This window comes from Pavona decussata, unplaced genomic scaffold (assembly GCF_977016875.1).
Source record: "Pavona decussata unplaced genomic scaffold, jaPavDecu1.1 SCAFFOLD_84, whole genome shotgun sequence".
NCBI lineage: Eukaryota > Metazoa > Cnidaria > Anthozoa > Scleractinia > Agariciidae > Pavona > Pavona decussata.
The window spans coordinates 546600-618688 of record NW_028145502.1 but is presented as its reverse complement, the minus strand read 5'-3'; the positions used below and the strand labels follow the sequence as shown (position 1 = coordinate 618688).

Here is a 72089-nt window from a genome sequence, read left to right as displayed (position 1 = left end):
AGCCCCAATATTGTCATGTATATTCTCCTTACTGACCTACATATAACAATTACGGTATTAGTTAGGAGAATTTACTTGCACATCAAGGGTGAATGTTTAAGACTTTAAAGGGGCAGTATCACGAAAACTTGCTGTCATTTCAAAACCCAAAATGTTTGACTGTCAGCAGAAACAACAAAATAATTGTCAAGTTTGTTAAAAATTATCACCCCAGTGCAATAAAACTGTCGATTAGTGCTTCTGGCCAGAGACAGAGCAGGCTGGTTTGGATTGAAACTTGAAAAATATTAGGCTATGTTTTTCAAGTTCTCGCATTTTTGTTTCCAAAATGCGCTAGAACAGATCACAAGTTGTTTCTTTTAAGAATTGAGTTGATTTCGTTCCTCTCGTCATTCTAGAATTATTTGGCAAGGTGATTGAAGGTCTTATTTCATCATTTTCAATAAAAGATATCAAAACCCCATGACACTTCCCCTTTAACTATAAAGCAATTGCCGGGTTGAAATAATTTCTTGTACTTTGGCACTCTAATGAAACTTGTAAATCTTGAATTATCGTACACTAACCTTGCCATCACACTGACGAGGGCTGCTCTCGCAGACCTTATGGATGAGTGTTCCGAGAGTCAACATGGCTGTTCTTCCTGGGTTCTCCTCGCAGAGCTCTAACACATGCGCAATCGTCTCCTTTGATGGATTTGCCGCCAAGGCCAGGCCGGCTAAGAACATGTTACCGCGTTCATGGCTGACCAATTTGTTCTTAATAGCATGACTCATCACTTTAGCGCATCCACCAGTGCCGCAGTGAGGCAGGGCATCGTAAAAGTACTCACTAAAAAAAGAAATTGTGAACAAGATAAGCAAACTACGTTGAGCACCTCCTATCATAGCGACACCTAATGGAGAAAATTAAGCAAATTACCTAAAATCCCGGGGTTTGTTGTTGTTGTTGTTGTTGTTATTTCCCAAATTGTTTTAAGGTCTTTGCAAGGTCTACAACGCAGTTTGATCTGTTCGGAATTTTTAACAGAAAATTTTAGATAACCGAATTTTATCTTCCGAATTTCCAAGCTATTATACTTTTTGCGAAAAAAAAAATATCGGCTCCATTTCACTGTAAATACCATTTCTGTCCATCCAAAAACAAAAGGAATTATAAGTTCTAGTGTTACGAAACTATGAGATAAGTTCACTAAGAGAAAACAGAAAGAATCCGTAGACTTGCTACAAGTCGACCTCGCGAGTTTGGCGAGCAGAGCGAGCTTTTTATGAGCTTTTTTAGACCGCATCGCGAGAGGTTTAAAAGTCTATTGAATCCGTTAATCTTCTTAAACCTTGCAGTCGCTTTTGTTTGTTATTCTTCGGCGTTTTTCTGATCCAGATATCAAGCAGTGATTCGTAGTTTCTTCTTTTTACAGAGACCGTTCATTATCTCGGACTTTCCACTTCATATTTATGTCTTGTATTTCCTTCAGAAAATTCGCAACGCAAGAAGCGAGCCCGCTGTAGCTCAACAGCAGCGTTTTATGAGAATCAATCAGATCATGCGATTTCTCATATTTTGTAGTATACTTACTGCATCTTTTCATCCTCCTCTTGGTGTACTTTCTGCCAAAGGGTCTCCATAGCTGGGGTGTTTAACCTACGGATGCTGAACACGAGATCAGAGAAGTGCTGAGCTGAGTCTGGCTTGGTGCTTTTACGCGAGTCTTGGCTCAGCCGGAGGACGAGGTAGAACGCGTCCCTGATACCTTCCTGGTTTGACTGTGGCACAGCATGAGCGTACTTCAATGAAACAGAACGAAATCCCCCTGAAAAACAAACGCAAATGTTTATTACGAGAGCGTTTTTGTAACATTCGAACGAAAGTTGAAGCAATATCTTAAAAGCGTCAACCTCGAAAAAGCACCGAGTCCCTCGACCACAACAACAACAGACTTTAAAGAGCGATAAGTCGACGAAAACGTCACTTGAAAATATAAGTTTGATTATCCTGATTCTTTCAACTTTTACAATATGGCCGAACTATCCAGTAACAGAACTCGTTCAAGTGAAGACAAAGTGAAAAATTTACCGTTATGTTCCCACGTTCTTCACAAAATCTTGAAGTTGTCGGTTGTTTGCCGAAGACGGCGAAGAAATTTGCTAAAATTTATAACGTACGTGTAGGCCCTTTGTTTTTTGTCATTACATCCTATTGTTTTGTGCCGTTCTCGCTATTGAAACTCCCTAGTTTTCTTAGGAGGTGAATTAAGCTACATACCAACAGCTACTCGTTCAGGTTGAACATGCTTGATAGACTGCAAATCCAGCACCTGCCTAAAATTAATAATTGAACACGAATGAATGCTTGGAAAAATAGACTTATTACACATATGCTATAGCTAAGTTTTTAATAAATGGAACTCCCGTTTCGAAGTTGACAGCTACTTTGCTGGTATTCTTTCCAAGCACAAAAGATCGTTTTTACGAGGTCGGTAAGTACCTTGATAACTTTTTGTGTGCACGTCCAGCAGCTATCAATCCAGTGAATGGCGCGAAAATTTTGCGATTAACTTTTAACGTGTAGATCTAACGTTCGAGTCTATGAATGAAATGCGGAAGTGCGACACTTTTCTGTTGCTGTGTTATGTTTTATTCTCTGGTGGTTTTGCCATATGGGTCTGCGAATGAAATCCCACATTAAACCACTGAATCAGCTCTTTCCTGTGGTGCCGTTTATTACGCTGGATAAGTGGTTCTAACTTTTGAGTCTGTGGAAGAAATCGTCAAGAATGACCATTCGAATATAGCTGATGAGCATTTCTTTTCCTGTGGTACTGTTATTACTATATTGAAGAAGGTGATTTTATGTGTAGATGAAATCCTAAAGTATGACCATTCAAATGAGCAGTATTTCCCTGTGGTACTATTAATTATGTTGCACAAGGTGGATCTAACTTTTGAATCTGTGAAAGAAATATTGAAGCATGACCATTCAAATGAAAGCTACTGAGCAGTACTTTTCTGTGGTGCTGTTTATTATGCTGTACAAGGTGATTGTAACATTTGAGTCTGTGGGTGGAATCCTAAAGTGTGACCATTCAAATGAAAGCTACTGAGCAGTACTTTCATACTATGTATTCTGCTGTACAAGGTGCTTCCAACTTTTGCCGCTGTACATAAAACGCTAAACTGTGAACACGCTTAAATGATCGACATTGAGCTATGCGCTCTGGTGGTACTGTTCCTTTTTGCCAAGCAAAAAGCTTTGAGGACTGTCCCGGTCTAAACGCATACCTTGTAGTGGTGATGGCTCCAGATGCGTTCTTATATCCCGCTGAGAAAGGTCTGAAGAGATGCTGTTCCTCGCACACTACCTTCTGTGTGCGCGTCTTTGCAGTCAGGTACACTTTGCAAGAACTGTGGGAATTCAGCAGGCTTAGTGGCTGGGAAGAAAAAAGTGAATGATCTGAATGTTAATTCTCCTGACCGACTGCCATACATTTCTTTTTAAAGTTAGTTCACAGAGTTTGATGTTCGGATCAAGCACTAACCAACAAATTTTAATAGAAAGCTTTTGGAATTAACGAAGAATTCCGAATTCCATGCCCAATCTATGTTCATCGTCGAAGTTCTACGAAAGTTACAGAAGATTCCCAAAAATGTTCAGTTAGAATTCTGAATTTTGAAGAATAATGTTCACATTGAAACGAAGGCTATTCGGATGACCCAGGAATTTCCGAAGATTCTCCGAAGACTTCAGAATATTTTCCGCCTTTGTTTTGCTATCATACCTTCTCTTCGTAGGAATGCACGTGGATTCCGATGTCAGTCTGTGCTCGGTCGGTACATTCCGTCAAGTTTCGTGTCTTGTAGATAACTTTGGGGCGACCGCTGAGGTGGCGAGATTTGATCTCATAATGGGCCTTGCATTTGCCAACAACATCATCCTATTAATCAAGAACAGGGAACTAAGTTAAGATATGATTTCTACGTAGACAAGACAAAAAGCTATAGTTTAATTGAGCACAACTTTCCTACGATCCTTTTCAATAGAACCTCCTCCAGTTATTTTGGTTTGAACTCTTCATTCACGTGACCTGTTAAATATGGTTGTGACTGCTAAAATCTTTAAAATTTTGGGACCGCTTGTCTGCGGAAGTGAGAGTTTCCAAGTTATGATGTTTAGAAACCCTCCACAGCAACAATATTGTAGTTAAGATAAATCTTCTCCAAATTTTGAGTCTGTGGATGAAATCCAAAAGTGTGAGCCGTTCAAATGAACGTTACGAAGAACTATTTTTCTGTGGGTATGTGTAATAATGTCGCATAAGATTGTCTCAACTACTGAATTAAATCATTCAGATGAAAGCTATCGAGCAGTACTTTTCTCTAGATCTGTTTATATGTTGTGCAATGTGCTTCTATCTTTTGGATCCGCAGAGTGAACATTAAATTACAAAGGCAGTTCTAACTTGTTAGAATCCCTAAGTGTGCTGTTATCAAGTCAAATCTCTCACCTCCTCCAAGATGGCACGCTTATCAACAAACTGCACTTGCAGCGCACTTAGGATACCCCTCTTGATGTTCAAGACATGAGAAGGCTCCTCTGGATGTGCGAGGATCTCGGTGATGCGACCTCGGTCAGTTCTAAATACAAGATCTTGAGCTTCAAGCTCTTCAGCAAAAGCTGGTGATCCCTGAGATATAGCATATCTCAAGGGACCTGGGTTCTTGCTCTGGGCTTCCCAGAGCTCAACTGTGTCGAGCTGTAAAGAACAAACAAAGCAGATAGAGAATTAACCCTTTAACCCCTGATATCATAGAACAAATTCTCCTATCTTGTCCCTACACTATTCTTATAAAAGTACCGGCGAAAAGTCATTACAATATCAAAATAGTTCACTTTGGGTGATTATATCCTTAATTCTCTTGACCTCAGGGATTGAATAAACATTGATACACAAGGAGAAATTTCATGCTGATCACTGTTATGGCTTAAAGGGTTCATGAAAGAGTTTCTAACAGGATAACTGGACACAAAGAGTAAAATTTGTTTGTCAAGGCGTGAACACTGTTTAGAGATCAATGAACTCACATCAGTATCGTGACGTTGAGAACACTAACATAGGTTGGCGGGATCCGGGATCGAAGCGGGACACGGGATTGTATGAAATACCAACTATGGCGGGAAGAATTCTCTCTTTTCTTGACAAGATGTGGAAATTGCTAGATTCCAAGTTGAAAAGAAAAGGATCAAACAGCAATTTGTGCCCACCCAAAATGAGATGGGAATCGTGTTACATTAACATGGAGGAGAGAAGAGGGTGGAAGGAGGGGTGTAGGTTGGAAGTACTAGCATAATCTGAATTTCCTTTTAGCTAGAAAACACGCAAAGGACTTCAGGTACGCAATTTTTAACCACGAATCGTTCGAAGTTTTTGCCTTCAAACAGGAAACCATTTTCTCGATATATATCCTTGTAATTTCGATATTACGTAATGGTTGTCCTAATGCTCATATTACGAGACATTAATAGCGTATGTAATTAGGAAAAAGGTAACATAAACAGTCGTCGAGCTTGAGATACTAAACGCTTTGGTCCTAAGCAAAAAATAAAAACATGTTTTTCTCTAAAAAGTTGAACTTCCCAAGTTACATGACACGTAGAGCAAGAGAGGCTACGATTTTCTGTGCGTCATGGGATATCCGCTAACTGCAACATCTTTCAGCACCATCAATTAACCACTGGAAACCGCTTGACCCAGTGGGTAACAAGCATGCACGTAGATATCCAGACGGGTCATGCAAAATTATTTTCGAAAGATCTTTTCCACGTCCTAAGCGTTCAAGGTTACAGCTCCCCAATTCGAGTTGTAAATTGACTTAAAATGTGCATGGAAAGATATTTTTCTTTCTTTTCCATTGATACCAATGATTAATTTCATAGGATGTTAGCGTTCCGGGCCTCCGTGTTAGAAATAAGAGACGTATCCCATACTGACTGCTATTTTGGGCAGGTATGAATGAAAAGAGAATATTTAGGTGTAGTGTTCCTGGAATCCGTCTGCCTCCAGGGTAATTGTAAAAGGTTCTAATTTTACAGAAAATGAAAGCAAAGGGACCGATATTCATTAAATTATATTTTAGCGCGACACGGTCAAATAACTCGTTGAACACTTAACCCTCTAGCTTCTAAAAAGTGCCGCAACATTGTAACAGTTATGAATAGCATTATTTTTACTATTTTGTTGCGAAACGAAATGTTTCTAAGAACCAAGCAACGTTTCTGATTTTGTTAAAAGTTTCGCTTCCCCAGCTAGACATCTGCACACAAAATGCTCAAACGTTTTGGACATTATTTCTCCGCAACAATGTTCCCCTGTTCACTGAGGTTTTCAAAAACTGGAAAGCGCAACACAACAGCTGATGAACACCGATTAATACTTTTTTCCCCTTTATGTAATTTAACCCGAATTTACGCACAAAAAAGAATAAATAAAAAATTGCTCTTTGAGGTGGTCTACTATACTAGATCAATACGTATAAAAAAAACGTTAACAAGGACATTGTCAGGTTAAATAAACAAAATCATGCCTTTTTTTTTTTGTTTGAATATGCAGGAAGATGCGTACTTCCTGGCTTCGCTCTAATGCATGTTTTGCGTCTGTAAATAAAATCCTAAACTCGCGTGGCCGTTACACGAAGGCTGCTAAGAAGCAATTTTCTTGTGTTCTTATGCAATATGAAAAAGACGAAATTTGTAATTAGCTTCTACGAAACTGATAATACGTGGTGAAAACGCAAAAAAAATTTTCCCTTCTTTGCAAAACTTCATATTTTTTGCGTTGGCCCGTGAGGTTCGTACGCGAAAATCCACGCTTTGCTTTCGGTTTCTTTAAGTCTTCAAGAAAAACAAACTTCTTTTCCTTTGCTTTTGCAGTCTTTTATTTTCGTTTTGATGATGAATACGTACGTATACGGCTCCAGAAAGACAGCTGTTTTGGAAATTCAAATGCGCCATTTTGGAGGATAAAACCACGCAATCCTTACCACCCTTGACCCAGAAATTGGAGATAAACACAACAGGCTTTTCACAGCTAATGCTTTCTTAGCCGACACCGGAAGTGAGGGAAAGTTATCCTGCTGCGGAAGTCCGCTGAAATGCTTGCTGTTTTCGCAGGAAAAATCTCGAAAGGGGAATCTTCAAAGAAACTCAGTTCACGGGTTGTATTAAAGTCGCAGTTCACTTTTGAATCAAAACGTAGGGCGGCATTTGAGTCTCAATGGCTATTATCTTGCTAAAGGCTAAGCCCGTAATGTGTTTACTTCCACCCTTCATAGCATAGGACTTTGGACTAGCGCTTTGTTTCGTGACCTCATCCAGAAGTTTCCCTTCACCAGTGACTGAGTGAGCTTATAACTGTAAACCGAAGATTCAATTTCACGCTCTAATATTCAATTTTAGACTTGAAATTGAGTTAAATATTCGTGCGAAAAAAGCAGCTTTTGAGAATGAACTTCCTGAGCGCTGATTATTACATGCAATACGAAACCATATTCGTAAACAGATTTTTTTTTTATCTAGAGAACAATGGTTCAATAATAAACTTATCAAAAGCCCATAGGATTTTCTTTTCAAGGAGAAAACCATATTGACTTACGTAATGCAGTTTTAATTTTCGGCGGTGTCTATGGATTAAATCTTTTACTGCAGTCGTTCAGATACTTCAAGAGATACATTACTGTGGTGCTGTGCAGTACGAAATTGGCCGAAATTTCCCGAAGTCATCACATATGAACTTTGGAACTTTTTAGAATGAAAGTAAATTGATTTTTATTTACTTGTATACCGAAAGTATCCTGTGACATTCCATAACAGATTACAAAACAAGAATGGGACAAGCTGTAGAAAGCCTTCCGGGGACTTTGTACTTTTAGCTCCCAAGTTAGAAACCTTACGTTTAGGTGGGCTGGCAAAGGCGAAGGTAAAGGTTATTGAGGAACATGAACGCAAATATTTTGTGGTCATTGAGAAACCTTTCCCGTGAACCAATTCAATTCAGTCACGTACAGTAAAAAAAACTGAACTAAAGCCACTTGACAAAGGTAGATAAATTGTTTTGCTAACACATCACATAAATGGAATGACTTTCCAAGAGAGTTAAGGTCTGTGTGTGGGTTAAGCTCTGTCTCCCTTGATGTTAGTTGAGGGAACAACATGGGAGATGGGAAGGTGTGGACTGGCATGGCGCATGCCTGGGCAGGACATGGGATGAACAGGGGAGGAACATGGGAGGCAGATGGGCGGGAACTACTGGGTAGAACTAAAAATACAATACAATACAACATACAACCCTTATACAGCGCAATTTCCATTTAAATGTTCGATATATATCGATTGTGCTTTACAAAACGTCTAAAAATAGAACACAGGCTTTTGGCGTTTATAATCCAACAAAAGGCCTGGCATCCTTCAAAAAGCTATAAAACATGATCTGAAAACAAGTCGAGACAGTTTCAAAACTGAGTGAAGCAAGCTTTAACTAATCGGGATTAAACAGGTTTTGGGAAACTAATACTTGTTTGTCTTTCTCAAACTGTTGCCCGGAAACAGTCTCAATGATTTCCTTAGCTTCAACAGAGTGGTTCCACCTGATTTCAAGACCGTTTTGGTTTTTGTTGTGGTGTTTCAATAAACCTTTACCAAAATACGAGCGTCAACCAAACAGAATGCTAGTTATATCAGCAAAGCTAATAGAAATGCCCTGAATATGAACGTGAAAAACTTGTTTTATGTAAACTCGAAAGTTAAGGGAGCGAAAAACAAAATTGCGCAAGATGACAAATTGTGTTCTTTTGTTTATAACTGGACCACCCGGCAAATAGAATATTTTCAGTCATGCCAGAAAAAAAATCAAAAGCAATCGAGTTGGGTGGTCTTGTTATGAGGTTTTGGTGATTTTGGTTTCGACTACAGAAAAAAACAACAACTTGAAATGAAATAAAAACACGTCATTTGTTTGTTTAATACCTTCAAGACATGTTCACATGGTGCAACAGCCTTGATGACACATCTCGCGCGGATTTTCAGCCCGGATCGAGCTGAAGAAGCTCCGGCTAAACTACTGACTGTCTCTCCTTCATAGTTGTACGGAAACTCTTTTAAATGGTGAAATCTGTTTGTCTCTAGGAGGACAAAAACAGAAAACAAAAGTGAGATCGAAAATAAAGGAAATGCACACGCAAGTCACACTAGCCACGTGTCCCGTGACGTGCTTTATTATTGTCGCACGCGTGGGCCCCGCGTGCTTTTAACCAATCACCGCACTACATTTTGAAGTGTGCATGCAGGGCTAGACGTTGTCAACAAGTCCCCGGGAAATTTGAGGTAGGAAGTTTCCGGAATTTGTTCCAGCAGGGGGATATCGCGAAGTGATTTTCAAACTCGTGACATGCACTTGTGTAACAAAAACGCAAAGCTGACAAAATTTATCCGAGACCCATTTTCAATACCAGAGCGAATTTCATATGTAAATAAATCAAGGGACGAGCAAGATTATTTCTCCCTGGGAAAAAAAAGCGATAATTTATCATATGGAAACTCGCCAATAAAATTATGTTTTTCTAAGGGAGTTCAAATTTCCGGTAAAAATTTCCTCACAGCCGAAGATTTTGTCACTATCCGAATTATAGCAGAATTGTTAAAATACAAGAGAACTGGGTCTCAAGGAATGGATAATATATGTTGTAGTTCAAGAGAACAAATCTTAGGCGAAGATACCGAAAATCCCCCCATACCCCAATAAAAAGAACATCAAAATAAATATTACATCATGACGGCACAATCGAGAAATAACCTCAGAAACGAGCACAGTACATACTTGTATCACATCGCGGCGTTCTCTCTCTTTCCAGGGACAACGGCGCTGGGAGGAAAATAAGTAAAATGTACGATTAGTAACATGGCAATGGTCTATGACATAATAAAGAACAATGAACAATGAAACACTACAAGCTGCAAACAAGATCAAACCCGAGATAACACCGTATTGCATGGACGATCGCGCAAAAGATTCTCATTGAATCGACTGCAGCTATTTTGTTAACCGTGATAACTGCACACAAACGGCGAACATTGCTCGGTGTAGGAGTCGTTTCGGAGACTGTATAATCCAAGCCTCGGGCACTAGCACACTCAGAAACGACTTCTACAGCTGTCAGGCGAACAGGGTCTTCCAAACAACGATAACACTCTCAGAGGAAGGTCCCTAATTTTCCATCTGTCCAGCGCCTGTCCATTGAGAAGTAGAAAGGCTAAAGTGAACTTATGAATCGTAATTTTTCGGTTTGGATTCCACGGCCAGCCAGCGAACTCTGTTCGTGTAAATCAACGAAGTCCAGTTGAACAAGTCTTTGTATATTCTAGATGTTGGCACTTTGTTAACAAATTGAAGAGGCGCTCTTTTCAAATCAAGATCGAGGTTAACTCGCAAAGAGACAACAGCAACAGAACTAGCAGTGGCACAAGCGGAAAATTTGCAGCAATTCGATCACAGGCGGTAAGAATTTTTTGGCAAGCTAATCACAATTGAGTCAGCCGTACTTCGTTCATTGTGTGAAAATACTGATTTTGTTTCAAAAACCAGCTTTTAAAAACCGACTTTAGGGATACATACCCGCAATGACTCCAGTGGCCAACAACACGAAAATTAAGGATCTCATTTCGCGTTGAAGATCCAAGGGGCGACTAGAATGCAAATGACAGAATAGATCTTTTTCTACAGATTGGGGCAGCCACTCCTGGCCCCCTGAGAGAACAAAGGGTCAAGATAAACCGGCTGAAATGACAGACGACCGAATGAGAGAAACAAGAGAATTGGCCAATCGGACATAAGATTAGAATAAATAAACAATTGCTGACCAATCATAGACGGCGATATACGACTTATATCTAAGTGTACTTCGACAAGAACCAATTAGAAAAGCGTTATTATTTTTTTCCGATAACGTTGTAAAAAGACTAATTGACTGACATATGTCATTAACAAGAGTCCAAAAGGACAACTTTGCATTGAGGATCTACGCGCGGAACACGGTATCAGTCAATCAGAAGCCGTGACCACAAAAAGGTATGTCCTAGCAAGGCCATCACAGAAGGAATCTTATGTCTCTACAAACCATTAGTAAAATGTACAATTTGTACAGAATTTTAGTTTCGTTTTGTAAAGAGACACTTTGCAGCTTGTTCAAGTAAGTCGGAGACGTTTTTTTTCTTCATACTGGTACAAAGATCACCGATTCCTGAAAGTTTATAGGGTTATCACGCAGCGAAATAAATTGGATAAAATGCACCGAGGTCAGCTGTTTGTGACTTTTGTGGTTATTTTCTTGTCTTGACGTAATACTTGGCGTAATATGAGCTTCACCGCGAGAAAAAAAAATATGGAACTGCACATGAATGATCTTATCTCAGCATAATTCAGTAAAGCTAATAAACTAACAAACTTTTAATCTATATGCGCCCCGCTTGTCTGAAAAGTTGTTTTCAACGTTGTTGAAAAAAGCTTGTTGGTGCTTATGGTATAATCGTACAATAAAGAGAAATGCTTGCGCAACGCTAATAAAAGCTCGCATGAGACGGCAAAATTAAACACTGCGTTCTGTTAGCTTTTTGTCAAGAAAAACAATGCACTACCCGGGATGTTTCCCAGCGTGGCTTTGAGATACTAAAGCAAGGGGGGTACTTCAATCGGTCTAAGCTTTCCCGTGTTCGAAAGTGAGGAGAAAGAACGCAATTCCCCATCCTGTTTCAATAGTAAACTTGGTAGTTGAAAAGTTAGAAGTTACTTTAGAGATAAATGGTGTTATGTCCTAGAAATGTATGATTGGATCAAGAGAGAAAAGCTGTTTTCAGCCAGGGAAAAATTGAGAGTTAAACGAAATACACACCGTGCTAACCTCCTCCTCCCCCCCCCCCCCCGGAAACTATCCCATCCCGTTGACTGACTTAACACTTTTCCTTTCAAACTTTCGCAGATGATGATAGCAGGCGATAAACTCCAGAAGTTTTTGTTTTATTGCGTGCCAGTTGCCCAAAAACAAACGGAAAATATTGCGCACGCTCACGAGAGTAGGCAGGAAATTCGTTTGCTAAAAAATTGTACAGGAACAACTATTACGCCGTGGTGGTCTAACACGGCACATCGTGCTCTACGTCATCATGACCCACCCCTAATTTATAAGTAAAGTCCCAACTTTCACTTCCAGAAGCAAATACCACTCAATGGTTTTGACAGTTTACGCTCTAGCGTTTCATTAAATCAACTGTTTTTCCCAATAGTTCTGCCCGCTAAAAACACAGAGTCACGAGCAGAGAATTAACCTCGAAAGGTGAAGGGGTCCATCAGCCCGGAAATGCTTGTGATTATGAGCTTACTGTCTGCTGATTTCCTCTTGTTATGACTAAAAACTTTCGAAATGTTTTTATTCGCCTTTAAGCCAGTGATAACTTACATAAAACTCCTCCATCCCTCCTGGATGGGGAAATTGATTATTACGTCTTAGTCCGGCAGTGGATCACTCAAATGAAAGCAACAGAGGAGGACTTTCTTGTAATACTGTTCATTATGCTGTGCAAGGTAGTTCTACATTTTGAGTCTGTGGGTGAAATCCTTAAGCGTGATCACTCCATACTCTATTTTGCTCTACAATTCAAGGTGGTGCTAATTTTAGAGTGTCTGGATGAAATCCTAAGGTGTGACCATCCACGTGAAAGCTACTGAGCCAGAACTTTCATGTACCGACTGAAATCCATCGTGACCATTCAATCAAAGCTAATGAGCAGTACTTTCCTGTGGTACTGGTTATTTTACTGCACGAGGTGGTTCTAACTTTTGATTTTAGGGATGAAATCCTAGAGCGTGGTCATTAAAAATGAAAGCTACTGAGAAGTAGCTTTCTGTGCATGGTTCTACTTGTGTTCCCCAGGTACTGTTCATTTAATATGCAGGTGATAATATTAGTCTTTGGCAATTGTACAAAGTGGTTAAAGATGAGTACTTTGAGCAGTATTTAGTTGCGTCACCGGTCTTTCTCTCTCTTTCCTTATTATCTTATGTTACTAGCACAGTTACTGAAAATCTAACAAATTTCCAATTCAACGCAGTTTCATACTGAGTGGATCATTTTGGGATCAATAAAAAAAGATAAGCGTCCGATGTGTGTTTCATTTTAATGGCTTTCAGCAGCTCATTTAACCCTTTTACTGTCTAAGCAGTTCGTTTTAAGTTTGCGGTTGTATTAATGACTGTATTGACCACAAGGAATTTTTTTTTTCACAATCCGTTTTTGAAAACTTGCTTGACGATGTTGTTTCCGGTGAGACAGACATAATACCAGTTTTTACTGAATATGATATTCCATTTTGTACCATTTATTTTCATGATACCCAAGAAAAGTCTCGAATAAAATTTAAAAATCGAATCTGTTCACTGAAATAAGACGGGTACGAGTTTGATTTTGCTTTTAGGCATCAAATGGGTACAGGGAAACGTAAAGCGGTCGAGAGCGAAGAAGAGGCATTTGTAATTGCGGCTTATTTGAGTCTTACCAATCTTTTTTGGGAAGTTTATTGAGTTCCGAGCGGAGGGATTACTCCCAGATGCAGCCCCAAATGGGTGGAGTAGTGCGCTGCGGTTTTGGACTAAAACATGATTTTGTTTGTCACTGGACTGAAAAATGGGTATGTTTCGCTTACTGGTCTGAAAAGGGAAATATGTTTTTTCCTTTTACACGATAAATGAAAGAAAACTTTCAGGATTGGTCCACAGAAGCATGGTCTGAAATAACGCTCAAAATTCTTAACTTTTCGTCTGAAAAATAGGGGTGTGTCTGTGTTATCGGCGGTGCACCTTTGTTCCGTGGGGTCAGTCTTCCCCCAGGGGTAAATGTGTCAGATGTAATATCGTTCCTTGAAGTGTTGGACGGCGAGACAAATCCTTTCTAGATTTGATATACCGTACAAAACACCTTAAAAAATGCTGACATCTGCTTTTTTAGTACAAAAATTAACTAAAAAAGAAGTGATATTGAAGGCATGTTCACTGCCACACCAGAACATTTTTTTTTTTCAGAACATGATCACAACAAATAATATCAATTCTCCTATGACCTATGAACTTCTCTGAAAAAGCAACGAAATACTCATGCATATTTTGTTGATTAAAACAAGAATATGCCTGGATGGTTATTTTTAGGGTTTTTCTTCAGTGCTCTCAAATATAAAGCTTGTTTTTTCCACATATTAAAGAGTTCAGAATAACACACACAGCGATAATCCTGATCTATTAGAGGGATTAAAACTGTGAACAGACTGGCAGAATTGACCACTCAGCCTGTTAATTTGAACAGTAAGATTTCTATCTCAGCAAAAAAAGGCTTATTTTAGGAGACAGATCGAAAAATTTTGTAATTTCAAAAGATCACGAGCTGGCTCCGTGATTGCCACCATCATTGCTGAATAGTTTCGGAAGTACTCATGCGAAGGTCATGGTCACTGGCTCCTGATGAGCGTCAAAAGTGTTCCATTTCTATTCTCCATTACCTAGCGCAGATCGTGTAATCGGTTAAATGATTTTTTCACATCCGGAGGGACGGCTGGCGGCCTCCCTTTTTCAGATTTCTATATTTAACAGTTGTTCATAGGACGAAAGAAAACGCGCGCGAAATCTGGAAAAATGCCGTGAGGTGAACAACAAATGCTATACCGGAGGGCGGGGAAGGTTAGTATATATTTGTGTGGTACATGTTAATTTCTTTTAGTTCGTGTGTACACGATGATTAATGCAATTTTCGTAGGATTTTCATGGGAAAGAGGAGAGTGGAATGCACCAGCGCGGATTAATATAGCCAAGACTGCCCAAGCTACTAGGGGGAAGTCGGCGACCTGCACCATTTCCAATGTCCTACGTACATGGTTGGTCGAGAGAACAATTTAAGAACGAACAACAGAACAATGCTCCAAACCCTACAAAAAAAACAATGCAGCTGCAAGTTATCAGGGTCCAGTGAAAGCTTCTGAAAGGTGCACGTCTACTGGGAAGTCCCAAACCGTGAACAACTTATTATATAATCTTCACTTTCAAAACTAAGTTGATTCATTTTGCGGCAAATGACGGCTCAAATCTGTGTACAATCTGTTGAAAATAAATAGGCAAGCACGGAGAGAATCTACATCTTATTTGTGACACAAACAGTTCATAAAGCATACCCCTGGGGTTTTCGTATACACCAAACCAGTCGATCTTGATTTTCGCGCTCTAATTTGTTACTCAAGGCCACGGATTGGCATACGCGCTAGGGTTTATCACCAATTTCTTAGAATGGAGACTGGCTATCATTCAGTTGCGTTATACACTCGATTGAAAAAACTTTCTTGAGCAAAGTGTGAATCACAAACGTTGGACCTAAAGGAATCATGGAGTGATCTAATTAGCTTACCCCTATTTTTTTTTCTTTGTCAGCGAATAACCGTGATGTAAATTTTAAGCCCTAAAAACCGCATGTGCTGTTAGCCTTCCTAAAATGTGACCATTTGGAATGTGGAGCAGGACTTTCCTGACCTATTATACTGAACACGGTAATTCTTAATGGAAAATGACCCATCCACAGAGTGGCTATTCGTCCACCGTTTCCAAGTCTTACTGTTAGTTGTTGTGGGGAGACGGAAAACCGGAGTACTCGGAGAAAAACCCTTGGAGCAGGGACGAGAACCAACAAACTCAACGTGCAAAAGGAAGCCTAACCGTTTGAGTCTGTCACCGCTCGGCTGTGTATGCTGAACCCCAAATGTGATTGTTCCAAGCCTCTGCAAGCTACCCAGTTTATTTTGCATTACAAGGTGGCACTTCAATTGCTTTTCGGTATGACAAACTTACAAGTATTACCAAAATGATTGTTAGTCCGAAAGAAGCCGTATTTTTAATTGTTTTCTTTTGTAAAGGAAACCCAGTAATAAAATAAGTCAATAAAATAAGTCAAGAAATGTAGCCATCTCTTGTCTAGTTTTTAACTTGTTTCTTCATAACCAACGTTTTCTCTGAATAGTAGAAGACTAAATAAAGTGGAGCACTTTGTTGTAATACCACCCAGGTTGGGATTTTGTTTGTTCTCTTTTCTGAGAAGCTTTGGCCTTTAAACAAGACTTGTTTTCTGAGTCTGAGTAGTTTAAATCCTTAAGTGACCTTTGCGTACATTTTCAGCACAACGTAATGGTTGGTAGTCGCAAAATTACAGGCGCAAATAAATGCGAAAAACTAAAAGGTGCCTCTCAGAAAATCCGGCGGACACTAGGCTCTAGGAGATAACCGGGCGGTTAAGCATGCGCATCACATAGCTGAGGAAGAAGGTTAACAATTCGTGCGAGGCAAGTAAGTACCTTACTGTCATGGAAAAGGTCCGCCACGCTTCTTTCAACCTATTTGTGCGGTGCGTATTTGAATGAGGCGCATAACTCATTTACCTTAATTTTCAATCCTTTTTGCTCGTACACGACCTCACAAGCTATTAGCTTTGAAATTTCATTGTGCATAAATAAAGATTGTATGTATGTACTTAATAAAGCATGTCTACTCCTCTTTTGTCTAAACAAAAACCCAACAACAGCAGACTCAGTTTTCCAATAACACCGTCTCCGATACAGTTGGTTGAAAATCCAACCGCGTATCGTTGTACATTGCTACCTTTAGCATCTTCTAATACATTCTGTTTTTTTTTTATAAGAACCTTTTTTATAAGAACGTCGAGGCTGAGATTAACCAAAATTTTAAGAACGTATTAAAAACTTTCCTCAGGCTGAGAGTCGATAAAGAACTTTTTTATTTTGCCAATCTGTATAGAAAATCAAGGTAACAAATGTAAATTAACCAAAATCTTAAGGGCATGTTTTGTATAACATTAACAATGGTGACCGATCTCGGTTTGTCATAATCAGCAGTTCTTGATACCATATCTCAGCAGGCGATGCACTTTGATAAGTTTCCTGGCCGCATCGATTTACTTAAATACATGAAGTGTATACCATGTAATTTAAGAACATCTAAAGAACATTTTCAGCCTCAAATCGCAAAAAAATATAAGAACGTTCAGCCTTAGCTCCAAAATTAGACGTTCTTATAAAAAAAAAAACTGAGTGTAAGCGCGCGCTACTCTGAGGTCAAGTGCCTCAAATAAGCGTCCCTGGCCCTGGTGTTGCTGAGAGGTGTGGCGCTTTTGGAGATCAGCGCTCATTTGTATTTCTGATCTTACATGCGGGGATTATTCAAGAGCCGCGCGAAATTTCCGAATTTACACGGTAATCATAATAAAATGCAGCAGCGGCATCCCTGATTAAATTTGTTCCACTGTCAATTACGTAACCTCTGAAGACATGCATGATCTGTTGTACTTCTGTTTACCTTCACGTCAAGACTTGAAGATTCATAATGTGCGTACTAAATTATCTTAGCTACAGCTCTTAGAATCAATTCTTACAAACATCCGATATGAAACTTGAGAACCCGGGCTTGAGAGATGAAAATTGAGGTTTGGCCGGCTAGCCATGAACCTTTCGCCTTACGTATCAGGGATATCTGACCACACAGGCCACCAAATAAGGACAACTCCATTAAAAATCAACGACGGTTACATAGTGTCCTTTGGATAGGGATCTGGATTTGGGAGCAGGCTTGCTGTCGCTGCAGGTTACATGTGTTCATGATATGGGTGGTAATAGTGCTCAGGGAACCGGAAGTGTCATAAGTTTTCCAACTTCAAAGATTGCGTGCGTGCGTGCATATCCGTTTGTACACCATATACTCGTGTTATTTTTGTCTAATTCCACTTCAACAAATGACGATGCACTTTTAAAAAACAACATATTTTAACTTTGCTATCCCTTCTGTAAATACAATCTCGGTAAAAGATCTCAAATTAAGTTTCATGCTGTAACCAGTGATGAAAAATTAAAAACAAAGAGGAAAAACGCTGACTCTCTAGCTTTTTTACTTGCATGGTCACTTACCTACTTGTAAATTAGAAACCGCCTCAAACGTTATATCATATACGAATAGGAAGGAAATGGAAACCCAAGGAAGTATCAGTGTTCTATGACTATATCATTTCGGTTGAATGGGGCTCTAAAATCTCACGAAAAGACTCGTCCATAACAAAAAGAAGGTACCGCTCCGATATTTTTCATATATTTTTGTATTACCACAAATTGAATAGCTAGGACGCAGCTGATAACAACAACAAACAACAACAACAACAACAACAACAACAATTTATTTGAAAAATAACAGAGTGAATGGCTTGCCCCACAAATGGATGATCGTGTATAATATGGTGATGAATGCTGGACGTTTTCTCAGTGTACGATGTTTAATGGTGCATTATTGTTTTTAATATCATGCACTAAATTTGATACAGACTCGTAATAAAGAAAAGTTATTGGTAAACCGTTAGCATCAATAAAGAAGGGAAAAGTATGATCGCATCTGTAAGCAAAATATATCATACGAAGCGCTCCTTTTGTGGAGAATTACAATTTTGTTTAGGTAATTCTTGCATGCCTCGCCCCAGCAGCCAGACCATAAATAAGGATCGATCAGTGATTGATAAATATTCAAGAGTATTTGTCAAGGTACAAACTGTCGCAGCTTCGCAATTAGCCCGACATTTTTGCTAATTTTAGTGGCAATAGCATCGATATGGTACTTCCAAGACAGATTTTTATCAACTAGCACACCGAGGTATTTAATATAAACTTTAGACTCAAGACTAATATTTCTATTTTGCTCATTGCCAAATATACAAATTTTTGGCTGGTACGCTGATAGACCTTCGGGAGGGCTGATTCTAGAGGTAACCAAGTTAAGGGATACATAGGATACTGAAAATGAGATAGATTGCTATGTACGTGAATGTATTTCAAGGTTTCCGAACTTTTAATTAGTTCATCTCCCTAAGGCTTAAATACTTCCGGTTGTAAGTGGCTGGAAGTTACGTTCTGCGCACGCACGAAATGGATTGATACGCGCGCCAATTCCATCACGTTTCTTAGCACCTGTTAATGACAACAGATACGAATACTACACACGTGCAGCTTAGCAAACATGAAGCGCGCGATTAAGGGCGCTACATGTATTGCACCCTTCACTATTCAGGCGTCAACAGCAGCGGCCAAACTTCCACATACGGTTTCCACCGCCTTATAAATCGTATGGATTACGAGCGTTAAGTTCTTATCAAAACAACGCAAAAAGCACCGCCACAAATCCAATTTCACGCTGTCTTCACTACCGGTGGTGGCAAACTTTTCCTTCTGATTTCCGTTTTGATTAGACAGGCCTAGGCTATGCGCAGCGTTGGCCCGATCATGTCCAAAAGGAAGTTGGTCACATTTTCTTGGCGAGGGGAATTAAAGGTCATTTGAAAATTTTTTGAAATGCTCAGGACTGTCATTAAGTGATGATTTAAGGGGACACTTACCATTACAAGTTCCCATAAAATACTGGCTCCATTAAGCACCTCTTTAATAATTTCCCCGCTGTTCTGTGGTCAGATTTTCTAGGCCCAAGTACCGACCGGCCCCCCACCCCCCCCCCCCCCCTATTTCGCATGTTAGAAATCGCAAAAGAGAAATATTTTAAAACTCAGGCGTACCAGTTGGTTAAAATATCAGTTAGCTTATAAAAGAAAACTTGGCAATTTATGTATTTTTGATATCTATAAATATGCACATTGTGATTGTAATTTTTATAGTGTATTTTTTTTAAGTCGAGCATTTTTATCACGAGTCCCTGGCTCAGGAGATTGGGCGACCACTCCCTATGCCCCCGACTTTAAATAAATATTGTATTGTAAATAAATAAATAAATAAATAAATAAATAAATAAATAAATATTGTATTGTATTGCATTGTCTATACTACTATGCAGAGGTACTATGGTAATAGTCGTTTTTAGTGTCTTATATGGCATCAGGGGAGGGGACAGAAGGGGGCTACATGAAAATGTTCAATGTTCAATAGCTTTGAGATACTGCCAGTTTTGGACTTCATACGACAGGCTAAACTAGAATGACGCAAATCCTGGCTCTGGAACGGGAAAGGAAGAAAAGAAACTGGAAACATTCGAGTGTTGGGGTGAATAATCTTGAAACTTCCCAAGGGGAGGAGGACAACAATCGTTGGAGATACAAAGTCCAGTTTGAATTTTGATTGAAAACAACCCGCCGGAGGGTACAGATTCCTTTGTCTTTTCTGTTGTAATTTTGTTACTAGGGAGCCTTAGAAGGTTGCTACTAAAGTGTTTTTCTGGCAAACAAGTGGCGAGAGATATAAAACTCTATAAAACTTAGATCAATAATGAAAAGCTATTATTTAAAGCAAATTACACTTTAACCTAGGAAACGGTTTCAGTGCTATTTTCACGTGGTGCCAAATTTTCTAAGCCTGCGTAGGAGGCTTAATCGGGGAGGGGAGAAGAGAACAAGAAAACGTGACAGGAAAAATGGGGGACTTGCTCACTTTTTCAGCCTCTCTCTTCCTTCCCCTCTCCGATTACGCCTCCTACGCAGGAGTAAGTGGAAGGAGTAGGTGGAAGGTGGAAGGGAGATAACGCCTAATATGAGATGTAAGTGAAAATGACGTAAAATTCCGAAAGCCCCGGGGCTTATATTTTTCAAAGGACTTTTTTGAGGGGCTTATTTTTGGAAGGGGCTTATATTAGGAGGGACTTACTATAGGAGGGAGATTTGCGTTTCAAAATTGGCTGGGCTTATAATCGGAGGGAAATTTGTGTCAAAATTTCTGAATGTGCAACTGGCTAGAAATTCGTAACAAATTAATCGCACTGAAAATGCCAAGTTCAAACACAACGGCAATAAACCTTATTAGAACAGAAATACAGTAAAAACGGTAACGTAGTTCAGGCTCAAAGTTCATAATAACTATGAAAGCTCATATCGTTTTTCATCAGTTTCCCCTGTGTCAGTGGCTTCAAAATCTCCCTCATCTGAGTCAAATAATAATACCCGAGGATAATGTCCAAATACAAGCCCCCGGGGGCTTATATTCGGAGGGGCTTATTATAGGAGGTATTTTTGCGTTTCAGATTTGGGGGGCTTCTATACCGAGGGGCTTATACACCTACAGGCTTATTTTCGGAATTTTACGGTAGACTGTTCCGAAAGGCAATGGCTTTTTACACGCTTTAATTTGAAATAGAGAAATTATACTTCTAGAAGACCGGAAGGCAAGTCAAAGTCAAAGACTAATTAACTGTAAAAGATGTCTTTCTAATTCTAATGCTACTGATCAAATACTAATAGAGTCACAATAGAGTGATAAGACGGCCTCATTCCCCCTCCCAAAACAATTCTGACTTCCATCTCAGAAAAAAAAAGCCCTTAAACTTTGCGTTGATGCAAAAGGTCGACCAGTCCTGGCCATTGTTAGCCAATGAACCGCTAATGGTAAGGTACAAAGTTTACTGATGTATCGAGTCCAGAAGAACCATGTAGTGAAAGACGGTGTCCAGTCATTGTTCTAGGCCTTATCCTATGATACATCAAAGAAAATTACCTGGAATTTATGATACAGAGATTTCTTAATTATGGTCCTAGACATATCTTATATGTTGTAAAGGAGTCTGAAATGAAGCAACAACATGGTCACGTATGTAATCGTCAGGTACGTGCAATGCCAGGCTAATGAACGGAAGAGGCTACGACCACGCAAAGTTGTTTACATGTACTAGCAATTTTAATTTTAAGAAGAACATGAACTGGCACATAACCAATGTGTCAATAATAATAATAATAATAATAATAATAATAATAATAATAATAATAATAATAATAATAATAATAAAATATAATATAATATAATATAATATAATATAATATAATTATACTCTTATCTTGTAAATAAGCAATTTTCTTGAAATATGTAAATAAAGAGATTCTCCCATTTAAAAAAAAAAATAAATAATAATAATAATAATAATAATAATAATAAGTCGTAGGCTACGTGAACGCGCCCTACTAATTTTTTCTTTTTTTTTTTTAAGAAATAACATACAGATGTACAATACTAAAACCTGATGATAGCGGTCGGATGGCATTGACTAAAGATGCCAAAAAATATGCGCCTGGATCTACAATTAATCTTCCCACACCCAGCAGGCAGAACAGAAGATAGCAGAGAGAGTGGATGGGCCAACGATTGGGCGATATGCCAATTTAGCACAGAAGAATAAGCGACTGGAGGAAATAATGGGTGGCAAGGAAAGCGCTTGTGGTAATGAGATGGAATGAGGACAACTTAGGGAGTGACTGCTTTGCGTGGCCAGGAAACTTAATAATAATAATAATAATAATAATAATAATAATAATAATAATAATAATAAAGACTTTATTAACAGCATTTCCACAGAGTGGCTCTTCATCCGTTAATATTTAACTAAAATTAATTATAACTAAGACAAACTTAAGAAAAACAGTGTTAAAATGAATAACAAAATATGTGTTCCAAACGCTAAATGAAAATCAATCACACTCTGGACCTGGCTTTATCTTGTAGCAATTTCTTCGTCTCCTTAAAAAATTAAATTGGATCCATGCAGTTTCTTAAAGAAAGGGGAAGCTTGAGATCAGCGCTGTCTAGTACCATCAAGAGATCACAGTAACTTTACCAAAAACTCATTCCAACAAAAGTGTATCATCAGAAAAGACGGGATTAAACTTAACTTCCGATATCACATGCAGAATGTGCGTTAAAGGTTAAGGAAGCATGTCACACGTACTTGCAGGCTGCACAGCTCTGGCTCAGACAAAATTTCTTGCACACTGACACACTGCGGCACTGAAGGTCTTTTTTTGAGCTGCTTAAAGGTCTGGACCTGATAGACGCAACCCCGCGATGTTCCAGTTTATGCAGAAAACGCTGAGGTCAGAGCAAACAGGATAGATGCCACAATAGTTAACAAGGAAGACGAAAACATTTTATTACTGGAGTCCGTGGATGGAAAATAGAGACTGACAAAGGAAACGGAGAAGACCATGAAGTATGCGCCACTTCGCTTTGACCTCAAGAGGCAGTTTTCAGGGTACGGCGAAATCCAACACAACATCATCATCATCATCAAAATCAATTATTACCTCCAATGTTTCTGAATTTGTTTTTAACAAGTAGCCAAGTGCATAATTATGGTACCAGAACAGCCAACCGCTATTGATCGCATTCTTGTCGAACAAATCTTAAGCAATTTATAGTCCTTTACCAAGGTCCCAAAATCTGGAACTCTCTCCCAATATCAATTACTTCTTCATCTAGTTTATTCACCTTTAAGAAAAAATGTTGCAGTTTTTATCTATAAAACAATGAATTGACGAAGCCGCACTTACGCGGCACCATATTTTCTATTTATTAATGACAGCCGAAGTGGCCTCTCTCATAAGCCTGGTGGTTTCTTGAGGTCTCCTAGCCATTATTGTAAACTCTATCATTTCTCCTTTTTTTTTTGGTAAGGCAAATAAATAAATGATGATGATGATAATGATGATGATGATGATCATTGTTGATGTACTGGGAGGTGTTTCCATGGATACGGCCAAGAGCAAAAAGACACTGCTCGGAGAAAGACAGGGAAAGTCAGTACTGAGTAGAATGGAGAAAGGTGTGCTATCACTTACTCTCAACATTGCAAGATCTTTTAAAGTTCTTATGTAACCTGAACCAGCCATTTGATCTATTTTTATAATCCATTTATAAAGGGACTTGCTACTCAGAATTTTCGCATGTTGAGCAAAATTGCAAGGGACTTGAACCTTTTGTTTATATTTTAGTCAATTCTTAACATAATATAGCTTAGATTTTATCATTATATATTTTGTCCAGTATTTTAGGCAAGTGGAAAACGCACCTTTTTTTCCAGATTTTAGATATAGCCCGAAGGCCGTGCTATTCCCAAATGATCTTTGCTGGATTCTTCGCTAAGCACCTTGTGTGGCTATTAATGCACCATAGGACCCAATCACGTCAGACTCAGTTGACTACTTTATAGTGAAACCATGTGAGACGAGAGCGGTTCTCTATTGAGTGTCCAAGGCAATTGCGTTTTTGCTCTGGTTTTGAATTACTACGCTATGTGATTGATTGATAAAACTCGCGCCACTTTCTCAACCAATAAGATGCAAAACCAAAACCAATCGTGCCTCGCTCGCACGCGTTTTCCCGCGCTTGGCGCCCGTTAAGGCTGGTTCACACGAGCAACGCAAACGCAAATGCAAGCGCTAGCGCAAGCAAACATACGTGTGAACTACCACAACGCAAACGCAAGCGCCAACGCAAGAAATGGGACATTTTTCATTTCCTTGCGCTTGCATTTGCGCTTGCGTTTGCATTTCACATGTGTGAACCGGGGCAACGCAAACGCAAACGCAAGATCAACAACACTCGTTCCATGCCTCTGCGGTTTAAGTTCAAACCAAGATGGCGTCCTCATGCGAAAAAAAAACTAGCAGAGAGTGTCAGAAAATATCCTGCGCTTTAAGAAAAAAGTTGCAGCGGATTCAAAGAAAAAAACAAGAAGAAACTTGCATGGAGTGATGTAGCAAGCGAAGTGGGGCTAGAAAACGGTATGCCTTTGCACTTGGCGCCTTCGCCTTAACAGACGATGGCCGAGAACGAGAAAGAAAAACAATCCTAAAACATCGCCTTCGTCCGCCATCTTTTATCTCGTTCCCAGAGTCCTCGCTTCCCGACTGCTGTTCATGGGTAACGCGGACTCTGGGAACAAGATTGCCGCCATCTTAAGGTACTGAAATGCGCGTGCGTATCTCATTCTGCTTGCGTTTGCGTTCGACGTGTGAACGTCTCTTGCGCTTGCGTTTGCGTTGCTCGTGTGAACCAGCCTTAACATGCACTTGCTTTGAATTCTTATTGGTTCATTGGACTGTTTGCACACGGTTGTGATTGGCCAGAGTAATCACTTTGGTTTTGGTTTTACGACACTCGATTGGAAACCGCTATATAAGACAAACCTTAAAGATTATAACTCGCGAAATTTGTCATTTTTCTGCCAATCATGTTTATAGTATTGGTTGCCATAAAATTAATGACAACTTGTCAGGCCGCAAAACATAAAAGTAATCAAACGTATCTTAAATATGACTGCATTTTTGTCACGTGATGTTGATTTATTTCCTGGCACCAAATAAGGCTAAAACAAAGAAAGTAGCCTTGAAGGGGCATTGTCACAGAGATTTTGCTGTAGTTGGGTCAAAACTGCACAAACATGTGACAAAAAACCTTTTTGTCAACATGAAATTGCTGTTAGAACACCGGTAAGAATACTGATTTGAAGGGATTTCTCCAAGGAAGAACTTAGTATAATCAGTTTTAAGCGATTTCTGTAAAACATTGGCCATTTTTTTCAAGATGCAATCCATTTCCATCCTAGCTATCCACATCCTCGTTCCCAGAGCCTACGATATTTTGGTCAGCCGTTGGATCGTAGGCCCTGGTAACAGCCGTGACCGGATGTCGTGAATTTCACGACATCCGGTAGCGCACGCTCAGTGTGATAAATTACAATTGCGCTTGCTCAGTATTATTATTGCTCAGTACTCCTCAGTATTAGGAAGTAAAGACAAATGCGCAGAAGCGTAGCATTTTTGACCTTATAGCGCATCAGGTTTTCGACAGCCAATGAAAAAAAAGATATTTTTTGATGGACCCAGAGCCACTCGTTCATTAATTGAAAAAAAAAAACGTTGGGGTTCTGGGGACGAGAATGAGCTATCCACAGCCAAACATAATTAATAGTAGTATCTGCGCACTAGTAGGGTTATTGTTAACAAAACTGAAACTTTATTTTGACGATTGCACCGATTCAAATACGTTATTTGGCCACTCAAAGTGACACTAAAATAGATGACATTGCCCATTTAATCATATTCTCCCGCACTTAAGCTTTTCATTTTCAGGTCATGCTAGTGTTGCGGCAACGGGAAGGTGAATTAAAATACTTTGAACTGGAGAACACATGCCTGCTTAATCGTAAAACATCGTAACTAGGACTGTCAAGACAGAGTGCGTCAGTTTTAAATCTTCCTTCCTTATCGTTCCTGGATCTTTATTTTCTCATATTTGGCGTGCTTTCTTTCCTCCGTTTTCAAGAGAGGCTATTGGAAGTTGACATGTCTGGTAACAGAAGGAAATGGGACGCTTTTCGGGAGGTTAGGAGGTGAGGACGAGTTTCTCCCGCAGACGGCTCCCAGAGAACCGACGAGAACTAGAGAACAATAACTCTACTTTCTACTTGAAAAAACATAGATGCGTTTGGCTTTGTAATCTAATTGTATAGTGTATCTGTAAATTTTGAATTTTTTTTTATCTATTTGCAATGATTTTAGTGTTGGGGACTACAAATTTATTACTGTCAGGGACTATTGTGTATTACCATCGCTAAAAATAGACTTAAAAGTACCAGGCCTTCCTGGATGTTGGACGGAAAATAGACAAAAAGCCTGATACTAGCTCCGGTTTATTAGACTGCAAACAAACATATTCAGGAATGTGCCCATCCTAAGTTTACCCTAGCCTGCAGAGCTGGCGTTTTTGGGTGCATTCCAACGCGCGTTAGAAGGCCGCCATTTTGGATGCGTAGAGAATTGGGACTAGTGGAGGAGGGGCGGGTGTAACCCGTCGTCCTCTCCCTCGAAATCCTTTTTGGCCTCGCCCCAACCCTCTTTCAGCTTCATCATCCAAGATGGCGGCATAGAGTATTCGTATCCTTTATCGTATCCCCAAATACGCCTGCTCTGCAGGCTAAGTTTACCCAGGAAGGTCAACCCTGTCAACTGATTGGAGATAAGATAAGATTCTTGCAAATCGTGGTTGGCAAACAGATCACACATTTTGGCGCATGCGTTAAAGCACAATTTTTGGAGAGGTTTATCTTTAAAATATGAAACTCCATGTTGGTTGTTTTACCAGGTATTCAGTAGAGTCATTTGCTTAGGTCAGTCGCGCATGCGTGGTATGTCAAAGACGCCAATGCATAAGCCAAGGCATGACTACCACAATAGTTGCATCGGCTTGACTAAGGGTAAAAAATATGTTATGCTAACTACATGCTTAGGGACTAGTCACATAAAGATGGCATTACTTTTTTTTGGTGCCTTTCGTTACGTTACTTGACGTCATACCGGAAGTTGTCTAGAATGATGTTTTGACCGAGTGGAACCAGGAGGTCTGGGACCGACACGAAAGAGAAAAGAAAAAAAAGGAAAATTAAGGGTATTACTAGAGGTGGCGCGTCACATACGTGACGGGAACAACTGTCCATGACTGCTACTCCTCCGGTACTACGACTGTACGTATGTGTATGGTACTAACCATAGTTCGGAGTTGGTGTAAAGATCAAGTATAGTTTGCTCTTTGCTGTTGTATTTTTTTTCTTAAGAACCCTAAGTAACAACTAAAAGTAAACGAACAAGATAAGACATCCCAAAAGAAACCCGGAAAAGGGTGAACGTGACGGAAGTCAAAGTATTATTGTCCTACCTTTTTATACGTACTGCTTAAAAATATTGGTATTCAAATCAAAAATGGCAATTGGAACCTTTTACAATATCGTCCTTGTCACAAAGATTTGGAATCTCAGAGGGTTAAATAGGCTATAGAGGTAGGATTCTTAGCTGTTTAATTAGGTACTCACAATAGCCTTGCTTGTCAGCGTGGTCCCCAGGCTTCCTTGTTGCGCGGTCAAATGTGACGTCAGGAGCTGCCCATAGCCCACTTTGAAAAAGAGTGATAGCCTGGGCCGAGAGTAGCTTCCCAAGCGATTGTGGGAAGGTTTGGGGGGATGTTGGCTATTATCATCGCATTCAGTGTCCCACCAAACAATTCTACAATCGCTTGGGCAGTTACCCTCGACCCAGGCCATCACTCATTTTCAAAGTGGGCTATAGACAAACTCTGTTCACGGCTTCGATAAATTCGTTGAGGCCTGGGGCCCGTTTCTTGAAAGTCCCGGTAACTTACCGGGCCCAATAAGTGTCTTTCGTGATAAATGTTTCTTAACAGAAGTCAATTTTTGTTAGCGTTGAATACTAAATTTTAAAATCTTATAATTCTATGAAAGCATTGGCCAAGTACCATGCCTGTAATCACTGTGTAATCGGCGAAAAAATATTTAAAAATATACTTATCGGGCCCGGTAAGTTACAGGGACTTTCGAAAAATTTTATGGCAAAACAATACACTGAAACTAAACTAAACTGAAACTGAGAAATGGGCCCCGGGGTACGAGGCTGTAACCTTATTACATTTATATGGGTGTCCACCATGACGATATTTCTAATAAGGTGCGTTGAGCCAAAATCACCGTCCGTCATTAAACATCTCGGGAATCTCTAATTCTCCTTTCCAAACCTACCTGTCCTACCCTATTTTAATATATTTTAATATAATTTGTCTGAGGAAACTTTTTTTTTTAGTTATTAAAAACACGTTCGATAAACATTCACAAAACGTAATGTATACTGTGAAAAAAAAAAAAAAAAAAAAAACGAAAATAAACCAGACAGAGGACGAATCAATTAACTATAAAGGATCGTTATAATTTGCCAGCAATTTTGATGGAAAATTGATTATTTTCCGAATCTCTAATAAACAGCTGCTTTATCCGGACGGTCCCTACCCGCTAAATGTGTGGCCGTCTTCAAGGCAATCAGTGGACTACTCCAGTGAGAGAAGGCAGTGATGAAATTATGAAACGATGTTTTATAACATCATTTTGTCACCTAAAGGCGTTAAAACCCGTTATGGTAGAGTCTTGGCATTCTAGACATCCAAACCTGGTTCGGCCGGTAACCGGAAACGGTATCCGCCTAATGTAATTATTATTCTTTTTTCCGCTAAATGTAATTGTCTTTTTTTCTAGCACGCGAACATTTCTCCCAAAGCAACACCCTTTTGTACCATTACTTTCCACGTTTAACCTGTTACTTCCATGTCAAAGCATGTTGGGAAATCAGACATTCTTCATTCCCTGATTCACTAAACTATCATCACAAAAACACCAAATTATACTCGCGGCTGGATTTTACATGTACGAGTTTGCAAGTGATTGTCGTGATTGCTGGCTGTGTTTTGACAAGGTATGTTCTCATTCTGTCATTAATGGACGCTAATCAATATCCAATAAAATACAACACAACTTTATGTAACGTGGTCAGTATCCTTAGCTAAAATACAGCTGAGATAATTGTAAGCTAGTTTACAGGTGCGCCACGATAAACAAAACACAATTATATGATAAACATAAAATCGTCGACAGATCAGAATAAAACATTATCGAATAATAGTCCCATAAGATTTAATGTTTTAAAATTATTTTAAATGTTGCATACTGAGTAGCAATTTTCCTTGACGTCTCGGGTATTGAGTTTCACAATCCGTGACTATGATATTCTAAAATCATTAAAATTTTATTAAATATGAAAGGTGGGATTCTTACGTGCGCTTATTTGTTAGCTGGAGTAATCTATTCATGGTTATAAGACCTTATAATGGAGTATCCAATCAGTAATCTATTCATGCTTGCAATGGAGTATCCACTCAGTCAACGATCGGAAACGCAATCGATCAATCGAGACCAATCGTTACCAATTACTCCACTGCTATCAATTGGTTTGAGCCAATCAATACCCAATCGATAAGTCATACACTGGGCTGGTTATCGATTGCCAAAACGTGCCATGCTTGGAGCCTCCTGTTAGCCTTTACAGGTGCTCTCGTGCATTTATACGTCAATTTATTAAGGTTTTTTCCGTTTACAACGAGGGAAAATTACCGAATGCTGATTGGCTTTTATTCATATTTTTCTTTTTACCAAGGGCAATATTACTCACTACTGATTGATCGAGTGGCAAAAATACTCCTGATTGGCTGAGCACGCCTTTTCTATGTTTAGTTAGTCGCGTTCATTTTGTGCACGCGACTTCTTTGAAGTTTGACTTTTAACCGGGGTTCTTTGTGCTAAAAATGCACGAGCTAGCTTGAAGGGAAAGGTGTATATTCGTGTCGTACAAGAAACAGTAATGGATCAGTATTTGCGTCTAAAGCTAAAAACTGGAACGATCTACTAATCTCGTACCCAGATCTCCCACGGTCAGGCGGAGGGGAGATCTGGTAAAGTTCGATTTGAGGCCCGGAATACGGGCCTGCCCATCATCCTTTGTCCACCGTGCTGAATGGCCGCCGGCTCGTAACTGTGATCATTCCTGGTGAGGTTTTCGCTTTCGAGGGAGCTCTTCGGAACGTTCTTCGGTCGAGAGGACAACAAAACTTGAAACTTAAACCAAAACGAAAAAGGCAACAGGAGAGATATCAATCAACAAGCGCGGTAAATCACTTTTTTACTGAGATTAGTTCCTACCCTTTGTGACCATCTAGACCATCTTTGTAATGAAAACTGTTCCAAGAACAAATCCATCGTAATTGTGCTTTCTCCACTCAAGATCAACGCGCTTATCGACGATCAATTAAAAAGACTTAAGTCAACCGGAGTAAGCTGTACCAGTTTTCGCCTTAGATGGTAACTGTATTGAAGATACTGTAATTTACAGGCAGGGAAATGTCACATAATTTTTGTGCACCCCAAGGTAAAGGTAGCAACAGACAGTGCAGAGAGTTTTTGTTGTCGAAGCTTTATCAGAAAAATTTTGTGGTCGTTGTTGTAGATGAGGCACAATAGAGTTACTAATTGGCATCTTGGTGTTAAATTTCGCATTGGAAAGTCAAATGGTTCATGTCATATTTTCATTTGCAAAGTTTCAGAAATTGTGGTCTACCAGTGATACGTAAAAATTATTTCTTCTCTTTGTAGTCTTTCAGCTGATTTGGTCACACAAATTCTCCTTCTTCCATAAGTTAATGGTTTAAATTTCCAAACCAAATGGATTGTGTAAATGCGGCAGGTTTCTTTTACAGGCCAAAAGACACAACTCAAGGTCACTGTAATAATATAATTTTATATGAACCAGCTAAACAGGGCCTCCTCCTACCTACAACAACTGTCCACTCCTATAACACCAGAAATTCTGCCAAGCTTAATTTCCACCGACCACAAGTTAGCTAACATAGGCAAATTTACTTTTAAGTACTCTGCTTCTGTCATATGGGAAACTGTCCCCATGGCATTGAAAAAAACAAAAACTTTTAACAGGTTTGAGAAACTTTATATGGCCCACCTGATCTCTTGTCAATCAAATAATATATGTTCTGTTTAATGATCAAATATAATAGTATGTAACTATCTAATAATAATAATAGAGTTAAAAATAATAATAATAATAATGTCTGCTTAGATTTTGATCTTTGTTGTCGCTGCTGTTGCTGCTGATGATGTGTTGTCCTTTTCCTTTCTTTTTGTTTGTTGTTGTTGTTGTTGTTTGTTTGTTTTTATGTTGTTTTTTTGCTTTTTTTTGTTTTTATTTATTTATTGTTTTGTTCTTCTTTTATTAAGCTTGTCCTGTTTAGATTTCTTGCTCGGTTCAGTATATCTCAAACATACCTTAATTTACACAAATGTAATTCTCTCTTGTACATCCTAGGCTCTACAAACATTTCCTACATTTTCTAATATCTCAATAAAGCTCAGTGTCATTTCTTTGTTTACTTAAAAGTAGGTGGTGGTCAGCTAGAAAGCCTTTGCTACTTTGACCACCACACACATTTTATAATTTGTACTGTATTTATTTTTATCTTGTAATCATTTGTTGTAATACTTTTCTTTCTATGTTAATGTTGTGTAAATAGTGTGAAATAAATGAACCATGAACCATCCTAGCCCTAACACCATGCTACTGTCTTGGTTATATACCAGCAAACCAGAAAGACCTGTCTGTGTAAATGGTAGGCGCCCAATTATGTCCAACATTAAAATACCGAGTACACCCTTGCTGTTTTAAAGGGTTTTTTTTTTTCTCAAAAATGGAAGTTTGAATTTCTTTTGGGAAATGGAGGTACCACATCTGGATTTGGGATCTGAAGAATGTTTGGTTACTTGCAACATGTGAGCAAACAGAGCAAGTCCCTATGAGTTTCCCATTAGAGTTTTATTTGGTAGTGATGAGCTTTCCCTTTCAGTGGTTCTTGATTCACCTTTATCACATAACACTTGAAACATTTTCACCTGAAATTTATGTTAAGTTTAGGGGACATGCCCCCTCGACTGCTTCTTTGATGACAAGTTAATAAAGGTTATAATTTTACACATAGGAGTCCACAGACTCGAAAATTAGAACCACATAATACACAAGTCTAATAATATTTGACTCTTGATATGAAGAACAAAGGTCATTATCTGCACTTGATTTGCAAGGCACAATGAGCTGCTTAAATAATCATTGTTGTACTGAGCATTGCATTATTTGTACATGCATAGAGGATGATACACTAAGAATAATACAAGGTTCTTTATGTCCAAAGCAGCTATCTTGGTGCATGGACACTCACCTCTGATGGGATCCTTGATTTCAGCCAAAAAAAATAATAACAATAATAATAGGAAGGTGTGAAGGTCTTTTGGGCTCATAAAAGTAGCAAATGGCAGATAAATAGAAAACAAATAAAAAAAAATATTTCCACTATTTGTTTTCCTGTGCATGTCTGTGTGTTCTAATGAACTGTCACCCATTTCTGCAGCAAAACAACAGCTTTCACAGTAAGCTGATCTTCAGTAACCATGAATTCCTAAGTATTCCTTAACCATGGCCTTCCATAGCCAGGAAACAACATTTAATCAAACTGTCAGACACAAACCCACTGTAGAGAAGTGGTGGGGAAAAGAAACTTTGAAAACAGTGTCTGTCTTGGATGAAAATTCCTTGTTGATGCCAATTCCTTGAGCAAAAAAAATTTTCTTGTATTGATATTTGCACCCATGTAAGGTCCTAACTTTTCTTAATATTAAGACCAGCAACACAAAATTATGTTCAAGGACTTTTCACACAAGTACACAAAAAATATCAGAACAGTGAACCTTGAACCTTTAAGCCCCAGTAGTGATCAGTATCAAAATTTCTCCTAATATTTATCAATACACAATCAAGGAGAGGTCATGAGATCACCAGTGGTGAAATTTCTTGATATTTCAACAGCCACCCTATAATGCTACTATGAAAAATGGACATGTAGAGACCAGTAAGGAGAAACTGTATGTTGACACTGAGGCTTAAAGGTTAAAAGCTAATAAATACAGAGCCATATTGTTGGTGATTATCGCAGCTTCTTTTATGCTTCGTCCTTCCACCACCCCATGCGTCAAAAAGGGCTTAGTTACTTGAGAATCCCTTTTTATTCAGCCTTCTCATTATCCATTTTCTGGTAATTATATTGTCTTATTCTAATGGAAAGAATAACAACATCCCAGTGAATGACTACAGTTTTTTCTTAATTAATTGCATCTTTGTTCAGGGGGCACAACTTCAGAGTACAGCAAACGAGGAACACTTTCCTCAGTATTCCCTACAGCGAAGATTGTTGTCATGACAACAACAGCAACAGAAAAACAACCAAACTACAATCATACAAAGTTTGAATATGAAAGATTTATGGAGTACTACAAAGGCCCTCCTATCTTAACACAAAGTAATGTTGACCAGTTTGATTAAATATTTTTGCCCATAGCAGATGAACTTATCACCACCAATGTCAAAAATTAAGCCTGTCAGCCTATTATTTACTCATCATTAGTACTGTGTGGATTTGGGGGTGCCTTTTTGGGTGGAAGGCTTGGGGATCACCAGTTCTACCTTACTCCCCAAATTCCTCAAAATGCACTTTTGGCTCAGTCTCATTCTCTACAGACTGACAATGAATATTATTTGCCACAATCTTTGGGAATGGGGTTTGATTCTCATTGTGTTGGAAGGATAATAATTTATTCATTTTGGTCTTCCGCAAACTATGGAAAGTTTTTTCCAAGAAAGTGGAAGAGATGGGAAGCCTGCTACATCAAAACTTTACTTTAACAACAATCATATTGGTGTAAATATTGAAGAAATGCAACCCACCATGACAGATTAGTGTAAATACCCCAGAAATCTGTGCAGGGGAAAATTTTTGCTTATAACCACTTTGGTTTTGGCTTTTGTGTGAGAAATGCAGCTGTTGTGATATCTGTTGTCCGAAATGACTGTCATTGCTCTTAATTATGTGTTGAGCTGTGTCCAGCTGTTTTAGCCCTTGAAGATATTCACATCACTGATAGGAACTTTAGGAACTTGCTTCTCCCTAGAAATCAGGTGGAAGAAATTAAGGCAGAGTTAACAAGAAATAAAGGAGAAACTGAGGCCAGTGATAACTATTTGTATCAGAGAATGTGCTAAGGATTAACAATGGAAGTAGTAAATGAAGTGTGTTTAGTACTTCAAGGACTCCATACTAATGATAAAATAATGGAGAAATTCCCCCATCTTGAAGAAAAGAACAATGGCAAAAAGATTCTAAAAACTATAAGTGATGTCAAATCCAAAGAGGCATGTCCTCCTTTTAAAACTACTTCTTTTCTAAAGCCTATCACAAGCATAGACCTGCAAAACATTAGGTGGTGCAGACATGTAAACCAATGTCCCCATTTTTATTTTAGAGGAAGGCTAGTTTTCTATTTTGGATCCAAATTTTTTTTAACTCAGCAGGTGGGAGAGAGGGGATAAAATTAAACTAACTACACTTACATAAAGAGCCCTAATCGGTTCAGACAAGGTGTTCTCTGTTGTAGTACGGGTTTCATTACTATTATTTTGGCGGTCATAAGTCGGACATTTTTCATTTCTCTTAGCTGAGGGGTGGGAGGGATATTGATCTCACCAGATGAATAATAATATTGTGTGGACACTCTATCAATTTCTCAAAAGTCCTATGAGAGATGTTGTATGGATCTTGAAGGAATAAGCACACTGGTCTGAAAGGACTAATATTATATTATGAAGTCTCTTACTCAAAGTCCAGTTCAATTTATAGAAGGAAAATAGTCTTTTAGCAGAAGACAAAAACTGAAAATATGCTAGCAAATGCGGCGCGCGTGTTCAGGAACTCAAGGTAAAGTATTTTGGGGAAATTAATTTGCGTTTACTAAATAAATAATCATTTTAAAAAAAAATCATTTTTTGTCAAGAAATACCAAAAAAAAAAATATGACCTACCTCCATTTTATCCCCAAAAGTAAGCAAGCTTATATCCATCGTGTTGGAAACTTGTGTAATTTGGCAAGGCCGTTTGAACGTTACTGCAAACTCTTTTCGGCTAAAGTCGCTGTTGTCTTCCGAAAAAACAATTTCTCACTGTTCTCTCCCCACACAAAGGGCATGTATGTATTAAAACGTCGCATGACAATCTTAATCGGAGCGAACACTTTTCCGTGTTTTTGTTTCTTCCCCGAACTGAGCGAAAACCAAACACAGAAGGAAAGAGCCAATCACAGAGCAGATTAGAATGAGGCATTCTTAATTCTGGTAACCAACCAGAAATGGCGTTATATCGAACTTTACCAGATCTCACATTTCGACATTCCCGATCCGACGACTGAGATCGGGGTACGAGATTAACGATCTACTAGACACCTGGCGGAAAACAAACCATTCATGGTGACCAAGCGCTGTCATCTCGCCACGGATTCTTGCAGCCAAAGATAAGGACACAGAACAGTCTACTTTTTATAAGAGCCAAGGAGCAGGTCAAATTCAGTGGAAGAGATTAGCCATTTCCGAGTTGCTGTGAACCTCATCATCAAAGCGAGGCTAAATGTAAAACTACTAATGGAAAGCTTTGCACTTAGCCTCGTTTACAAAATGAGGTTCACAGCAACTCGGAAATGGCCTATTACTATGCATGTTCCTGCTTTCGACATACTGTTTGCTATTTTAATCGATGTTTGTCCTTTGATTTTTAAGCACAACTTCACTGCAGAGATTAATCAATTGAGCGAAACATTTGGTTTAATCATTGTTTAGTTTAGTTTGCTCATGGATTCTTCTCCTAATCAAATGTACATAACAATCAACTTCTCGTGTTTTGCATGCTAAGAATTAGTTGAATAGTTTGTTTGTTTGTTTGTTTGGGCTCTGTTCTGTTCACGATGTTGTTAGCAAATCCCAACAAAAAAGGTGCATTTGTTACTATGAATATGAAAAGTCACTATACATCGAAGCATTGGAACCTGGTATTATTATTGACTTTTAAACCAGTGGTGAATTAAAATCGTCATTATTAGTATAGGGGTAAAAATACCAACAATTAAGGTAACATGGGTCTGTAATTCCAAATGTGATAAGGCCAGCTAAACCAACATTGCCATACAGTTAAACTTGCGCTTCACGCGTGTAATAGTTGCAGCATCCAGAAGACCTTTGTGAGAGCATTCGGTAGTACTTACCTTCAGGCATACTACCTGTGGTGAAGTATCCTCACGTAAGGTTTCTGAAGTGTTGTGCTGTGGTCCCGCCAGGCGTGCGCATTCTCGTCCCCAGAGCCTCACGTCCCTCTTATCTGAGGGAGGCCTTCGCACGAGGTCCTCGTGTGAAGGCCTCCGTCAGCTATGAGAGACGTGAGGCTCTGGGGACGAGAATCATCATTCTTTGGTGCGCAATTTCAGATTTACTAGTTACCAGACTCTAGCCCTTATTACGCAGCGGTAATTTTTCCATGACAAAAAGATAGTTGTTTCGTTAGTTTCTCCCCAGTTTTAATTTTAGAAGTAGAGTCAAATATTTGAAACTAATTATATGTATAATATATTGTGTCATTATACTACCAGCTACTTCAATCTGAGATTGATAAGAACATTATTTAAGGTGGCCGAACACAGATTTTTAGTGTACAGGTGTTAGAAGACGTTATTTGGAAACTATGTATTTCTGGACGCCCAAAATTGGTATGGTGTAAGACTAACTAAGAAAGAATGTATTTTCGTACGTCTTGTTGAGCTAAGTACCGTTTCCATGGCAACGCAGCGAGCTATTAAACGTCCATAAATAGTAGGTTTCCTTTATTTTCAGAAAATGTACTCATTAGATTTTTTCCATTTTTTTGTATCCTGAAAAACTCACTAAACACTGACACAGTTGCACTATTTTCATGTAATTTTAACAGAGAGATCTCCTGTAAATATTGATTTTGCATTTTTATGTTTTGTGAAGATACCCTCTGTTAGATTTAGGTTTCTCTTTGTAGGCGAGTTACGCTTTAAGGGAACTATTTTCATGCCAAATTTCACGAAATTCTAATGAGCGGTTCCTTAGAAAACAGTTCATTTCCACGAAAACAACCAGTCGCAATTTTTTGCTCAATGGCGCATGCGTGGCTTTAATTGGGTTTCATGGCAAAGATGAAAAGCATGCAAAAGGTCTTAGTGAATGACTTTTTTGCACGGAAAGAAAAGAAAAAGAGTCCAGAAACGAGAAACTTAGTTCTTTAGGATCAAAACTTAACTTTATTATCCATTTCATGTGAAAATGAGGGATCACTTTATCGACCGTCGTATTTGCATACCACAACCCTAGCGCGCGCTTAATAAAATCACTAACAGAATCTGTAAAGCGCGCGCAAACTGTGTTCGGCCACCTTAAAGTATCCAGTGGCATTAGTTTTCTCAAAGCTACCAAGCATCGAAGACTAAATAACGTTTAGCAATAATGGTTCAACATACAGTGAATCGTTTTGCTGGTTTGTCATGTATTTTTGGTCAGGCCGGCTTCACTGATTATTTCTTGGGTTAAGAACCTTACACGTTGTTTATTAAAAAATTACGAATTATGCGTGGAAGTTTTGAATTCAAAAGTGGTTCATGTATTGATTTCAATGATTGACTTTTTCTAAATACGGACCTGTATTACGTAATCAAATTGAGTGCGCGCACGGGGAATCAGACGAAAAAGAGCAGTAGAGGAATTATGTAAGAATCGAAAGCAAATGTCAGATGAATAAAATCAGCACAAACTGAAATATTAGAGACATTGCATTGACGATGGAAAAGCAATGAATGTACCGGCTAGCACTAATGACACAAATGATTGATCAGAGAAACTACAGAGTATGTTATCTTTGAAATATGCATGGTTAGTAGCCCTTAGGTAGACCTTGTTAAAGGGTCCTAGTCAGCCACACGTTTGTTTTTGTTTATATGCGAGAGTTTGGCCATTATATTTAATTGGGAGCATGTAGAAATAAACGAAATCACTGTGAAACTACTAAAGATAATGAAACAAGCTTTCAGGAACACAACTTACAGTTAAGCAATAAGATAAATTAAGCAATTTAAGCAATAAGATCAGTTAAGCAATAAAATAAATTTCGCTTCACCATGCAATATCAATAATTTCGATGGCATCCAAAATGGCGGAGGCTGACTAGGGTCCTTTAAGATCTGCTTTTCCCGCATAGTCATAAGCCGAGCAAAAATACCTTAGTTTGTAATATCAGGCAACGTCCTTAAGAAATCCTAGTTACTTGTACCATCTCGTGATGCGCAGAACGCAGAAGAAGGCACCCTTCTTAAAATAAGTGAAAAAAGGGACAAAATCAAAACTGACTAAGCGAGAAAAAATGATAAAATAAAACTACTGGCAACACGATGATGGGTGCTTGAGCCGGTCTGCGTGTGGTATTACCGCTTAGAGCCAAGAGAAGTAATCTCTTGTTGGAGTGTATTGTCTTCCACGCGCGCTTGTCATTATAGTTAAACTCACTTTTAAGAGCGGGTTGAGAACATAGTTATTAATTAAGTTGAATTGAAGTCCTGAGGCATTTGAGGCTGTGCAAGTTGGCATAAGAAAGGAACGCTGTCATCATATGAGATGACGCAAGAGGTTTGGGATTTCTTCAGAAAAAAGGTATACCTTTATTACAAGCTGACTAGCTATGCTGGCTGGAGTATTATTTCTGGCCTGGCAGAATAGGCTTGGGCCAGTTGAAAGTTAAAATGTCATGACAATATTATTGCAAAAGTAATCAGTCTAATGTGTAATGTTTACATGACGTTGATGTTTAAAGAAACACTCTTGCAATGCAACTGGAGTACGCTCTTTTTCGCTCTCAGAAAACTTACGCTCCCATAGTCCGCGTTCCCGTTATCCAGCGTAAGTACTCTTGGACGGACACAAACTGTACTGATAACATTACCAATGTAGAAAACTGTGTAGTAAGAAGTGTTTCATTTAATTGAGGAAAAACCATCGTAGTTACACAACTCAAGTAACTGCCACAAGGAAGCCGGCGGCCTGGAAAAAATTCAAGCCTGATTGGAATTTGATCCCATGGCCTCTGCGATTCCGGTGAAATGGTCAGTTAAGTTGCCCACCCAACAGCGATTGTCTTTTTATTATTATTATTATTAAATAATTCACATTCATTAATTCACCTTCCACGGGTATATTACTAACAAAATGACCAGTTTCGAGTTGGTTTGATTAGAGCAGTAAAACGGAATTCGGTAGACTGAATTCATGGAATCGAAACCTGTTCCATACAGCTTAAATACACCAATGTGATCGTCTTTCTTCTAGTAAGTAAGTAAGTAAGTTTATTTTGCCACACCACAAATACAATGTAAACAAAAAAAATAGAAAAAGATAGATGTAACAATGGCGAGGAGTCCTAAAGGAAACTGTGAAGCTTATATTAATTAGGTCTCCTCAGTTATTATTTTACAAGATGAAATCAAAAAAGAAGATAAGAGCACGACGACGGATACAATTACAATTTCATACAATTACAATGTCAAACGGAAGGATATATTACGAAAAGAAAAGCTACAAGAAAATTAAAACTACTAATAGTTATTATAGAAAAACGCCTTAAGTGCTTTTTTAAAGGAGATAGAGGAGGACGAGTTGACGATTTCGGTACACAAGGAGTTGTAAAATTTAGGGCCCTGGTAAAAAACGGAAAATTGTTTGCTGAGAGGCAAACGATATAAATGAGAGTTTCTTGTATGATACGAATGAATTTCTTTCTGTAAGGTGAATTTACTGTCAAATTTTAAAGGAAGGGTATGGTTTTGGTAAGAGAACATGAATAAACCTAATTGAAATAGGTGTATGTCATGAAATTTTAAAATACCAAGTTTTCTAAAGATTGGATCAGTATGCGCATAGAAATGAGTTTTAGCTATAGTTCTCACCACTCGTTTCTGAAGAATTTCAAGACGAACAAAGTTCGATTCAACCTTTCGCCTGCAGTTACATGTATTTTGCATCCATAACCGTGTTTCATAGCTTTGCACCGCTTTAAGTACCTGCCTCGCCGGTAACGCGGTCTCTGGGAACAATTTTTATTTGTTGATCTTGTTATTGCATTTTTTAAAATAGCCTGAGTCTGTGATGGCTAGTAGACTTCTTATTGGGTTGATATGGAGCGATAACTGTCCTTCAAATTTACCCTATCCCGACAAGACAGACTGTTGATAGGGTAGACAATAGATAATTACTAAACTGGCACAAAATCCTGTTTATTCATACAAGGGCGGGATGAATAGCTATCGCCGGCGGTAGGGTTCCAAAAGCAACGATGGTCCGAATTTAAGGACCTCGTGATATTGAGTGTGACTTTAAAAACTGCCTAGAATCTGTTTGGATTCTTTTGGAAAATAAATTTTATGAATACCTTTTAGTATACATAAGTTGCATCTTTTAAAAATTATGTTCACTATTGCCACGGTATTTAAATGAAAGTCGCTGGACGAGGCCAGATACCCGAAAGTGTCAACCGCCCAAAATTCGATGAAAATAACAAATGGTACATGGTAAAAGGGTGCAGAATTCGAAAGTTACGAGCGAGGGTTCTTACTTTAGAGACTTTAAATAAGGGAGTTGTTGATTATTTAGTGCATGCAAGGAACGTGACCTGAACAAATCAAAAGTAATTCAATTATCAGGTCAACTATTGTTTTCTGGTTTCATTGTGCCCAGGAATTTGGACAAAACAAAGAACTATAGATGAACTTGCGCTCCACCAGTTAAACTTGACATTAGTTTTATGAATTATGGCTACTTTCCAAAGCTTTGTTAAGTCCCTCCTACCTTCCTTTCTATTGCCAACTAATTCAAAATGAATGATTATGGTAAAAAAAAAATTGACTGAAATCTGTCTAGCACTTTAAGGCATGATTTTCCCAAGAGAACGTATATTTAATGTTACGTAATACCGTGTTTTAAGTCATGTTATAAATATGACTTCAAATATGCAACAACACAAGAGAATAGATGGCATTAGAGCAGAAAGGTATGATCCATATGCTTTGACATCATTTTCCATGAGAAAACTGAATTGTGGCGTTATGATATTTCCGACAGTGTTTCCGAAATCAGCGATGACTGGTATTTATTAGTGGAAAGATTCCAGTGATTGGAAAAACCTATTACAAATACCGCAGACATACCTTGGTCAACACTAGTATGCACCGAGCATTGAAACGTATTCCCTTACGCGACCTGTAAGGTTGTGCATGTGGTGAACAAAAAGCAGGTGTGACTGTGGAGTAGTTTGGTGTGATACAGTAAACAGCTGTTCGTTTAGGTGTTATCATGATAGGGCATACCCTTTCGTCCCAGCTGTAGCCCGCGAACGCAGACGTTTTTCCGGCTGTCGCTTCTCTCTGGCGGAGAGCCGGAAATTCGTCTACGTTCGCAGGCTACGGCTGGGACTGTGAAGAAACTTAGGTTAAGATAGGGTAAACATTGTTATCTTGGTGTTTTAGATCTAAGGACTACTGCCCTCCACGAGTAAATGCAAACGTTTATGAAAAAAAATATGAGCTGTTTAGTACAGTGAAAGATTCTTTCAACGGTGTTAACAACGTAAAGAAATTCTGCGGACTATTGGCATACTGGGAAACAGATGAAGAAAGCGCGAAGAGTATGCCCAGAATGTTCACTTCGGCATATTTTGGTTTCAAGGGTTAAACCGTGATTGCGCTTATCCAGGATAATATAATAATAATAATCACCTTATTTACCCTCGGGTTTGTGAGGCTGATTAGGCCTCTAGCAATTAATGCGAGCTTTCTGACCATCGAATTGTAATTTGGAAATGATAGTTTTTGAGGAGATGGGGAGTGCCCAGAGAAAAACCTCTTGGAACAAGGACGAGAACCAACAACAAACTCAACTGGCCACTTATAACGCTGTGGAAGGCAAGTGCTCTCACTAGCACTAGTGCGCCATCCCTACTCCCTCTAACCTCAACTTTGAGTAGATTGTGTCAGTTTATACTTGAATCTAAATTCCTGTTAAATATTTGTGTCCTACGTTGTGACTTTGCCCGGGCGCCGTTCAAACTTGAATGTTTTTCATGTTAAAAAAGCTGCCTTTTGAAAAAGGTCCGTTAGTCACTGTATTTTGTTTGTAAAAAGGAATTTAAATACTTGTGCAATAAACGACTTGAGTGGATTTACATATATAACGAATCTACAGAAATACAATCCTTAGCCTAATAGCTTCTGATTCGCGACAACATTTCGCGGCAAAGTTCATGTGAAGGAGACAAGGCCAAACAGAACTAATTCTTTAATATTGTACGTCGTGTGATATTTTCAGGCCATTCAATCTGTATTCATTCTTTTTCTCTACACGTTTAATATTATCTCGAGACTGAGACTGACCGATCAAGCTTCCCTGTTGATCTGTTGTCCATAGAGTTCAGTTCAGTTACACTGATCAATAGGCGATACGCCATAATTCCGTTAATCGCATTAAATAAATTATAAGCGGATTAATAATAACATCCGATTCTCATTAGCCAGGCCGGCTTACAACCTCTTATCGTCTGAGACAATCTGACTCATCTAGTATCACTGTTCAATTCCATTAAAAAATAGCCGCCTATTTTAAGCAATTCTTATCAGTAGGTCTAAAATTCATCCGTCTTTGCCTACTGTCACCATAAAACGATTTCCAAAAACGCTGATGAAAAACCCGGCGAAGACTTCTGACAATGCCAGTTAAACTATAATCATCTTAAATACGGAAGGATGGCAAGGCATCGTTGTTAAATCGGATAAGGGAACCCAAAAATGGAGACATGAAAGACTCTTTGGTTGGCCGTTTCACCTCGCTAATTGTGTCTGGTGCATGCTAAGTGTGACACTGAGGCGAAAACCCATTAGACAAAAAGGAAGCGTTTTCAAACAAAATAAAAACACATTTGTGTGGTGAGAATGATGCCAGACGCTGGCGTGGGCAATGCTTTGCTAAGCTTAAGTGGCCAAATAACAAAGAAATGTTTTAAAAACGCCCTAGATTAGGTCTCAAAATTGCTCGGAAAGTTATGTGATGATTTAGTCACTAAAAAATGTTTGTTCGGACATAACATTTCCTTCGGCACCAAAGATGGTGGTGTAGGGTAACAAGTTTTGAGCACAGCCTTTTTTCGATTATCAAATGTGAATAAGGGAGAAACGAAGACTCGGAAAAAAAAATCCGAGTCTTCGTTTCTCCCTTATTCACATTCGATATCTTGTTGTTGTAACAGTTGTTGTTTGTCCGTTAGTAAACATACTTTAATAGTGTAAATCTCGCAGTTATTTATTTGTTTGTTTATTTATAGTTTCTCGAACGTTTTAAAGGTTTTTAACATTTTTGAAGTTTCACTCAACTCATTGACAGAGTTTTCTTCAAATGGCCACCGGTTCTTTTCCCTAAAAAACACTTTTATCTTAGCTTGAGTCATTAAATCATTAAATTTCACACACTTGTACGATAAGACAAGTTTTTTTCTTAGAAACTGTAGCAAAAATAGAAACAGTTTCTTCTTAAGGTTATCAGCCAGGGCAGCAACGTTTACAGCGTGGTTATATAAATAGAGGTAAAATGATTCTTGTAGAAAACCAATCACTCCCATTTTGCTCAGTAATATCGATAAGTCAATCGAATAATTTAGAACGAAAGCCGACTCCTACCAAAAAACATTTTGTGATCCGTCCTCTGCTTTAAATAGCTGGAGAATGATTATGGAACACAGCAAAGGAAACTAAAGATTTGGTGAATCTTGAGATACGGTGTACTACTCTAAACGGTGTTAAAAGAAGATAATTCTCATGTCAACCATGCGTGGGAAAATAATACGTCGGTTGAGTTTATTTTTAATGTGAATCTTCTTCATTACAACTGCCTGACACTGTTGGGTGATTTACAGGATCTGTAAACTAATACTGAAAATGAAAGTAAGCTTGACTTTGAGATGAAGTAAAGAAAGCTGAGAATTAGGGTTAGCGCAACGATAATAAGTGGTTCTTGTTATTTTACTTTTGCATGTGAACTGAATGAGCAAAGTAACGTATGTATGAGGGCCGCACTTGAATGCAAAATACTACATACCATAAAAATTTTTTCACATAACAATCACAGTCCTGTACGTATACTATGTAATATACCCTCTTTTATTTTTCAATAATATGTTTTTTTGTCAGGAGGCTCCTGTCACCGTGGTGGTTTTCAGGTAGGTCCTGCATTAAATTAATTATCATTATTTATAAAATTGTAATAAAGTATTGCTCTGATTCATTCTGATTTAAATAGTTGTTTCCACTACGAAAAGTTATGCTCATTTAGTAACTTTAGATTTTATCCACGGACTTATAATTCAGACTTGCATAACATGAAGTCAGGCATTACTCATTAAGGTTAAAGAATTCTTGAGTACATGAGAGGTCGATTCTCTGTCTCAGTGGCTGAAAACCAATTACTTATGCTGCCATTGGCAATACGTTCTCAAGTCGATTGAATTCTAACTCCTCAGTTTTTACCACCAGCCACCTGTACAAGTGGCACTTGTGAAGGTCGGTCATTTTGATTGATCGCTTTGTTTGGTCGAACCACTTAGAACACCATGAAAAACATTACCACATTCCGGGAAAGTACTGTCCGTCGATTTCATTTGATCGGTCACACCTTAGGATTTTAACCACACTCAACGTTCGAACATCCTTGTACAGCATAATAAACAGCACCACAGGAAAGTACTGCTCAGTAGCTTTCATTTGAATGGTCACACCTTAGGATTTCAACCACACTCAATGTTCCAACGTCCTTGTACAGCATAATAAATAGCACCACAGGAAAGAACTGTTCTATAGGTTTAAAGACCTTCATCTCATCATAGGACCTTAACTTGGATTATACCCTGTTAGTAACAGAGTAATATTTATCAGTACTCTGAGTACCACTATAAAATCAAGAGCGGGAAACTTTTACTCTGGGCATGCCTTAGAAGTGTTCAGTTTGCAGACGAGGACTCGTTCATCAATAAACATGCAGAGAGGAAAATTCTGATGTGGTCTGAAAAGGGTCCATTCGTATTCAGGCTCCAGATGTGAGGGTAAGTTGTCAAATCCTAGTTTTTCAAGTTAACATACAAACAACAATAGTTTTTGTTACTCTCTTAGTTAACAAGCGATATTTCATTTTCCTAGTAAACACTAAGGGTCAGTTATTAAAAGACAGTTTAGACGCTGTTTAACAGAACCACCTTATAAGTCATTTCAATTTTGCCAACAAATATATTAAAACATTGTCAACTGCCGACGGTAACAAGAAGGCTTGCATCCCAGACTAGAAAACTATTTATCTACTTAAAATAAAACGCTTATAAACAGATTTGGAGGCCCACTGGTTGTCTTAACCCGCGATCTAAGTTAGACTCTGCTTAAATAACTGGCCCTTAGTAACACAGCATGGTGGAGGACAAAGGTGCTTCTCTATACTTCAGTCAGCAGTTATCTGGCCACCCATGATTTGTGGCATTCACAGAAGTCCGGGCAAATGTTAGAGCCAAATTGATTCACTCAGAGTTTATTTATTCCTCTATCTCACATACGTTTGTTCCCTGTCAGACGCATGGATGCGAACAGTTGGGTCCGAGTTTGATTTATTTTGGTTCCGCCCGCCTCTTTATAATAACATTTCGGCTGTCAAACCTTTTCTTTATCATTTAAAAACAACTGAGAACAGTGACCAAGTTCTGTGGCTATTTCCTCTAGTTTATAATGATCTAGATACAACATATATCACTTCAGGGGCAAAGAACCTTAAAACACTTCTCTCTAAACGTTGAAAACCGGCCTCGTAAATTATAAGCGACATACAAAACGTTTAATTTGTGAGCCATACAAAATTCCTCCCTTTGTTTATTCAAATGGTTGGTAGACAAACCGTAGAATAATGTCAGCGAAGAAGAGACAAATCCTGATGGTGGAGGACTTTGTTAACCTTTTCATTGAAATAAGAGACGTTAATGTCGGTAATAATACATGCAATTCCAATCGATATCAAATAATCCCCTAGTTTAACCCTATTTTGGTCAGACCAGAACTATAGTACATTGATTCTTTTGGTCTTCCTATCCAAAAGTACATGGCTGTTTTTCGGCAATAACAGAGAGTTCCTCAGTTCAAGGGTTGTTGAAAACTGAGCCTCCCTCTGAGAGCACTGTTTTGATGTCATTTCGCTGCTTGATAAACTGTTACCTGTCAGTCACAGAATTGAAATGTTATTTTTCAGATGGTCAAAGTTTGCGGATGTTTTTCAGAACGGCAGATTCAGCGACGCTACAGATAACATCACAGCCATGCTGTAAAAGGATTTCCGCTGTCGTCTGTAATTGGTAACTTCTTCCTCCCAGTTATTATGTTGACTCCGCCGGATAAACATTTCAGACAATCAATTCGGTTCACTGTGTTTCCGTTCTAAATGTTAGTTGGCTGCAGAAGTTTTCATTCCGCTCGTTAAAAATGATTTTAAAAGCTGATTTCAAGCTCAAGATAAAGAAATGTCCATTTCAAAATTAAGGGACAAAAATTTTATGGAAGAATCTTTATTGATTGGTGATATTAAACTCGAATCAAAGTTCACGTTTATCCAGGATTAGCTTAATCGGGCTTTGAACAACTGGGCCCAGGATATAGGATACCAAGAAGCCACCCTCAGCAATGTAAAGGTTACGATTATAATGAGCTATAGGCATCACAAGATTGAATGAATCACTCAATCCTCTATGAGCTACCGAGAAGGCTTTCCTATAGTGTTGTTGTGCAAGGTGTTTCTGTCAGGAGAGGGGGGTGAGGAGGTATTTGTGCTGAGTGTGTGAATAGAGCATTCCTTAAGTGACTTAGTCTTTGATTTCAGTTATGTTACCTGGGCACTCTTGAGAAAAAACGAATCTTCTATTGTAAGCCATGCAAGCTTTTTTGTAAATGATTTGACCGTTTTGCTGTAGTTTGTGAAGATAATTAGTACTTGTGAAGTCTACACACAATTTATTTATTTATTTCTAATCAATTAATTTTTTGCGACTGCTCGCAGACCCACCAAAAGCAGAAAGTAGCAAATTTGAAAAAAATCTTTGTGCATACTTAACTGAAAAGAATCTTTGGTAAATAAGGCTGTGGGTGGATTGGGTTATCCTTAATCCCAATAATTTTGAGGACATTTACCCGTTATCTCTAAGAAAAAAACCGACCGGATTAAAAACGACAAAAATGATACACAAAACTCCCAATAAACTCGGCAATCGCAAACGAGCGCGCGTTTATGAGGAGCTTTGATTTTAATATTGTGAGAAAGGCAAAAATTTCATCCAGAATCCAAGACTTTGAGGGATCTGAAGCTTATTTCCTTGATTACAATTCCAGTCATCGACAGGAAAAAGGATAAGCTTCGAGATCATTGACAACCTGAATAACTATCGCCATAGAAACGGCTGTGAGCTGCCAAAAACTTGAAAATCATAGAATGAAATCTATCCGCTCTTTTCCGGCCGTTTCGTCTGCTTCGTGCTACGTTTAATGTCCCAAATCTCTCTCCATAATAATTGATTGCACCTTTATCTGTATATAAATCAACAAAAATTGTAGAGTAAAGAGACGAGAAATTTGGGGTAGAAGATCCATGCAAACTCACATTCTCAACATATTTTTCTCTCACTCTCAAGGGCTAAATTTTTCCGCTGAAGCGAAATTCCAATGCGTATCAATGACTTTTGTAGATAGACATAAATTAAAAGGACTTTAGACTTTGTTATGGTTAGGTCGCAATCGCACAAATGCAAAGAATTCCCTGGCTATCTATTTTGAAAACCTCAAAAAAATAAATAAAGATATCTGATTGTTAATGCAGCCTTTCCTGAACTATTTCCAAGATGGTAGCATTATTTTAAACTGATCAAACGTCTCCGTCGTAATTTGCAACAGAATTCTGCATCCTTTAGTTCTCCAAAAGTGTTTATTCTGAATTTTATCTAGAAATTTAATAAAAGATTAGAAGAAGTTGGACAGCTGCTTAAGTGGTTAACACATTGAAGTTTCCTGGCTTCTCGAAAGTTCGCCGGCAAATCCCCTCCGTTTCAAAGTGTTTTAGCAAAGCCCAAGAACTCCGAAAAGGTTATAGGCTTAAAATAAAACATCTGTTGATGCATTAGTTAGAACTGTTGATGATAGTATCAAAATTCCTGTTCAACGTGAGAATATTTAAGCAATGCAACCATTTTGGCCAAGTTTTACGGGTGTTTATGGAGCTATACTGCACAAATTAATGTTTGGCAAACAAAACAACGCCCACGCCAAAACTGATATAACGGTATTTGGCCTCACCTTGTCAGAATTATCACTCATAGCAAAATCGTGTCAGCAAAAAGGAAGAACTTTCCGGGCATTTTTCAAAAACCGTTTAATGACCGTGATAGCATAAAACGCATTGTTCTAAAAATACAACGGCATGAAATACAGTAATGAGAAAAAATTCGCGTTGTTCTTGGAGCATTTGATGACTGCCGATGATAAATTTGATCTCATCGAATTAGAGAAATTATTCGATGATGTTAATCTAGATCTATCTATTATTTTTAGGCACGGCGTCATTCTGTCCACTCGATAAACACTGATAATTTCCTTTAACTCCACTGATCCGCTGATCAAAGAGCTATGATTGTTTCAGGGGAGTGGTAAGGTACTTGTGGGTGTAATGCATTTTATTCGAAATTGGATGTACTTAGTACAGTTCCCAAACTGCCACTGAGTACAAATTATTACTCTATAGCAATCCCGTTTCAATTTTCTGTTGAATATACCAGAACGTTCGTTGATTTACAATGTACTACACGTGTACCCCTAGTAAGCCAAGCGAGTATTTCCTCCTTACCAGACAATGAAACATGATCCTAAGTTACGCCTGAACTAACGTACTTGAACGCCCGACTGAAAAAAATGTCGTTTACGGCCCATCTTGTCATTGATTCAGTTCTTGAAGAGAGATTTCGAGTTTAGGTTAGGACAAAGGGTATAATTTTACCGGATTTTGAAAGCGTAAGAAATCGTGTGCAGGAATTCACTTCCTTTGTCACGAAAACACTAAACATTTTCTGGCACGTATGACACTCAATTGCCTTGTGTTGATGTTTCATTGGTTATCGGTAAGGTCATTAAAATTCTAAACAGGTCAAAACTTCAGCCTGGCTTAAAACACTATTTCCTCTACTTTAGGATCATCTTGTCCTTGAAAACAGGTATGTGAAGGAGATGGATTTCAGTATTGTCAGCATTGATTCTGAGCTCTGAAACAGCATGTATATGTGAACGTTAATTCACACTTATCAGCATTAATCCTTGACCTCTTTCTGTAACATTACAGAGGTTTTGATTTACAGGTCCTATTTCGAATAAAATATTATCATCTCTGGGGAGCTTTATTATTCCTTTAGTCTGTTTGATCCATGTTAATCCTCAACAACACATCTTTTGTATTGTACTGTAGTGGCAAAGAATAATAGACTTTCCTATTAGTGGTAGCAGTGTATGTGATGACAGGCAAACACATTACAGTATGACAGCCAAAAGAAATAATAAACTGATTTTAATGAGATTAGAGGCAACTGGCAACGACGTGTTGATGATAAGGGGAGTATAATGTTAAACTATCACCTCCCAAACTATTAGCAGACATTTCAAACAAAAAGAAGAGGTTTGCCGACGAAAGACAAATGTGTTCTATGAGATGTATACAGAATTTCAAGAACCGGAAATTGCAATACTTTTAGGAGTGCCTCATATGGTTAGCCCTGTCAAGAGAAAAATTCGGATCTGAGACACTTTTGGTAGATCATAGTGCCCAAAACGCGTGCAAACATCACTGAAACAATAAACAAAGACATGTGATCCGTTGAAAGAACTTGAAAGGTCGACGCATGCTATTGGCCAATACGCCTTATTGACAGTATTGAAATGCTTTGATCTCTCGAGGTGGCTAATCAAATTGATTCCTCCGCTTTATGAGCTGCACATCTTGCGCTAATTTTCTGCCTCAACGCGGACAACCAACAGGAACACGCTAAACCTCTTGGTAGAATGGCCGGATTTCCCTGCAGAGCGTTCTTAGCACTCTATCTAACCGCGATCATTATTCTTCAAGGAGCGGAATTAAGCGTGGAGAGTAAGACCACTCGAGATGCGACAATGCCTAGCAGCAATGCCTCTGGCGCTTTAGCTAAACCTCCGAGAATTATGACCGCACAAAATGGCAAAGCGCAGCAGCGCAATAACGAAGAGGATGATGACTCTGAGGAGTCGGCAGTTTACAAGCTAAGAATTCAGATGATCAAAGAAAAGATACTAGCCAAGCTAAAGATGGACAGAGAACCGGTCCTCAAGGAAAAGCCAAAGGAAAGTAAACTCGCTGCTCTACTTGCAAATTTGAAACTCATTGGACAAGATAATGATGAAAATCAACAGGAAGACTCCGGGGACGAGTATTATGGAAAGACCACTAAAATGATCGTTTTCAGTGAAAAAGGTAGGAGGTGATTTGTGTGTGAAATAATGCGTTTGTCGTGTCGGATCTTTTTTCTGGAGATACTTTACACTGAGGTCATGCCCTGGCCTAAGTTTTTGTTATTTACTTTTTTTCGCGGTTTGCGGAAAAGTGAGCTGGTCAAGGGTGCAGCAGTTAAAATATTTTAAAAAATTGCTTGCCAATTCTCGCGCGTCATCACAGACAGTAAAGGAGCAAAGTTCAAGAGCTAATGTTGCAACCGGCTTACAGTGATTACATCAAATGCTGTTTTAACGTACCAGTTATTAGCCATTGGCGCCTCATACGGTGTTGACTAAAATTATGTCTTTTGTTTGCAATTCTGCTCCTAAATATTGATCATTGTTTTATGTGCATTAGGAGGCGGAGTCCAACTATAATGTCTATTCACAACTGCTAAAGAGTGTTTTGGAAATTTTTGTTGTGTCAAAAGGTTTTTCACAGATAGTGGAAAAAGTATTGAAAATCTTAGTCACTTTTAAAATTTATTGCAATGTTTTAAATTTCTGGGACAAAAATTAAAACATAATAATTCTGGCCAGAATTGTTCTTTCCTAGTTATTCTGACTTATTAACACAGACAATAACTCTAAGTCAGTCTCCTTCAGACGTGACTCAGATGGAACCTTCTCATTAATTCACAAACCACAACTAAATCATGTAAGACAATGGCAGGGCCCATTCTGTTAATCGTCAGCCTTCGCTTTTGTTCCTTTCAAAATTGGTGTATTGTTAACCACCAAAAGTGTTAAAACACTTCGCATTGAAAGAATTTTACTGGACTTGGGTAAGGCGTTTTGGAAGGAATTGTGTAACAGTATTTTTGATGTAGGAAACTATCTCGAAGTTAAATTTCTCAGTTGCGTATGTCGAATTTACTTTAAAACGTTTCTTTTTATCACCGGAAGATCAAACTTGAGTACGTTTCTGTGTTGTTTTCCAGCCAAAGTTCCATCCTCGCGTTCGAAAAGAAATTCTTCCAGGAAGTTGATATTCCAGTTTAAACTGGAACAGAGTTCGCTGTCCAGTTCGGTTCCTTCAGCGTTTCTGTGGCTTCATATGCGCAAAAGCAAGCGGCACCAACTCAGTGGAAAATTACTTCATATAGAAGCACTCAGCAAGAAAACAGAGAGAGAGGACATAAAGGTGACGAAGACAAGGGTGAAGAAGGAAAAGAAAAGTGGATCCGGATGGATCGTTGTGGACGTTAAGAACATTCTTCAGCATTGGTTTAACAAAACAGCACCGTATTTCAACGCAACAGAGCGCCTTCATACTTTGGAAATCTCTTGCCAAGATTGTGAAACAGAGGTCAATCACCTCATCAGCTCACGAGGACGACTTCGCCCATTGCTTGTAATCGATTTGGAGAAACCAAAAACGCTGAGCAGGAGGAGACGACAACCGATAGACTGCGGAGTGAGGGCAACTGAATGTTGCCGTCGCAGTCTTACCGTCAACTTTACAAAAATCGGTTGGGACTGGATAATTTTCCCCGAAGAATTCAACGCCAACTACTGTGAAGGATCCTGCGCAGGTCAGTCTTCCCCGAGCAATACATATTCTTTCATTCTTCAGGAGTTGTCAAGAAAAAGCCAAAACCCCGTGAAGGTCTCGATGTGCTGCACCCCTTTAAAAATGTCACCTCTCTCTTTGCTACATTTTGACAATGATTCAAACCTTTTAAAGACTGACTTGAGTAATATGAAGGTAGACACCTGCGGCTGTTCTTGAAAAAGCAAGCGAAAACAAAACCTCCGAATTACAGAAACAGTGATAAACCGCAAATGCGCAAAATGTAAGATCGGGAGGTTATCTTGCCCGAGAAAGGCATGCTGTTTGTTTTTGAAAGCTATTGTAATTTTGTGGTAGAATCTTTAGCAAGTTTAGATTTACCAACGATAAACAGGGAGTTTTAAATTCCAGTAAACGTGACTGTGAACATCTTTAATAGCTTTTCGTTGATGCCCTGAGGCATAAAAATAGTTTTAAAGAGTACGTTTTTCACATCTTCAGTATCTGTAATACAAGTCGTTTCTTTGTGGTTGTCATGAGATTTTATTAAGTGTAAATGGCTTTATTGCGGCTATTTGATCCACATTGTCGATTCGCTGTCAAAACACAAAAGACATAAAATGTCTGAAAAGGAGTATTTAGAATTGTAGCGACTGACAACCTCTTCGACTCAAGATGCTTTTCAGTAGATGAAGGTAGTGTGATGTGATAATTTGTTAGTTCCGGTTTCACTGAGAGATAACTCTAGTGATGATAGCAGTCAGAAAATTCATCTATATCACGCCAGCAAGGCAGAAATACTAGATTTATCTCGCTATTCGTCTTCCGTAGTAACCAGCCGTAGTGATACCGCGGTAATATTTCTCTTCCATTACCTTAGGAGATAGTTCAACGAAGAGACCTTTGCTAGTGGTATTTTTCTAGCTTTAAAGATATCTCAGCTGGTGAGGTATTTTCGAGCAATTTCAAAAACAACGCTAGATCTCTTTTTGAGAAAGCTGTCTGTGGGGTTGCTTTAATTGATTGGTACCACATGCAAAGCATTACGTAATATCAAATAACAGTTGTGAAAATGAGGTTTCTAAAACCAAATATGTTATTGCAATGATCAAAAGGCAATTCTCATTGAGAAGTGGCAGGAATAATAAAGAGCCTTTCCGAAAGCTTTTAAGATAAATAAGTCAACATTAGTCTGTGAAGGGTGTTGATTCGATAATTGGTAGATGTGGTGTAACAATAGATGGCACCCTAGTGAGGACAAAGGACACTCGGTCTAGCTAAAAATGTGTATTTTTGTAGAAACTCTAATATTTGCAGCTGTAGATGTTGTTAATGGAGTAGATCCAATAGAAGGAATCTAAAAACGATGCTCTGTCAAGAAAGTGAAAGAAATATTTTCCTCGCGAAATTATGGGTGTGGTTTCAATTGTTCTGTCAAAACTCTAGAGAGTATATATTATGGCACAGCCGTGTTGGAAAGATTTTTGTAAGGTAACATAATGACATTATGTAGAAAACTTGACGAGTGTGTTAACGGTTCTAAGCCAGTGCAAGCCGGGAAGTAAAAAATTTACTGAAGTTAAATAAAGCACACGATTTTTGAATCTGCTGTTTCTTCTCTTACTTTTAAAGGGTTCATTAGACTGGTTGCACTCAACCCCTTCGCTTTAAGACCCATTGGCGAGTGTTTCGTACAGGCGCCCATTTATTTTGTTTGTTTGTTTGTTTGTTTGCAATCACGTTCGCGGTCCTTCTCGCTCATAGGAGAAAGGACTGGGCCTGTAAGCAGTCTAACAGTAGATAAGGAATTGATTTTGTTGCCCTGTGGACTCTTGTTTCTATCAGGAATTTGCTCAATCCATCCAGTGTTCCTTCTTGAGTTACTATGAAGGTCTGTCGATCCAGGCGTGAGTTTCTTGAATCTCCCAAAAACATTTTGGGCTCCGGAAAATCTTTTTTTACGTGCTCAGAAATTAACGTAGAAAAACTAAAACATAAAAAAATATTTGATGTGCTCAGAAATGATTACGCTCCGCAACTCGAGTTTGTATAATTTTGAAAGCAAAAAAGCTTAAAATATTACCAGAATAAGAAACACATTCAGCTGGTTTGTAGGCAAAAATAGTACCTATTAAGAAAAAAAAACCGATTTGAAAAATACTTCTGATGGCTCCAAAACTCAAAAACTCAGATTTGGGAGTTTCAACAAACATTGACCAACCGACTCCGTCAAATGATCATGTCACTATACGTTCCGACACAAGCTTAGTGCAATCACGTGTTTGCTCAAAGAAAAAATACCTGTATGGGTTCGAGATTATAAGCCGGTACCATTTCTTGAAGATAACAACACCCAGCACCATGTGCGAGAGACACTAGTGGCCAAGAAAATATCCTGGAAATATGTGAAGACAGTGAAAAATGGGAGGGATTTTGCATTTTTTGTATTAACGATAATGCATTTATTTTTTTTCGCCTTTTATGTTTTAAAAAATAACGACCCCCAAACAGCCAAACAACACCGATTGTTCTGGATTAATTTGTTTAGCGGATCAGCTGCAGGCGACCTAACATATGGGAGAAAAGGAGCCGGTAACAAATTCTTTGCGGCGTATGTAGCAGGGTGGGCGGGGTGCTCGACCTTTTTGGGTGAGTTAAGCATTTCTTTCAATTATTACGCCTTCGATATTTGGGCGCAGGGATTTTTTTACGTGGGCTTCAGCGTTGTACTCGTCAGTCAGCGGCTATATTGTGACAGGTTTTGCAGAAAAACACTTACGAAAAAACCACGATATTTTGTAACACCCCTTTTCAGTCTTTCCTAATTCAATTGGAGTATTAAATTCGTGATGGTACTCGTTACATGTTTACGGGCCGGGAGCAGTATAGAATGACGTCTGTTTACTAAAGTATGGTTAGCCATCATCGAGGTGATATAAATATCACCAAGAAAGATCGATCCAAATTTTGAATGGAATCTGCTAGATTTCACAATTTTGGAAACAATAGATGGCACGCGTTGTGAGAAGTGTTGAAAGATTTAAGGTGGCAGAAATAAATGAAGTTAATTAAGCGGTTCCCCCGCGGACACTTTACCCGCGTACGTTTCATAAACGAGATGTAAAGAAAACCAGGGTCTAAATGTCAATGGATCCACAGATATCCTAGAAAATGTTCCGGAACAAATGAGCGACCTTCGAGGTCCTTTGAGGTCCTTCGACGGTTTTCCACTTCTTCCATTCCAATCGGTTGGAACAGAATACAAGCCCCATTTTCATTTTGTTTGCTTTCTGCGTAATGAGATTGCAAGTTTGTAACTGAAAACGCTGCTCTTCCCCCTGGATGCCGGGAAAAAAGGCTTTCCGTATGTCACGGAAGATTTCCTCAACTTAAAACTAAGGTTTTAAGCTATGTCAATCTAAGTCTTATCGTGTGCATGTTTTTGAGGACTAATAAAATCTCATATATATTTAAAGAGTGTAAGCTTCTGAAGCTGGTGACACACGGTTCAACATCGGAGGAACAAATGTTGCACGATGTTAAATCGTGTGTCATCAGCTTCTTGAGACTGGAAAACGATTGGTTATAGACTGCAAGCAGTCCCTTTCTGGATAGTCGAGGTCGCGCGAAATAGCCGAGCGCGAAAAAACTGGAGCGAACGAGCGGAGGGGGGCTTGGGGAGAGGCGCGAAAAGGGGGAAAGGAAAAGAAAGGTTTTCCTTCTCTCCCCCAGTCTCTTCCCATTTATTTCTCCTCGCTCCAGTCTCCCTGCGCTATGAGCACACCATCTCGACTGGCCAGAGAGGGACTGCTTGCAGTCTAGATTGGTTAGCGCCGTTGAACAAGTGGCAACTTGTTGAGTGGAATAGAACTCATCTCTGTTTCGTTCAACTGCGTTCAACATGTTGAACGGGCTATTTCAACATTCAATACTGTATGACAAACTGTTCAACATTTGTTGATCTTGTTGATCAACAAATGTTGAACCGTGTGTCACCAGCTTAAGGAAACTGTGGTGCTGTGTCGGTGAGGCAATGGTGGAGGGGAGGGGAGGGTGGAAACGAATGTGTGGTTTTATCAACAGAGGTGATCAATTAATGTTTCGAAATATTAAAAATTCTAGCCTGGCTACGAGGCTTAGGGGAACAAAACAAACAAAATTGGTTATTTTTCTCTGAACCTCAATGTAATTTCTGTTGTTATATTCCCCAAAGCCTCGTAGCTAAGTACGAATTTTAATATACCGAAATTGGTCCACTTGGCCACCGTCAAGAGATTCGAGCAGAAACCTCGTTGCCAGGCTCCTCTCTCTTCCTCCCAAGAGGGAGGGAGAGAAGCCTGGGAACGATGATGAAGAGCTAAAGCCCGCCGGTTCACATACATGTGCGACGCAAATGCAAACATAAGCTTGTTCCTCAAGTGCACTAATGCAAGTGCATGTACGTGTGAACATCGAGAACACAGATGCAAACACCAACGCAAGAAAAAGGAATTTTTTTTTGTTGCGGTTAAGCCCGCCGCACACGAGAGGAAACGGCTGAGCTATCTGCCTCGCGAGGCATTTTGCTCAGCTCTTTCCTCACGTGTGCGGCGGGCTTAATGCTCATGCGTTGCCCGCAAGCCGCTGGCTTCGTTGGACGTGAATTCTGGTTTACGAGAGTCTGTTGTGTTTGCATTTCGGTTTACGTGTGAACTTCGCTTGCATTTAATTGCACTTGTGTTTGCGTTTGCACTGATTTGCATTCACGTGTGAACCAGGCTAAACGCTTGAAACATCAACATTCGAATCTCTTTACGGTGGCCAAATAACGTCATGAACTCCGTTGATGAAACCAAACATTCGTAATAATATCTCAGTCTGGATAAAAATAAATATTATCCTGAAGCATACTCAACAGCGACAAAACATCACTCGTAAACTTTATACCGACTCGGATGACTTTAAAGCTTGAAGAATATAAATAATGACTTACTGATTTGATTTTTTTGCACCAAACGTGTTCATCCTTTCTCTCATGTCGGTAAAGACCAAAACTATCGCCAAGAGGACCAAACGGCAGAAAAGGAACAAATTTTCTTCTTGGATAAAGCGAGGATTAAGCTAATAAGTTCACCAAAGCAAAATTTTTGTCAATGTGGCAACCGCGTCTCAAATTTCCCGCGCTTGCAATCACGTGATAACCTCACGTGATAAGATGGCCTCGTCCCAAACAAGCGCATGCTTCTCGATAAGCAAATTTATTTAGAAAAAGCCGGGAGGGTGGGGAGCGATCAAGAAAGTCGGGAAGTAAAGAATTAATAAGGAGATTTTCCTTAAAGGTTTTATTTCACAAGTTTTTGCCTGTTTTCGAGATCAGAGGTGCACGTTCGCCGATATTTATCGGTGGCAAAATGAATAAGAAAATTAACAAACGTTTAATTTGTTGTTCGTGTTGTCGTTGCATGTTTTTTGTTGTATTTTGATTTATTTATTTATTAGTAATACTTACTAATAATTACCTGATTTTTATTTAAAAATATGGAAGTTTCTGAAAGTAAAATAACCAAATTACATGTCTGATAAATTCTCACAAGCTTTTCGCTGCAAGGACACGATGAGCAGTGCTGGCTTATATTTTCTTGTTTCTATCTGATATTAAAATCAAAGTGACTCCTATTAGTTGTCGAAGTTTTCCGACTCAAAACGACAAGTGAAAATAACAACAGTTTCTGGTAGGCCAAACAGGTGGCTCCTACAGTCCTGTTCCGGAACTCTCGGCTTACCCCACCCTACATAGGATCGCCGGGCCCTATGCAGGGTGGGGTAGGAGGACGTTCTGGGATAGGTGTTGCTCTCCTTCTCAGTAACCGGGCTGAAATCTCCCATAGGAACAGTTGCCGAACTATATACCGGAAATATTTGAACATATCATATAGACGGCAAGACTGACTCTTACGACAGATCAGTAAAAGGACAAAAACAAAGAAGTTGGATACGTAAACAATACAAGGATAAAATACATGGATAAAGACCGCCTGATATTTCGGTTTGAAAAATGTAACGGTCTTTTAACTTTTTTACTCATCAAGTTGTTCTTGCAGTCCCAGGAGAAGGTTTTTTTTTTCCAAGACGAAACATCGACTGAACAATCTTTATACAAGTTTTCCGTTCATATATCCAACTTCTTTGTTTTCGTCCTTTTTACTGCCGTAAAGATCAGTCTTACCTTCTATAACTTATCATCTCAAGTATTTTATTGATCCAGGTATGAACAGCTGAAGATGTGGTATCCCTCAACGTCTTTTCGCTGTGGTCTTGCCACATTTCAGTAGAGTATTGAGTATAGGAACTGCCTCTTAAGGTGACGTTACACGTGACGATTTTTAACGCAACATTGCATATTGCCTTAAAAGTTGTTATGCAGCAACACATTAGGAACATTAAGCAGAGTCGACGACCACGCCAACAAAAACGCAACTTAAAAATTACATTCGCGTTTTCTGAATAAATTCGCTGTAATTTCTATTCATTCAGTTTGGGTAACGTGGCCAAACTATCCAGGAGCTAACGTCGTAGGGGCAGCATTAAAGTTCAGAAAGAGAAACGAAAATTAATGATCATGCGTTCACGTTCTCCATAAAACCTTGAATGTCATTTCACGTTGTTGTTTTGAGGAGGACGGTAAAGAAATGTACTAAGGTGTATAAAGCACGTACAGAGCCACTGTTTTGCTTATAAAGACTATCGTTTTCTGACGTTCTCGTCGCCGTCGTCGTCGTCTCTGCTTAAGGTCCCTAAGGTCCCTATCAGGGAGCTTTCTGAGCAACGACGACGGCGACGGCAGCGAAAACTTCACTATTAAAATGAATTCACGTTCTTTCAAACGTCCCCGCGATTATTCCAACTCGCTTTAAATGTCAAATGTTGTAAGGTAAAATTTCCTTGAAGACCGCACCCAAATTTAGAAAGAGCAAGAAAATTTCTTCGTCCTGTGTTTACGTCCTCCATAAAACGTCCTATCAGGAAATTTTTCGTCCTGCAGTGACGGCATAGGAATGTATACCAAAAAGTGTAATGTACGTGCAGAGTTGTTATTTTAGTTATTTAGCCTGTTGCTCTTCTGACGTTTTCGTTGCCGTCGCCGTCGTCGTTGCTAAAGCTCCCTATCACAAGTTTTTGACCGGTCTACAAACCCACGCAACGCATTGTCGCAAAAAAAAAAAAAAATTGTTCGTTAAATGTTGTCCGTGCGCTATGCTAAAAATCATCGTTTCAAAGTTGTCTCGTGTAATGTTACCTTTAGGAAACACTTCCCAACAAATTGACCGCAGTAAACGAAATTTATTTAGTTTTGTATGGATGCGCTGTCGAACTAAAAAAAGCATAACGCAAAAAGAACAGGTAAGTTTTCAGTCGTAAGTAAATACCACAAAAAAATTACCTTCGTTAAACAACACCAAAAAAAAAACACCTTCAGCTAGAAACAAGTTAAGGTGCTGTTACACCGGCAGGGGTATTTTGCCGAATACCAAACATAGCGTTTTACACCATCTACAATAGTTTAGGGCCAAGCAATGAACAATATTATATTATTATAGGTCTAAGCACTAACCTTAGCCTACAGCTAAATGAATCGATAAATCTATATTTGAATAAAATCAAGACTAGCGACTTCTATAGGTTATTATGTACAAAAATCCACACAACAGGTCATTGTGGGCCAAAGAGATGCGGATTTTTCCTTCAATTCAATTCAATTCAATTCGTTTATTTTGCCATTAACCAAAAAATACAACATAAATACATTATAGACGACACACAATATTCTTACTATTACAATGTTCATACTTAACTATTTACAATATTAAATGTGTTAAAGGCTAGGAAGCCTATATAGAAGCCGGGGGCTTATTAATTATAGGCTTCCTAGAACTATGGGATAAACCATAGAAGATGAAGATGAAGATAAATGAGAAAATAATATTTCCCTCCCTAAAAACCGTCTGTAGAGAAACCAAACTAAAGGAATTCCTATATATGATAAATTAATTCACCGAATTGTAGTCACCAAAAAGGAACTTTACCGCTGTGGAATTAAGGAAGATGATGAATGTATACATTGTATGTATATAATGTATGTATTTATTTAATTTATTTTATTTCACACCTTTACTTTCTGAATAAATTATCTTTTCTGTAACATTCTTTACTGGATAATGGTGCCAAGATGATGACACTACCGAAACGTCGTTCCGTTTTTTTGCTTATTTTTTATACTCAACTGTATTTCTAAATTTAACCTTCGGAAACAACAAGCTTACAGATTTCGTTGGTCTCAACCGTCTCAACGAACAAGGAAACCATCTCAATCCAGAGTACCTCTAGCACATCAAGATTCGCAGCTTACTACTAATAATAATAATAATGCGAGCAGTGCCACAAGGATAATATGCTACTTTTACGAGTACAATCTGTCAAAGCCTTAGAGCATTCGTTGGCAATCGAATCATATTTGGACAGTTAGACGGCTTTTGTAAGTAATTGAGAAGGTCACTACAGGCAGTTTGTAGCCGCTGGATAGACATAAGACCAATTTTTATACAGAGGCATTCCCTTAACAATGTTAACAATCCGTCGAATGAGCAATCGTTTTCGGGAAAACGGCAATAAAAGGAGTCCATTAGCGGTACCTCCAAGACTTCAGGTCATCCTTCAGTCGTTATAACAGTTTAGCACGTGCGCATGCTCAAACCTCAAAACGTACCACATGGAAGACATAATGAATACATTGTCATATATATATATGCGTCTGAATCTCGGCTTAAGTCAGTAAGGTGGAACTGAGGTGCCTTACGAAAGGGATCTGTCTCATATGATCTAGGGGCCGACTTTTCCCTCCCTCACTGTCTTGTCGGGGACAAGGTATCGGAAAGTATCGCGGAACCATCTCCGGCTGGCATAAGCGAGCCGCGGGCCGAAATCGTCATGGTACAACGCTCCCTCTCTCTTTTTCAGCCGTTTTATCTTAAACACGCCATGTGGAAGACAGTGACTACATTCTAGCAACAGTTTCGTTAGCACACAATTTAGGAATTGCTTTATAAAAGTCCGCACAAAATATTTGGTCGAGGCAGTTCATGTTTGTATTCAAAGTTTGTACCCGCACTCGAAGCTATTTACACTTTACAGTCTGTCCAATCCCTCACTGTGGAAGCACTTATAATGGCTTTACGAAAAATGATTGACAAAAAGAACACAATTTTGTTTATTTAAATCGATTTTGTCCAGTTTTTACCCGCGGCAAAAGTTGTCGGCGGTGTCTTTGAAGATCGTTCTGTCGTGAACAAAATTTGGGACACAGAGTCGCGACAAACCATTCTCGTTTGTAAAGGGCCGTCGATAAAACCAGGAACATGGAACATTCTGGAACATTCCGGAACATCCCGGAACATTCCGGAACACGAAAAAAAAAATTAAGATACAACAAAAATTAAAAATAAATTAAACAAAAATAAAGAAAAAAAAGAAAAAAAAAAGTATGTATATTTATATAAAATGAAATTACATTGTATCCGAAAAAAATTCATAAAAGAAGAAGTACGGAGTAGGTGGGACGGTAGTACAATGGGGCGTTGTAACTGACCACACTGGATGAAGGTAAGAAACTTAAGGATGATTAAAAAAAAATTAAGATACAAGAAAAATTAAAAATAAATTAAACAAAAATAAAGGAAAAAATGAAAAAAAAAAGTGTGTATATTTATATAAAATGAAATTACATTGTATCCGAAAAAAATTCATATAAGAAGAAGACGTGAAAACTGCAAAGGACCGCGAACGATAATGCTGTAAGTTGACGTAGGATCTACAAGAGATCTAATCAGCCAAAAATAAACTGTAACACAAACTGCAAGGCTGATACTACGTGAAAGAGTTGACTTTGCGAGACAACAATCCGACAGAAACCGACAAACCAGGGCTGCAACCGTGGACAGCTGTTTCGTTCTTATTGGAACTCATCAGCACGGTGTAGCAGTTCTATATGAAACCAGCGACAGAGCCAGCTCAAATAAAATGCAACAAAACCCATGTCCTATCAAGTTTCGTACTTTGAACCTGCCCGCTCCCGAACCACGCGCTGCCACATCACGTGCCTCAGGGAGAAAGCAGACAAAGCATCGAATTCCTGTCTTGCAAAGTCAACTGAATGTAGATGGACAAAACCATCTTAACATTGAAACGCATGGACAAAACCATGCTTAAAAGGCACAGCATGGACAAAACCATAAGAAGAAGTACGGAGTAGGTGGGACGGTAGTACAATGGGGCGTTGTAACTGACCACACTGGATGAAGGTAAGAAACTTAAGGATGGTGCCTACTAAAATCGAAGTATTTTTGTGCGGTTTATGACTATGCGGGAAAAGCAGATCTTAATTAGGAAGGCCTATTGGAATCCAAAACGAAAATCGGGGGTAGCCACGCATTTTTCAGAGATAGTTAAGCAATAATATCTCTAAAAAGCGCCAAAATATGAAGCAATGGATGGGATTTTTTCCTAAATTGAAGCTTAATTATCTCTGAAAAATGCATGGCTACCCCCAATTTTCTTTCGAGATACCAAAAGCGTTTGTTAAGTTCTGCTTTCTCCGCATAGTTTTAAACCGCGCAAAAATATTCCTGTATTAGCAGGCACCACCCATAGGAAACCTGAGTATCTTGAGATGCGCAGAACGTATGCGCAGTAACAATAGTTTCGTTCGAGAAACGGATCCAAGCTCCCGAACGACCAACAAAGGAGTACAAATACGGAACGTGAGGCCCTAGGCGAGGATGCGGGAAGCCCGGGAGGGTTTTGGTAAAAAGACTGCGCGAACGACTTTTAGTTCAACTCCGAACATCAGGAAATTGATTTTTCGGTCAGCCGAGCCAGAACTGTTCCTTTTCTGGCGTAGCGGACGATAAGCACGTGCTGCAAATGGCGGGAGTGTACTCGCGCCTTCATTCAGTGTGGTCAGTTACAACACCCCATTTATCGTAGGTACTTCATATTCCCTATTATAATAGGGGATACATGAGCATTGAAGTACATACCCCATCTACCCCATTTATACTACCGTCCCACCTACTCCGTACTTCTTCTTATATGAATTTTTTTCGGATACAATGTAATTTCATTTTATTTAATAAATATACACACTTTTTTTTATTTTTCCTTTATTTTTATTAATTTTTGTTTTCGTCTTCTGCGTTGTTCCGGAATATTCCGGGATGTTCCGGAATGCTCCGGAATGTTCCATGTTCCGGGTTTTATCGACGGCCTTTGTAAAGCGTTGATAATGACAGAAATTGTGTCTGAATAAACAGATTTTTCGCTAATGCGGTTTTTGCCCACAATCAGGCCATGTTTATGAAAAATGAATCGATTGTTACAGCCGTAAGAATGCTATAGAGCATTTTTTATCAGACTGACAATACCAACCCACTTCCGGGGTATCAATTTTGCAAGCTGGTGGCTGGAACCTGGTCAGTGTACTGAAAAATGTGACTAAATAAATATCCAGCGAGGTTGCGTTTCGATGATATGCTAATTCAAGGAATGTGCCGAAACACATGCCCTCTTCCATTTGTATTCTAACTAAAGAATTATTCCACGAGTGTGGGTTTGATGATATGATAGATAGCCAACGAGGCGCATGGCCCCGAGCAGGCTATAAACATAATCATTCCATATCTTACAAGCGCGAGTAAAATAACTGAACATTATAAAACAAACTGAGAAATGTTACTAGATTTCTGAAAGATTTCATTTTGCAAAACCGACAAGAAGACAATTTTAGGTCGTTATTTTCTCGGGCATGGTATAATGACTGATATACCATGGTTGCTAAGCCAATCAAAACCCTGGAATTGCACATTATTCAATTATCCAGTTTTTAATAATCCTTAGTATTTCCTTTGTTTATTTAGCGTACACCCTTCATTTATTATGGGTGTGTTACAGCCGATATTTAAACCTCGGATATATTAAGGCGGCTTCCTTCGCGGTAACCTATCACTTCCAGTCGTCTAACCTCATACAGATCAATGTCGAAAGAGGGATATATTGTATTGCACCAAGAGCGGACCATTCTTTCTTGATTACACTAGGATCGAGTGACTTGAAAAAAGTGCTACCGGGATTTATTTATTTATTTTTAGTACACGACCATATAAAGCCATTCTACGCTTTATCGGTCTCAACTTTTATATCGTTTGTTTTCTTATTCCGCCGATTAGATCACCTGCTTGATCCAACGTATACCAGCAGGATCCCCTTCAAAAGAGTACAGGTGTTCTGTTTATTGTCGTTACGGACCACGCTATCGCTGCCAGTTGACTTGACTAACGGATGTCTCCTCCCCCTCCCCCCTAGCCGTTGCACCCCTACCCCAGTCAAAAATGAAAGAGATTTCAAGACCGCGGTTATTTCCCCTTATTTTTTTGCTAACAAGTTTACATACGAATTCAGTGATTTTCCGCTCAAGGAAACGTATGGAAAGTCGCGATTACGACATTGCCCGTTCGCAATATCAATACTCCCTCAAACAGACGTAAATAATGACAATGTTGACCAATACCCGACTTTCCAAAATTAGTTTCTTTTTGTTTCATATATTCATATTCATTTAGTTTATTTTTATCCTGGACAGATTGGACGTGTAAAATTAGTGCCGATCAAATGACCTTCCTTGCTTCTCTTTATTTTCTACAATTTATCCAGAGAAAAGTTAAACTCATTTTAAAGTCGTGAGAGTGGGCAGGAAACGGATACAGAAGGCAATTGCCCTGTGGGCCCCCATTTTTATTTTTTTTTTTCCGCCAACCCTCCACCTACACGGATAGAATGGCGCAATAACATTTTTTTAAAACAAAATTTCCTCGAAAATTTGTTTTAGCTGTGTTAGTCTTCATCTTTGCTTGTATGTCTGCGAAGGAGAAGAGTAATTTTTAGAGTATATACTTTAACTTCCTGCATGCATCATGCAGCAAATAAAAAAACGGACATCTATTCCGTGACGCCTACGTCACGACAAGTTGTTGGCAGGCAGGAAAAGGATGCGAAAGTGGGAAAATCCAATGACGTAATGCCGGTAATTATTGTAGGCAATTGTTCAGAACTTCCCGTTTCGTGACCTGACGTGTTAGCTTTCACAGTTCTTTCCGCTCAAAAAGCTCTAACCTTGTGTATTTCAAGATCGTTTCGCATAGACTCGTCGCCGATAAATTTCAGCTAGCCACAGGTGCACAACAATACCACAATTATTTTATCACCATTTAACCAATCGCAACACCTTCAATTCACACGTGATCGGACGCGTGCAGCTGAGGGCGCATGGCGCGGTGGCGGACTTAGGTGGCAACAAAATGGCGTCTGGAATGGAGGTGGAAATGTCTTTCGAGGTTTGATGAAGGATTGGAAATAATTTTGACGTGTTGTTGAACGACATGGGTCTGGAATTAAAGCTGCATAGTCCTGCTGGAGCAGAGCCTTTAGTGTATTCATGGCCACTTCTGAAATCGGTTAGTTTTTCGCGCCCGGTTTTCCGGTATGAGTTTGTATTTTGCTGGCAAGACGGTGAAGCTTCAGTTTTATCAGTCATATGTCCTTGACAGTCTGCCCGATTATTTGTCTTTTAGGATGGGAGGGATGAAGCAGCGGAAATCGTGGAAACCATCAGGTAACTAGTTACAGCAAGGCATAATTTCTCTGCCGTGTTATAACTTCACGTTTTTAGCGACCAAGCTTTTTAATTTATAAACAGGACGTTGTAAATAGCGTCCACACATGCAACACGCGTGTTTAAAATTTTATACTCTCCTTCTCTGTTTTAGATGGGTGTGTGCCGATTTTCCTGAGCTGAAACTTGCTGTTGAGAACTATGTTCTCCGTGAGTTTGATCCAAGCAGGTAATCATATATAATCCCCGTTTTGTTTATCATTACACAAATTGGGGTTTCGTGTCCCAGCGATGTTTATGTGGCTGGTCAGGCTTACTTTGATATTTATCTACTTTATCATTTCTCGTTACAGCTTTGAAAGTATGAACAAGCTTTGTGAACGATACAACCGAGCGATCGACGGAATTTTACAACTGGTAGGTGAAACCCACTGATGTAGAAATCTCTGTGCAAGCACGATGTTATTTCACTCTCGCCCGAGGGGAAATCAAAGTCATGTCCGTTTCAGGAGGGGTTTACATTTATGCAACACGCGAAATGTTTAACAGTTTCCGCATGTGCGTTTCAAACGAGCTATTAACTTAGTTATGCTTTATAGCTTTAACGTAATGGTCATCGGCTGAGCTGGTGTGGTCGCGTTCATGTAATATTCCACATACCGGAAGGGAATATAAACAATCTTGCTAATCAAATTTACGGAGCGGGAGAACCGGACGAAGAACCTTTCAATTAGTGTTTTTTGAGTTGTTGTGGTTTATTATTCGAAGAGGAATCAATTATTTTTTACTTAAATGACTTGACGATGGAGATTATTTAGATCCACTTTCATAGCATGCTACAACAATGTTGACCTGTTCTCTGCATTTTGAATGTTTAATTTGAACAGCCTTACATTACATGTAGACAAAGAAGATAGGTAATAAGTCTGAAATTATTCTGTTTTGTAAGAACTTACTGACTTGTTTCCTCAGTTGAAGTATTAAATATTTGACAATTTTCATCTCAAGCATGTTAAAGCAAGGCCTGGGCCAAATCTGGGAAAACTCTAAAACAATGAAAACTGCAGAAATGTACTGAAAGACTACTAAGCTTGGCTGCAATGATGCAGAACTTGATGACCTAAAGACACTGTTACATTAGGCAATTTTTCTTGCAACTTGTGTCACAATTTTCTGCCAACGCAAGTTGCATAAATCATTGCCTGGTGTAACAACATTCAGTGAAATGAACAAGTTGCACAATTTTTTTTGTTGCCGCAATCGTTGTGAGAAGTATATATTTTTGACAGTTGTCAAATTATAAAACAATAGAAAATATTAAGAAATAGGGGATCCCCTAAAGAAAAGTTTGTAAAAACTTGCTGGGATCTCCTGCCAACCATATATATGTATAATGTAGAAAACCTATTGATTGCATAAAGAATGGGGCAAATAAAAAATGAAATGAAAATAAAAAATGAAGTAGAAGTTGGTTCTACTTTGTGCAACAGTGACTGCAACAAAAACGTTGCAAGGCTTGGTCATTTCAGGGCATGAAGTGATCTGTGCAACTTGTGTCACAAGGACGCAACAAAATTGGGAGACAAGTTGCCAGAAAAATTACCTGGCTGGTGTAACAGTGGCAGGGCTATTTTGCAGAACACTGAACGCCAAATCCATAGAAGTCCTATAATGTCAAATTTCTGCCATGACAACAACTAAAACCTAACTGTCTGTGTAATCAGGGCTTAACCCTAAATAGTACTGAGAAGTGCTTAGACCTATAATAAACATCGTTCATTGCTTAACCCTAAACTGTTGTAGATGGTGGAAAATGAAAATGCGATGTTCAGCATGCAGCATTCTGCAAAATACCCTTGCCAGGGTAACAGTGCCTTAACTCATTTCTCAGGGTAGCAGGGATGTCCTAGTGGTGAGAGTACTTGCCTCCCAGCAGTGTGGCCCGGGTTCAATTCCCGGACTTGACATCATGTGGGTTTAGTGTGTTGTTGGTTCTCAACCTTGATCTGAGGGTTTTTCTCGGGATTCTCCGGTTTTCCTCCCTCTACAACAACCAACATTTCCAAAATTATTCCAATTCGTCCTGGAACGCACGGACACCTTTGAACGACTTCCTAGAGCTCGTTGGTGCTTCGTGGGTAAATAAATTCTAGTGTCAAGTCATGATATTATGTCACATAACCTGATCTGATTGTTTCTTTTCCCAAATACATGCAGAAAATTGAAAATGAGCTGCCAAGTTTACTTGCATATGTTGCTGAAGTTTCTGTATGAAGTAAAATGTTAACCTTTTGTTATTTTTCTTAACCAGTGGAAAGGTTGTGCCCCTCCAGCTTGTATCAACGTGCCACCATCACAAGAACTCCTTCGCCACATTATCCAGCAGGTTTATAGTCATTCAGTTAAGGATCCTGACAAGTTAAATGACTATGAACCTTTTTCTCCTGAGGTAAGATCACTGTAAAATATTTTTTTGAACAATCAGACGGTCAAGGATGAGCCTAACGCAGTTCCCCTAAAATTAATGTATCAGAGCTCCTTTATCAAATACCAGCTACATTCCTGCATAGAATTTTGTTTTTGCCATGTGTTAATCCAATCAATATTTCATTGCCCCAGAAGCTTTGGAGGCCTTTCCAAGGTTTTGGGGTGTGCTGCTGAGAAATCTTTGACAACTATAAACCTATTTTGGACCAAAAAGGCTTCTTTTTTGTCCCCATTTTAGAACTAGCGCCTAAAAACTTTGCCTATTCTGGGATAAAGTGTAAGAAATCTAATGTTCTATTTCAGATCAGTAAAAAAAAAATTCTTTAATATAATTATTTAATGCTCAAAAGGTCAAAATGTCTCTTTCTTTCCAACCAGGCCAGTTCAAGTATGGTTCTCTTTGGGGTCACACATGCATATATAGCTTTTATAAGGGAGTTAAAGAAGTAAACTCCCGTCCCCCCTCCTATTGGTAAGGAAATGAGGGATTCAGTGGCTGAGTTTAGAGCTGGACTTAATTAATCTTTTTCCTATTGTGGCTTAGGTGTATGGTGAAACATCATTTGAACTCATAGCACAGATGATCAAGGAAGTTCCCATGAGCCCAAATGATCTCTTTATTGATTTGGGAAGTGGTAAGTATTGTACAATCCAGCCTCTTCTAAGGGGAGAACTTTGGGACCTCTCTGGTGAGGGTGCACCCTTGGGACCTCTCCTGTGATGGGATATCCTTGGGACCACGCTGATGTACCTGCTTAGCAGAGGTGTATACGTTTGTGTTCATTTGTGGTAGGGACCAGGACTAAGTCAATACTCTAAGGATATGGGGTTCTTTACCTATGGTGTCTGTTACTGGAGGCATGTATCATTACCTGGACCATTTTCAAATTCTACAAAGACTGAACTAGTTGACCGAGGCCTGGGTGGTCAAGACTCATTAAAACATCGTCCTTGATGTTATTAAGTGTATAGAGTGATGATGATGATGATGATGGTATTGGTGGTGGTGGTGATGATGACAAAATATTGCCAAATGACAGACTTGGTGTCCAATGTTGTATCCTTTGCTTTCTGCTTTGTTTTGTGATAAAAATGGAAATCTTATCCATAATGATAGGTTTTTACTGCAAACAAACTGTAGTACAGTGGGTAAAACATTGGAGCAACTTTCCAGAAGGGATTCAAGGCCACATGCACAACAAAAGCAATTATGCGGTTATGTATGGAGCCCTTCAAATAAAAGCCAAATGTCTCTGATAGAGTGTAGTACAATTCATAAGTAAAGGAGTGATGAACACTCCAAACACACTATGAAGTTGTTTAAAACTTTTGATATTATTTAGGTGTTGGTCAAGTGGTGTTACAAGTGGCAGCATCAGGAAATGTGAAGGAATGTTATGGTGTGGAAAAAGCAGAAATTCCTGCAAAATATGCTGAGGTATTAAACTTTATTTCGCTCACTGGCGTAGTGGAATATATCCTCACTCAGGGCTGTCAACCTCACACGTCTTCAAATATGGAGAACATGACTTCCCCAGCAAAGCGCCTTAAAGAGGCGTCGCATCAAGGTCAAATTCACGGGTTCATTGGCGGGGAGGACATACATTAAATGGTACCAGATACAACTCTAGACATTTTCATATTTTCTTGTCAGAGAGTCGAGTCTAAGACAAATAGCAAACTTCGTCAATTATCCGGGAGATTACAGACATCAATCTGGAGACCGGGAGAAACGGTTCAAAATGTGGAGACTCCCAGATTATCCGGGACAGTTGACAGCCCTGCCACTCCTACTGGTCTCCAATTCATTTCATATTATTAAATATTTCTATCTCAGTTAAGATGTCACTTTCTTTTGTATGAAATTGTGTAAATAGCCTCCTCCCAAAGAAAATATTCAGCACCAGGTTCAATGCTGGAGCTAATAACTTTTTGTTTCTGTATTTCATAAAGGATATGGATAGAGAATTTCGTAAATTGATGGGTTGGTTTGGCAAAACACACAAGCCTTACAAGGTTGGTAAACAAGACTTAATTTGCCATTTTACTGTAGTTTAGTTGAGTGCTGAAGGAATTTGAGTGGACACATTTAAGGTTTTCTTCCACTCACCCAAAAGATAGCAGATGTTGTTTGTTTGAATTGTCATATATAGGTTTTTAGCCACAGAATCAAAAGATAGAAGCCCCTCACATAACATATATTTAATGGTTATCCCAGGCAACCATACATTGGTAGTTTTCATATTTGAATGGTTGCTCTACCATTGAAATTGCAATGAATTTTAAGAGTTATGAGAAAAGTAAAGCCAATCACAACTTTCCCAAGCTCACTGCTAGGGGTGTAGAATGGCGTATTGAAAATGATGAGTCTGGAAAAGTAATAACTGAGTCTCCAATTCAAGATTGCAATTTAAAGTTAAGTAATGCCTCAGAATCTCATGCTGGCTAGAATTTGGACCATCTTGAAGTCTTGAGTTTTGAATATTTGAGTCTTGAAGTCTCGCATTTGTTGTGCAAGAAAATAAATATATTTCCATTAGTAGCGACTAACAAGGAACGCATGTATGAAAAATGAAACTTTCTTTTTGGTAATATCAACTTGAAAATTGTCCAGTACTCAGAAATGCTCATAATCTCAGGCTCGGAATTTTTTTAGGTAAAGCCTCTGGCTCAAATGTTATTGAAACAGTGAAGTCTTGGTCTCGGATAAAACAAGGGTCTTGCAAAGTCTCGGATTTGCCATTCTATATCCCTACTATTCCCCATCAACATCCCTTAATTTACTGTCACCTTCATGTTTATCATCAACAGCTTGAAAAAGGTGATTTTCTTGAGGATAAGATGAGAGAAAAGATTCAATCTGCAGGGTGGGTATTCACCCTCGAAACATATTTTTATACAGTGGAACCACAATTTAACGAACCTCTATATAACAAAGTCCTCAGTCGTCAGTCAATGTCACCTCAAACAGTCCTTCTCAGGACTACACTCACCTTGATGATCACAATTTACGTATGTATGACATGACTCCTGGGTTCAAACCATTTACAGAAGTCCTCGGTATAACAAATGATATCCTCCAGCCTGGCCTTTTAAAATATATGGAAAGGAACCTTAATGTGCAGTTCCAGAAAATATCCATACTCCCCCCACGGAAGGTTTTTTGTTTTGCACCCCATGTCCCCACAGGAAATTCCAGTTTAGCTTCATACTTTGCTTCTAAAGTGTTGACTTTTAAGAACCGCCTCCCCCTAGGAATTTCTGATGACCTTCCATGGGGTGGGCATGGATTTTTTCTGGAACTACACAATATACCAAACCCTCAACATGACAAACCAATTTCCCTTGTCCCTTGGCACTTAGTTAAATCGAGGTTCCACTGTATACCGTAAAAACAAAATAATTGTTGAGTTTCAGGTGTGGATCACTTTATCAATGACAAGACTGTGCTTTTTTGGAATATTGTTTTTTCTGATGTTTTCATTTTCTACTGCAGAATT

General features: G+C 38.9%; 3 protein-coding genes and 1 long non-coding RNA gene across 5 annotated transcripts in view; 2 read left to right on the top strand and 2 right to left on the bottom strand.

Moving 5' to 3' along the window:
• The window catches only part of LOC146475279 (uncharacterized), a 34575-nt gene extending 23807 nt beyond the window's left edge, over positions 1–10768 (bottom strand). The window contains exons 1-9 of the mRNA XM_085115654.1: positions 10661–10768; positions 9866–9910; positions 9016–9170; positions 4502–4750; positions 3776–3931; positions 3279–3427; positions 2263–2318; positions 1576–1810; positions 567–831 (exon numbers count right to left, since the gene is read on the bottom strand). Of these exons, the coding sequence (XP_084971780.1) occupies positions 567–831; positions 1576–1810; positions 2263–2318; positions 3279–3427; positions 3776–3931; positions 4502–4750; positions 9016–9170; positions 9866–9910; positions 10661–10706 (1356 nt within the window). The 5' untranslated portion in view covers positions 10707–10768. The remainder of the gene's footprint in view (positions 1–566; positions 832–1575; positions 1811–2262; positions 2319–3278; positions 3428–3775; positions 3932–4501; positions 4751–9015; positions 9171–9865; positions 9911–10660) is intronic.
• A 22607-nt stretch (positions 10769–33375) lies between these two features.
• LOC146475278 (uncharacterized) lies at positions 33376–35613 on the bottom strand. The gene is made up of 3 exons (XR_014865855.1): positions 35244–35613; positions 34113–34332; positions 33376–33442 (listed from the first exon to the last, which is right to left on the bottom strand). It is a non-coding gene; the product is annotated as an uncharacterized LOC146475278 (long non-coding RNA).
• Positions 35614–50023: 14410 nt separating this feature from the next.
• LOC146475277 (protein dawdle-like) lies at positions 50024–54007 on the top strand. The gene is made up of 2 exons (XM_085115653.1): positions 50024–50870; positions 51832–54007. The coding sequence occupies exons 1-2, from the start codon at positions 50426–50428 to the stop codon at positions 52620–52622; spliced, it is 1236 nt and encodes a 411-aa protein (XP_084971779.1). The 5' UTR covers positions 50024–50425; the 3' UTR covers positions 52623–54007.
• Positions 54008–65574: 11567 nt separating this feature from the next.
• The window catches only part of LOC146475276 (uncharacterized), a 17973-nt gene continuing 11458 nt past the window's right edge, over positions 65575–72089 (top strand). For both annotated transcript variants that reach the window (XM_085115652.1, XM_085115651.1), the window contains exons 1-10: positions 65575–65944; positions 66062–66102; positions 66257–66331; positions 66456–66519; positions 68414–68551; positions 69134–69224; positions 69933–70027; positions 70543–70605; positions 71401–71456; positions 72086–72089. The exon at positions 72086–72089 is cut by the window's right edge and continues 76 nt beyond it. In XM_085115652.1, the coding sequence (XP_084971778.1) occupies positions 65870–65944; positions 66062–66102; positions 66257–66331; positions 66456–66519; positions 68414–68551; positions 69134–69224; positions 69933–70027; positions 70543–70605; positions 71401–71456; positions 72086–72089 (702 nt within the window). In that variant the 5' untranslated portion in view covers positions 65575–65869. The remainder of the gene's footprint in view (positions 65945–66061; positions 66103–66256; positions 66332–66455; positions 66520–68413; positions 68552–69133; positions 69225–69932; positions 70028–70542; positions 70606–71400; positions 71457–72085) is intronic.

What these genes read in the sequence shown, in the direction of transcription:
- LOC146475277 (XM_085115653.1), top strand. Translation starts at nt 50,426, where the DNA reads ATGGCCGGATTTCCCTGCAGAGCGTTCTTAGCACTCTATCTAACCGCG. An exon ending in GATCGTTTTCAGTGAAAAAG is followed by an intron (nt 50,871 to 51,831) that starts GTAGGAGGTGAT and finishes GTTGTTTTCCAG; the next exon opens with CCAAAGTTCCATCCTCGCGT.